General features: G+C 35.8%; 2 long non-coding RNA genes and 1 pseudogene across 4 annotated transcripts; 1 reads left to right on the top strand and 2 right to left on the bottom strand.

The window, feature by feature from the left end:
* The first annotated feature begins 37,680 nt into the window (after positions 1–37,680).
* LOC145106249 (uncharacterized) lies at positions 37,681–39,919 on the top strand. Of its 2 annotated transcripts, none has more exons than XR_013707526.1 (2): positions 37,681–39,745; positions 39,860–39,919. It is a non-coding gene; the product is annotated as an uncharacterized LOC145106249 (long non-coding RNA). The 2 variants fall into 2 exon arrangements; XR_013707525.1 differs by having other exon boundaries at positions 39,853–39,919.
* Positions 39,920–58,633: 18,714 nt separating this feature from the next.
* Positions 58,634–64,513, bottom strand: LOC145104760 (DExH-box ATP-dependent RNA helicase DExH5, mitochondrial-like; annotated as a pseudogene). Its single transcript, XR_013707165.1, has 9 exons — positions 64,316–64,513; positions 64,093–64,200; positions 61,190–61,635; positions 60,919–61,113; positions 60,288–60,837; positions 59,950–60,228; positions 59,760–59,870; positions 59,067–59,138; positions 58,634–58,983 (listed from the first exon to the last, which is right to left on the bottom strand). The product of XR_013707165.1 is annotated as a DExH-box ATP-dependent RNA helicase DExH5, mitochondrial-like (transcript).
* A 2,052-nt stretch (positions 64,514–66,565) lies between these two features.
* Positions 66,566–68,033, bottom strand: LOC145106248 (uncharacterized). Its single transcript, XR_013707524.1, has 3 exons — positions 67,772–68,033; positions 67,055–67,269; positions 66,566–66,974 (listed from the first exon to the last, which is right to left on the bottom strand). It is a non-coding gene; the product is annotated as an uncharacterized LOC145106248 (long non-coding RNA).
* Between the last annotated feature and the right edge of the window lie 4,056 nt (positions 68,034–72,089).

The raw sequence follows: 72,089 nt of genomic DNA, 5'->3' as shown, positions 1-72,089 counted from the left end.
CCAGGGATTTCCCAATTCTGTTTCTACCCGTTTCATAAATGAAATCAAATTTAGGGTTTGTGTTTTTTTTTCTAGGTTTGAGCATCAATTTGTTTTGTTTTGTTTTTGTTTTTGTTTTTTGTTTTTTTGTTTTTTGTTTTTGTTTTTTTGTAGCTTTGAATATCCAGGGATTTTCCCCTATTCTATTTCTACTCTCCTTCTCACTTGTTATAGTTGGTCTTTGAGGTTTTTTTTGGGTTTTTGGTGATGATGAATTCGAAATATGTTATGTATCATGTTAAAAAAAACAATTAGAGCAACATATTTGTGATTCTTTTGATTTCACCAATTTTATGATTTTTTTTTGTTTGGCTTTGATTTTGATTTTAGAATTGAATTTGTTTTTGGTTTCGTTTGATTTGTTTTTTGGTGGCGTTCCCAGAGGTGACTGTCACCTCTGGTGTTCACTTAAGTTTTGGTGTTCACAGGAGTTAAAGGCGACACTGGTCGATGATGGCTAGTGGTAGTTGGAGGTCACCGGTGGTAGTTTCCGGCGGCTGATAGGTTTTCTATGTTGGTAGGTAATGGTGGGCATTGATAGATGGTGGTGATGGTGGGAGCAGTGTATATTAATATTTTTTATTAATAAATAACATAAGAATAATATTAAAAAAAATTAAAAAGAAAATATAAAAGGCAATATAGTCTTTTTATATCTAAGAGGGATCAAATACGCAACAAAAACAAACATTAAGGATGGTCTGAGTGCAAAACAAACGTTAAGGACCAAACACTTAATTTTGTTAAACCACAAGGACGATTTTTGTAATTTGTTCTAAATTTTTGTCTGCTTTATTTTTCTTTGCATCTTTTAATTTTGCGATTGTCAGTCTACTATCATAACTATGAATGAATGCAAAAAAGTTAATATGGACAAGTTTGATAGCCGTAATTATTACTTTTTGGAAGATGTTGAATTGAATCTCTATAAAAAAAAGCTTCACGATACATTAACGTTGTATGAACAAAAAACTTGAATCAATGAAACAAAAGGATAAGTTGTTGTTGGATCACTGGAATGATCATATTGTCATTAGAGAAGAATATCATATACTATCATCCATGAGAAGACAACGTTTAGACCAACCAAGGCGTAGTCCAATACATACGAAAAACCCTCGATAGAAAATAAGGTTTTAACAATACAAAAATGAAGATAGGCATGTTATTTGCTTAACGTATTAATTTATATCATTGTAATTATTTAAAACATCGAATATTGTTTTTTGTTTTTAAAGATAAAAATATAATCATTTATATAGAATTATTTTTAACTATTGTTATTGTAAGTTATTTTAAGCTATTTATTTGAAAACTTATAATGATTATAAAAATATCTTTAGGAAATATTTTAGTTAAATTGAGATTACAATTTAGTTTTTGCATTTAGCACTACAATTTATCACTTTTAACTATTCACAAATATTCTTTTGTTTTTTAAGTGTAATTGAAATTTATATTTAAGTTGACCGTGTACTGTTATATTTTAATTAACAATTTAATTATTTATCCAAACTGTTTAAATGTTGTAGCTTTAAATTGAAAATAGTTTATACACAAAAACATATTAAATCTAATAAATTAAGTATAATATGTTAAAAGTTAAAGACATAACCTTATATGAAGAATTAATATATTATTTTAATATTGAAATTTAGTTTATATATGATTACATTTAGGTTTGGTAATTATTTAACCTTATTAACCAACTTATAATCATTATTAGAAAGACACTACAATTTATTACTTTTAACTATTTACAAAATATTATTTGCGTTGTTTAAGTTGAACTAAAATTTATATTTAAGATAACCCTGTAATATTATATTTTATTTACCAATTTAATTATTTTATCCAAACTATTCAAAATTTGCAGCTTTAAAATGATAATTGTCACACCCCCAAACCGGAACGACGGAAACGTTCGGGGGCGGAAGACGTCATGTACAGTATCACAACAATTGCATAATAGTAATCAAAGCAAACACAACCCTTACATTGATAAAATATAGTATTTACATCTATATAATACATAGTTTGTATGACATCAAAAGTGTATAACAAAATGTATAAAAGACGCGACTCTAAAAGCTCCGTCTTCTCAAAAGTCGTGGGTGTACCTGTCTACCGGTTCCCTAAGAATACAAGTGGTTTTGAAAGTGTATCAACATTTAAGTTGGTGAGTTCATAAGTATGTTTTTGAAATTGAAAGCTTGTCTTTGTTCATTGAAAATGTGATAGTATATTTCCAGAAAATCCAATATTTTCTTTAGTAGTGAAAAGTAGTCTTAGGCCTTAAGACTAAAATTGTAACATACAAGTTAATAACTTTGTTCGATTATCGTGTTTTGTAAAGCTTATTAGCTTAAAATGAATAATATTATATGTTTTTGAGCATTGAGTTCTAACAAGATAGTTTTTGCGAGATTTGAAGTAAAACTATGTTTAGAATCACTCGAAATGTATTGGAAGTCTTATGAGATTCCAATCAAAAGTCAAATATTGAAATTTAACAAAAATATAAAAATTGAAATAAGTAAAATTTTATTATTGAAAGTTGTAGATAATTTCGTTAGAAACATTTAGGCGAAAACCTCATCGAAATCCGAGTTATAACGAAGAAGTTATGACCAATCGAAAATCCGCGACAAAACCGGCAAACACTATTTAGCATAAAAAGTGAGTTTTCGATAAACTACTTTTTAGCCTTAGTGATCTAAATGAAAGTCGTAGTACTCGTTAAAACGAGAATTTTCATAAAAAGAATGTCCAAATCTGACTTCGTATGAAAAAGTTATGATTTTTCTAAGTTTCGGTATAACACTAGTCAGCTAAAATCTCGAAATAAAGATCGAGCGAGTTTTATCCGACACAACCTAAACGAGAATCGAAGGTCTCGTCAATAGTAGTACAACGGTAAAAAGACAGACTAAAACGGACGTCGGATGAAGAAGTTATGAATTTTTAACGGACTTTTCTTGTCCCGGCCTGTTAAAAATATAATAATAAAAATAATTCAAATTTAGCCGACGGAGTCTAAACGAAAGTTGTAGAGCATAATTTCATCTACGCATGCATATAAATAACGTCGAAAACGGAGCTCGTATGCGAAAGTTATGGATTTTTGAAGTTCGGGACACAAAATTCGAGAAATCACGAGAACCGAGAAATTTCGCATGGCCAGGGTTCGGCCACGTCGCCTCGCATGCGAGCCTGCCCCGTGTCCGATACCGGTGCGTCATCCGACGCGCGTCACACCCTCCTCGCATCCGAAGCGGAGGTCCAATCGCGAAGCGCCGCGTCTCGTACCAGTGTCTCAGTCTCGGACTCGCCACCTACCCCCCCTCGCATCCGACGCCTAGACCTCGCATCCGCTGCCGCATGTCTTCTTCTTGTCCGTAGATCCGAACCTTCGCACCCTATATAAAGGGGGATGCGAACCCTCCCAACTAATGTTAGAATTTTGCACATTTTTCACCCCTAAACCCTATTTTAAGCCATTTTTAATTCTCCGAAGCCCCGGGATCATTCCCAACACCCGAAATACGTTTCGAAGTGCCCGAAGATCCCGAGAAATTTATCTTTTCGGTTTGAAGCTCAACCCTCGCAAGACCCGATTTTCAATAAAGCTCCCGGTTTTCATCGAAGAAAGTTATTTATAGGAACGAAGTGTTGCCCAAATTACTGTTTTAACCTCCGGTTATTTCACGGTGAGTTCAAATTATAGGAACAATTGTATGTTATGTGTTATATGTTCAATATGCTTTCCCGTATTTTTATGAAAATGTGCTATACCTTTGACTTGAAGTGAATGACTAAGCATCACTTGGGTACTGGTATGTAGCCTTTGACCATGAAGTGTATGAGTAAGCATCACTTTGGCACTGGCAGAATGCTGGATAGGGCTGAAAGCCTGTAAATTCTAGCAAAATGTTTATTCAGAAATAGTTTATTTTCTGTGTCACTTGGGCTAAAGTCTTATTGATGTATATCAAGTTGAAATTGTTGTATCTCATTGATTGTAAATCTTTGAATCAGATTATTTGTTGATATGGAAAGCATGACATATGATACTCATCTGCCTTTGTTGTTCTTTGTTCCTCTTTGCTTCTGTCATATTGGTATATATATATGGCATAACGTTATATTGTATCTATTTTTGAACTCACTAAGCGTCACAACTTACCCCTCTCAGTGTTTAACAATTGCAGGAAATAAGCAACCAGTATAGTCATATACTGTTGGAAGATTTAGAATGGTTTATACTATTACTTTTGTATTTGAGTTTAAGTATGTATAAAATTATAATATCCTGGGTAGTTTTGTAATATATTAAAACTTAGTCGGTTTGTATCCAGTCTTTTGTAACCAAATTATGAATGTAAAATATTGTTTTATGAATATGCATGTAACATGTTTTGAAGTAACAATATCGAGTGTGTGAAAGGGGTTCTTTCAAAAATGTACGTTTGATATTGTATTCTGTAATAGTGTATGTAGTCTTATTAAAGAATAAATCCATATCATGTATGTTTTCCGTAAACTGTATGTAGTACTAAAGTACTTTGTACTAGGAAAGTAGTGTATAGTAGTAGTGTTTGTTATGAAATCTTTGTATGAAAATTTGGATACCACCAGTAGAAATGTATAGTAGTATACTGTTTCAAAACCTTTGTATGAATGCCTGGATACCACCAGTTGTATGTATAGTAGTGTACTGTATGAAAACCTTTGTATGAATGCCTGGATACCACCAGCTATATGTATAGTAATGTATTGTAGTTTTATTAATTAAAATAAAACCATTGAAGTAGTGTTAATCCCGTAAACAAATGTTTTAGTTATATTGTTGTGAGTTTCATATAACCATACTTGATATGACCTAGTGACCTCTACGACGTTCTTCAGGCGTCAGAATGTTATGACGTTTGTCACCCCAGGCCTGCCGGCCTAACTGTAGCTAACAGTTCAGGTGCGGGGTTGTTAATCCCGTATAGATCTATACACAAAGTCACGCGCTCCCTCCAGGAGACTCTGGTTATACTGTAAAGGATTTAGAACCGGTACCCTGATGGGTATCCCAAAGTAGTGCCTCACAACCCTGTATTAACTAGTTTTCGTGTAGTGTTGTAGTGTTCTTTAGTACTTGAAAACTGTATGTACCACCTCGTAGTAGTGTACTTTGTAATGTAAATAATTATACTTAAATAATTATTTAGTAGTGTATCATTGAATCGATGTAATAGAGTAGTGTTCTTGAACTTGTAAAATAGTGTAGTGTCTTCCAAACTATACCTATTATAGTTTAAATGTATGTTCTTGTTCGGTGTATTGTGCTTAGCAAAATAGTGTAGTAGTTCACAAACTATACCAATTATAGTTTAAATGTAATGTTCTGTAATGTACTGAAAACCTTTGCAATTTAACTGTATGTAAATAGTAGTAGTCCGAAACTTGTGATAAACACCCTTTTTGCTCGACATGTTACAAAAGGGTTAAAAATATATATAAACATATATTTTTTTTATAAAATGTAGTGATAAATCGGTTTGAATCAATTGCAAATGGTTTTGAAATCGTTTGAATATAACACAAGAGTCCTTGTGTTTTACTTGTATCCCCCCTAAAAACATTGAAAAGATTGAAAATATAGGGGTATGAACTCACCTCTAGTGCGTGTTTGAATCGGGATAGTGGGACTGTAGAGATGATCCTCGGGCTAGCGTACATGGAATTAACGATATCCTAATAATATTTAAACACGTAATCGTATTTAAATTAGTGAAACAAGTTAATTAAAGTGTTAGAGAACACTTGATTTATGTAAGGGATAATTACCGAAAGTTATTTGGAGTAGTGATAGGGGTTTTCGGTATAGGCTTCACGAAATTCCTTGACCGAAAACGATTTTCGGTCTTGGAGTGTTTTCGGCCGAAAACGGGTTCTCAGTCTAGAGTTTAATTTCGGCCACTTGAAGATTTGAAGGCTGTTCTTGGTGTTCTTGGTGAAAAATATGAAGATTTGAAGGTTTTCTCTTGAAGTTATGAATGTTCTTGGATGATTCTTGGGAGCAAAATGGGAGTGTTTTCGAGTGAAAAAGTAAAGAAATGACTTATTTTTCAAGGAAACATACTTATACCGGTTGGGTTTTCGGCCGGAAAGGGGTTCTCGGCCGAAAACGGTTTGCTGTCCGAGAGTTCTCGACCGAAAAATGAGTTTTATATCCGAGGGTTCTTGGTTCAAAATGGAAAAATATTAAGTTTTAAGAGTATTTTATTCCAGACACTTATATAAAACATCATTTATATAATTTAAACCATGTTTTACCCTTAAGATTATAAAAAAATCAACAAATTTTGAATTATATTTAGAGGGTTTGACTCGAAGAATAACGGGTTGTTACAATAATGATTTACATACAACAACTTATTAAAACTAATAAATTAAGTATAATACGTTAAAAGTTAAAGATATAACTTTATACGTAGAAGTAATATATTGTTTTCATATTGAAATTTAGTTTATATATTATTACACTTTAAGATTGATATTTATTTAACCTTATTAACAAACGTATAATCATTATTAGAAATAAATTGAAAAGTCATGAGAGTTTCAAATGAATTCCTTTATAACTATGACTAGACGAATTCTTGTGCGTTGCTCGACGCAGGTTAAAAATATATTATTAGAACATTGAAAAAAAATATGTTTATAATGGTTATGTTTGACATAATATTTTTACACTAATATATATATATATATATATATATATATATATATATATATATATATATATATATATATATATATATATATATATATATATATATATATATATATAATCTCAACTATTTTGAACAATAATATTCATTGACATCAACTCACCTTCACCACTAACATAATTAAATATAATTATCTATTTAGTATTATTTTTAACAATTGTTATGATTGATTAATTTAATTTTTTTACTTATGTGATTATTTTCTAATTTCAATAATGATGTTCATTTAAAATACAATTTATTTTTAGCTAACGTTATGTAATTTATAATTTGATGTTATTATCATTTAAACTTATTGTTCATTAATTTTAAACCACTTAGTATTATTAATAAGTTAAAGAATACTTTTAAAAAACACTTAATATTATTATTCAAATGTGAAACATATACTAAATTATAAAGTGATACGATTGACAATTTGCATTTCAAAAGAGACTTGCATGGATAATATGACATATCCATTATTTTTGTAATTTGATTTTATTATATATAAGTATTGTTCATTAATTTTAAAACCCCTTATTATTATTAATAAGTGAAAGAAAACTTTTAAAAGCACTTATTATTGTAATTAAAATGTTAAATATATATTAAAATAAAAAGTGATAAGATAGACAATTTGCATTTTAAAAGAGTCTTACATGTATAATATGGATAATATGACATATCCGTGATTTTTAATTAATTATTGCTTTGAAGCAACACAAACATACAAACATATATATAATATTTAATTAAATATTATCTATATCACATTCCATAACATATGATCGATAACATGAATCTAATCTAATTTACATTAAAATTTCAACTACGACATACAATGATTGTCTTAAAAGAAGACTTAAACCAAGAAAAAAAAAATAGTATATAACAAACTTACAAATTAAAAACTTTAACATAATAACATGACTCGAAAAATAGTCCAAAGCCCTCAAACCAACACAAAAACCTTTAAACTTGTTTTTTTTTTTTGTGAATTTTATATGTGATTGGTATTTGTATGTCTATTCAAAGAGATTGACCTTTTATAGTAGACTATCCATTAGTTGCTTATTAAACATATTATATAAGTTATAAAACCTTTGAATGATTAATCATTATTAAGAGATTTTTGAGTGATATTCATTCAAATAGGAGGTTTCAGATGAAGATGGTTTGAATAAAAAGAAACATATACTAATAATAAAGTGATAAGATTGACAATTTGCATTTCAAAAGAGACTTGCATGGATAACACGACATGCCCATGATTTTTATAATTTGATTTTATTATTTATAATTATTGTTCATTAATTTTAAAGCCATTTATTATTCTTAATAAGTGAAAGAAAACTTTTCAAAAACATTTATTATTATAATTAAAATGTTAAACATATACTAAATATAAAGTGATAAGATAGATAATTTTCATTTTAAAAGAGACTTACATGGATAATATGGATAATATGACATATCAATGATTTTTAATTAATTATTGCTTTGAAGTAACACAAACATACAAACATATATATATATATATATATATATATATATATATATATATATATATATATATAATATTTAATTAAATATTATCTATATCACCTTCCATAACATACAATCAATAACATGAATATAATCTAATTTACATTAAAATTTCAACCATGACATACAATGATTGTCTTAAAAGAATACTTCAACCAAGAAAAAAAAAAGAATTAGTATATAACAAACTTACAACTTAAAAACCTTAACATAATAACATGACTCGAAAAATGGTCCAAAGCCCTGAAACCAACACAAAACCTTTAAACTTGTTTTCTTTGTGACCTTTGTATGTGATTGGTATTTGTGTGTCTACTCAAAGAGGTCAACCTTTTATAGTAGACTATCCATTAGTTCCTTATTAAGCATATTATATAAGTTATAAAACCTTTGAGTGATTAATCATTATTAAGAGAGTTTTGAGTGATATTCATTCAAATAGGAAGTTTCAAATGAATATGATTTGACTAAAAATGCCTCTATTATAAGATATGAAAAGTTTTGGAGGTTTCAAATGCATATGGTGCAAGAAAAAAATGTGTCATTTATAAGTATATATAGATCTTACTTAATATAATCCTTATAATTATCTTATAGAATAATCTATTAATTATCTCTAAATAATTATAATATAACTAATTAATACCACTAATTAATTTTTAATTATTTGTTAACTCTTTAATAAATAACAAATTAATTATTATTTTTTTATTATTTATTGAAACTTCAATAAATAATAAATTAATTCATATGGGGAAAGAGACTTCGTAAGCAATCTAGTTATTGTTACACATACTTGAAAGGAAATTCTAAGTTTGCATTGTGTTTCAGAGAAAAAGGGTTATCTTGGAGGTTTCATAGATGCAAACTTAGATGGATGCTCAAATTTGAAGAAGATTATTATTGTAACTTCCTGATTTTCAGAATAAAAATTTCATTTTAATTATAGAATAAACACCCATTCATAAAATTTTGCATTTGCGACGCAGCTTGTTGTCCGTTTGCCATCTCACTCGTTGTACGATGATAATTAAATTAATGAAAAAAAATCAATTTCATTAAAAAAAATTATAGAATAAACACCCATTTTCATAAATATATGTTCAAGACAAAATCATGTATTCTTAAAACATAACCCTAAATCAGAGTTATAAAGAAATGCAACACGAAATCTTGAATCATAAATCTGCTATTGTGTGTGTATAATCCCTCCTTCACCTTCCTAAGAGCTGATAAGTACCTACTAAGCATTTAATCCATAACTGTAAGCACAAAACTTAGTGAGTTCCCCAACATACCACATAGAACACAACACAACTAAACATATATAACAACAACGGGTTATCAGCAACCCCGAGTCATCTACGACTCAGATACAACATATTTGGGTTCTCAGGTACCATGAGTCATCAACGACTCCTAATATTATGGTTATGAGTAACCCCAAGTCATCAGCGACTCAAATACGACATGTGAACATACAACAATAGTGAAGTTTCTACCAGCACAAATAGATACAAAATCCAACCACAACAACTATGCCATATGTAATACAGTGAGAAAATTCACCTTACAATAGCTCAGTAAAACTCAACAACTCACAGAAACGTAAGGGCTATCCTCATAAACCGCTAGACATAATATAAAAGGTCAAACCTCAGTCTAGGATGGTCTGAATACTCTCCAAATGGAACCACTAAATTGCACACTTGACTTTTTTACAAATCAGCGCTATCCCACCGCTCCCACGAGCGTAATAACGACCGTTCCAAAATACAGCATGGCATCGAAACTTTCATATCAACTCAGGTGCACAACCAATTGATAAACCACCCAAAAGATCTACAACGAACTTCCTGATCTGAAGTTCATGAACAAATTCCCAACACTGGTAACCAAACTCTTAGTAAACAGACCACAAAACCAAACATGGATCCATGAATGCAAACACTCAGCTAGCGACTTCCGATGTACTACTAATACTTCCAACAAAACATCATTCCACTAAATGCATGAGCAAAAACCAACTGGCCACTAAGCCTTCAGTCGTCCATTAATGCTCTAACACCCAACCATGCCATAACAGACTACGAACCGAGACTTAAGAGTCTCAAACGCATAACTATCAGGTCCAAAGCACATTATCCATAACATACTGGTTCACGATATGTTGTCATACCATCTAACCATTGAGATGAGAAGCTCATGGTTCCATACCATTCTTGCCATCATCCCTCTACGAGCTTGAAGACTCACAACTAGTACCTCAATGGGCATATAGGCACTCAACTACCATCCCACCGACCTGCAGGAACCCAGTAAACATCCTTAATACCCATGCCAATTGGCCGAACACATCCTGCCAATGATCCAAATACATTATGCCAACAAGTCAGTTAGTCCGACTACATCCTTACTCATGTATTTCATCACTTCCCACGTCTCCTCAAGGTATCTCATAAAGAGGACACACTAGTCTCAATGACTCTCAACATTCTTTGCCTTTCCACTATAATCGAAGAGTGAACTACATTGAAAACCGATACCTTAGTACGTCTAATACGTCTCAATTCTTCTCACAACATCCAGCTAAAGTCTAATATGACACAACCATCATATCCAATTAACTGAAGATATGTCAATTCACTAATGCCAACACTAAACTTCGCAACATCCAGCTTAAGTGCATACTCCCCTAGGAGTCCGGATAACATAACTAACCCAAATGGAAAGAATCTGACACCTTACCTAAACCTTCATTAGTTATCACTACATATTCCCAAACATCCTCAAATGACGAAGAACATTACAACAATCGATTAATACCGAGCCAACTATTAAAAGTCCATAATCTAAGAAGCTGATGAGATCTAAAATCTTGAAAGGTGTTACTCCCACCTTTAACAACCATAAACTACCTCGATGGTTTCCTTCCCAACAACCTTTTTTATACTTTCACAATGACGATAACCTAAACGAACCCAAATGAAGACAACACCCATACCACATTTATAACTACTTAATCAATGTTATTCCTTGATAACTGATAACCGATCTCCTTTATGAGCTAACCATGCCCTTGAAACCTGATACTCTACCCGAGTGATCCAATTGTTTTCTCATGAACATTTCTGATGTTTCCAAACGAACTACACTCCACTGTAAATTTCCTGTCCAATAACTCTTTGCTGCGAGGACAACTCATGTTTTCCTGAAGATATCAACCTGATAGTTACCTATGTCGCACCCGTGACCTGATCAATCTTGAATTCTTCCGGTTATCCGAAGGGAAAATTGACCAATACCGATAAAACCTCATCACAAAAACTTTGTAACCTCAGACACTTTGGCGATAGTCTGCTACCCTTTTCCTCATGCAACAAAAGACCAAACCAATAACTCTACATACTCGAACTATAGATTCCTTCTAACTTGCAACGCATAAACCCATATTCTCTCCATTTATAGTCTTGACTAAAATGACTCTCTTTATCACACATGGAACACTTGTTGCAACCAAACAAAAAGAACACTCTTGTGCTTCCCATGCTTATCGCGTCCACCGTAACTACCTGGGTCATACAAATAGATATCCAAAGATTTAAATCTCTCACTTCCAGTGATTCTTGAACCTACACCTTCTCTCTCGTCCCCTGTCGGGTTTCCAACCCGGATCCAAAATAACATACCCGATCTATCTCTTCCCCCCTCAATCATGGGAGGCCGAAACATAATCTTGACGTTGCAAATGAAAACTCCAGTCATCAGCTGACTAGCACTGACAAGGATGCAACCCTCATGTGGATTGTCACCATCACTTTTTTCTTGAGTCCTACGACTCCTATTGAAAACACCTTGAAATAAACTATCAAGACTTCAGAATCAACCATCTTATGCAAGTTTGCTGTCCTTAAACACAAAGCATCGTGAGCACCAGGGTTGAACATGACCCATCGGTCTGTTATGATAATCGAAGTAAAGAACTTCTCTTAAGATTAGTCTGTTTAAAAAGAAGAAGGAGTCTCCAATAAGGATCAATTTTGTAACTCGAAGGTTACGATTGAAAGTCCAATATAGGATAAAGAGCGGGTGCAAGATTGAGCATCGCATGCAGTCAAGAAGTCCAAGAGTTAGAAACTCATTTAAAGGAACATAGAAGTTACGGTTATTACCTAAGATGAAGAGACAACGCATGGAGTCATTATACAAGCCCTGTTTGGTTGATGATTCCGGGACGTAATCATTCTAAGGGGGAGATAATTGTAGCGCCCGCAGATTCGGGCTAATCAATTTAGAGACGATAAGCGTCAAGAATGACTTTTTGATAGAGGATTATTTAGAATAAATAATCTCAACTACGTTGTAGTATATGTCACAAGGTTTCCGTACATATAAAGAACGCTGAAATCCGAGTTATAACGAAGAAGTTATGACCTATCGAAGTTTCGCGACAAAACCGGCACGACACCGGGAATCATAAAAAGTGAGTTTATGATAAAATACTTTTTAGCCTTTGTGACCTAAAATAAAGTTGTAGAGTACGTCTCCACCTACGCGTGGATATAAAGAACGTTGAAAACGGAGCTCATATGCAAAAGTTATGATCTTCCGAAGATGTAGCTGTCTGAGGGCATGACACGTGGCAGAAACCCTAGCCGCCTTAAGTCACGACGTGAACATGAAGTTCACGACATGAAACGTGTCAGGGACACTAATCGGGGCTAGAAAACACATGTTAAAGCTACAGGGTGACTCATGGAAGTTCACGACGTGAACCTATCATGTTCACGACGTGAATGGCCCCAGAACACCCTATAAATAGCAAGTTCGACCCTTTCATTCCTTACACCATTTCTTTTCTCTCTCTCTCTCTCGTTTGCTGAAGGCGTTTCGCATCCCGAGCCCGACGATCACGAACCGCTGACCGTTTTTAGTTAGATTCTATCGACTCACGCTATTAAGGTGAGTGCATAGTTACTTTCATCTTACACATAGATATGAAGTATTTTATATATATTACGTGCTATATGTGCATATTATCTGTTTACCTGATATTATGTTGGATGAACGTTTTATACATGTTTTAGATGATTTAAACTGTATACATATTTTATATCTACAAATATGTTGGGGTAAAACATGGGTAGATGAAATAGTTGGTGTGTGATGAAATAATGTGATGAGAGATAGGTGATGATAGAAAGGTGATGATAATTAGGTAAAGAGAGATAGGTGATGATTGAATGGTGATGATAATTAGGTGATGAGAGATAAGTGATAATAGTAATGTGATGATAATTAGGTGATGATAGATAGGTGATGATAAATAGGTGATGTAAGATGAGAGGAGATATCATAACCTTGACCGGCGATGTGGCGATGTAGTCATCTACCAGAGTATAGATGGCGACCACAGACTATTCTAGACAGTCATGTGGAAACACCAGCAGGCTCATAACCTGTAGGTGATGAATTACGAGTTCGGGCGATTTTGTAACTACGTATTCATGTGATGATACTCTAACCCCTATTATGAATTACGAGTTCAGGCGATGTTGTAACTACGTATTCATGCGATGATACCCTAACCCTTACTAGACACATATTGAGGGAGTAATCCCCGAATTAGTACTGTCTATGCGATGTAGGCGATGATCCTTAGGAAAAGTCCTTAGGAACAAACATATAAGAAAATGAGATGTAAGGAGATGAGAGGTAAATATGATATAGGAGATGAACCTTAGGATAAAATCTTTAGGGAAGATTAAATGAAGATAATGGGGATGGGTAATTGGGTTAATTGTTTGATGATTAAACATAATAATTATATTATTGTGGGTTGAAAACGCTATGTACGCACCAGGTTTCCAAACCTGACCCACTTAATATATTTGTATCACAGGTTTCGGTACGAAGCTATATTACGTTGAGAGATTAAAGGAGATTTAAATCATTAGTGTAAATGAATGTAAGGTCTGTTTATGCTTATGTTTCTATATTGACGATGACATCCCAAAGTTTTAATATAAACAAAATACATTTCTTCGGAAATACTTTGATAATATACTTATCATGTTTTCTGGGAACAAATTCCGCATTATATTTCTTTAAAAATATACTCTGATTTTCAAATAAAGCATAAACAAATCGGTCATTTCTGGCCGTGAAATTGGGGATGTCACAATATACACGACCATCACTAACTGGTCTAATTGCATATATTCATGATCGAGCGAGTACACACCACTAACCTTCCTAGATATTCTTTCTTGGATTCCTCTTATGCAAGTGCCCACACTAGCACGTTCTAACACTTTTCCTAGGTCACTAGGAATCTTTTCCTACCCTTCCATCAGCCGCAGAAGAAACTTCTACCAATATCAACTAACTGTTTTATGAATACAATTGCATGCAAAGAAACCAAAATTAAACAGAATTTTGACAGGAATATCTTGCGTTACACTGGTTGGACTCAAACAAGAGTTGCACAATAGGGCAGATCCTTATGCTAACTTCTAGCATGCAATTCCAACAATTCAGATATCAGCATATATAGAAAGTATGGATATTTGGGGAAATTACTTTCCTATTCGAGCTCCAGCTGACTGTACACATCACATCTTCTTTTCTCATATTAAATTCTTTCCTTCAAAACATATTTCTAAAAATCCTCGGATCCTTAGTTTGAGTTTAGATTTGCATGAGTGCTCCTCCAAATCCCTTAAACCAGGGCTCTGATTCCAACTTGTAACGTCCCAACATTCAGAATAAAATTTTCATTTTCAATATAGAATAAACACCCATTTTCATAAAGATATGTTCAAGGCAAAACCATTTATTCCTAAACCATAATTCAAAATCAGAGTTATAAAGAAAAAAATGTGGAATCTTGATTCATAAATATGATGTTGTATGTGTACAGTCACGCCTTTGCCTTCCCACGGGCCCATAAGTACCTGGAAAATATTTAATCCACAACTGTAAGAATAAAACTTAGTGAATTCTCCAACATATCACATACAACACAATACAGCTAAAAAGATATAACAATAACGAGTTATCAGCAATCCCAATCATTAGTGACTCAAATACAGCATATTCGGGTTATCAGCTACCCTGATTCGTCAGCGACTCCTATACTATATATTCGGGTTATTAGTAACCCTGGGTCATGCGACACAAATATAGCTTGTGAACATACAACAATAGTCAAGCTTCTACAAGCATAACTAGATACACGATCCAACCACAAAAACTATGATATAAGTAATACATTGAGAAAACTCATCTCACAATAACTCAGCAAAACCCTACAACTCATAAAAAATGTAAGGTCTATCCTCACAAACCCCTAGACATAATATAAAAGGTCAAACCTCAGTCTAAAACTCCAAACTATTGAGTTTGATCCGATATCAAACTTGAGTAAAAAAGTCAAAAGTTAACATTTGGTTAAACAATCGCCTTAAACTTCATAAGGGATCTACATGCCCACTAAAGGACAAAACAATCGAGCCGCTTAAGATAAAACAGACCCGAACCACTAAACCCTTAAAAGTGTGTCGCGCATGAAAGGAAAGTGTCGTGCTTATACTCATTTCAGAAGGTAAAATGAGTTAATCCATTAAGTCAATCCTCGAAACTTCCATCTTTGTTCCTTTACCATGTATTAATGGATAATGTTTCCAAATTTATCCATTAATACACTCAACAAGATCTAAAATTTAAACATCTAAATGACCTAAAATGCCAGCACGATATGCATGGAAAAGAGATCAAGAACAAGGTACCAACTTTCCAAGTCCAAATGGTCCAAAGAACAACCCTAAGTGCTTAGAAGGTGTTGGAGTCATCTCAACTCTAAGCTCACCACCAAAATAGGGCCAAAAGAGCATAAAATGGACAATAAGAAAGATCTAACAAGCTAGAAGAAAAGGTAGCTTTTTACTCATAACGGTCCAGAAATAAAGTATCTTTGTTAGATCTACACTTCAAAACACCATCCATGCAACCAAAGAAAGCTTTGTGATTTTCAAGCTTCACTAAAATACCCAAATAAGCACCAAAATGGTTCAAGGAGAGAAGATAAGCTCATAACACTTAAAGGAGGCTAGGATTTCACTCAACGAATAATCTAAGGGTGTTGGAAGCTGAGAGTGATCAAACCCTAAGGGTTAATGACCCTTAAATACCCCCAAAACCCTAAAAAAATGGACAACCCATTGGGCCAGAAGTGCTCTGCACTTTTGCGGATAAATCCAGATTTTCAGTTTTCAGCTTCGAACAATCATAACTTCTTCGTTCTAAATTCGTTTTTAGTGATATTTATACATACACGAATGACAATCCCAGTAATTCTATATGATTACTTTTGACTTAATACATACATAACTTAATTCATTAATTTATGAAAAAAGTCAAAAAATATAACTTTCTCCCATTTTACCCCTTTTTTGCTCCAATACACAATTTAGGGCTTAAATCACTTAACCAACATTATCAACATCTAATAAGTTCCAAACTTTATCCTTTGAATCCCGAGACATGCTCTTGACTAAATTATGGTATGTCATTCTGAAAGAAACTTCTTGAAACCAGATGTTACAATTACAAGTCGTATGCTCGGTATTGGGAGTACAACAGTTAGTTAGATGTTCAGACTTCAAACGAGTGTTTACCATTCCATAAAAGAAGCAAAATAAATGGACATTACAGAACTTGGAAAGGAGATTATATTGTTGAAAAAACTTCTTATTAGTGGTGGAAATGAAATTTACAGACTGCATTCTCTATTGTGATAGTTAGAATGAAGTTTATATTGCACATAATATAGTTTTTCATGGTAGGACCAAACACATCCAGATGATATACCATTTATTTGGAGAGTTTATTAGTGATAGTACATAATTCATAAAGGAAGTTTTTGGTATGGAAAATCTATCACATATGTTTACCAGGGCGGTGACGAGAAAGAAATTGAAGTTACACTCAATTTCAGATGGCCTTTTAGATGACTAATGAGAAGGTGACATAGTAGAGAGAAAATTTTACATATTTTCGAGTTTATGAGATCATATCTTGGGAGGTAGTTGGTTTTATGACCATCCTCAAAGTGGGAGATTGTTGAGTTTTGGAGATTGAATCGGTTGGTGGGGGTCAATGATGTCCCAAATCGAAAATGGTATTAGTGAATAATATAATTGTCAAACTCAGGGTGATGTTATGTTAGTGACCCATATTGCATAATTTTATTTTTCTATACGTAGCTCTATACATAGAACATTAATCATTTCAATAGCTATAATAAATCTCTTTAGTTCAACCATGGATATAGCATGATAGAACAATATTTCTTTTTGTTAATTGTACATTTGTCTTTGAAATAGATAACATAATATTGTAACATGTGGCATCCAGGAATGAAAAGCAACATCTATATACCTACGAATGAAAATCACAATATTTGAGGGGACAATATTCCTTGGTTAATAAGTTATTTCATTCCAAAATATAAGTAAACATGATTTTATCCATTCCTTGATAATGATTCATTATAGATTCAATAATTTACCTTTTTTAGTACCTAAACCCATTTACTGTAAACTTGTTCATTATATGGATCCATAATAGGTGCATTGACACCAGGTTGGTTAAATCCCTAATTAAGTAATGATAAATTAAAAAAAATAACCAACGCATATGTACCCCACTTGAAAAATACCCATATGCAACAAGTCATTCAGGAAGGGGCTACACCACAAGGGTGAGATTTAGGCAAACTCTATTATTCACTCAAGTTTTCATTTTCCTCAAGCCTAGTTGACATTCAAGTTTAGTCTCTAGTGGTTTTAGGAACTATTTGAATTTTTTGATATTTATAAAGGTTTGAAGTTTCTCTGTTGATGATGTAATTGCTTGAAGGTGGAGCTTCTTGCATGGTGTGCAAAGTTTCTATGCATGGGGATTCGGTTACCTGGTTTCCAAGTTTGCTAGGTTTTATGAATGTTTCCTTTTACAGTTTTACTTAGGTGATTAGAAGTTGTCACAACTAGCAAATTTGGCTAGGAAATTCTATCCTTATGTAAGCATTATCAATAATTGTAACTATGACTTGAAAACATGATGTTTATTCAATAACAACAAAATTCCATCAAACACTCTATACAACACTTCAAATAGTCAACAAAAGATTGGAAACCCTAAAAATCCCGGTTTAAGTCCAATAAGGACTAGGATTTTCTTATTGGGCCTAATGGACCAATAAGTCTCCAATTTGACTAGTTTGAGCCTAGAACTCGTAATTGGGCTCTAATTCAACCCACTTTCATGAAACTTAACTTTTTGGGCCATAATGGGCCTAAAATGGATTAGTTTACCTTAATGGGCCTTGTTGGGCCATAACAAATCCAATAAGCCCTAGTGGGCCATAAAACTCATTCTTTTATGCAATTTGGGCCGTAAACTAACCTAAGGGTCCAATGGGCCGAAAACCCTCAAAATGGGCTTTCATATTAATAGACTCAAGCACTAAAGGCCCAAAATCCTTTCTCTTCCTTTCTCCCTCTCGACCCAACTACATATAAAAAAAAGAAATAGGAAGAGTTGACTTTTAAGATTGCCACCTCCTTATTACCCTTCATATTTCCATGCATAATCCAACATATATCCATAATGGTCATTTCACTCATTTCTCTCTTCCCTCTCTCCTTATCTACGACCGAGAGCACAATACACCACCACCATTTTCATTTTTGATCAAACTCCTACAAGAAAACTCTCAAGAACTCTTCCCTTTTCTCCAAATTTTCGAACATTGGTGTGTGTCTTCAAGGAGTTTTTCAAGTAATATCATCATTCTTGGTAAGTCTTCACTTGAATCCATGGCTTAACTTCTATACTTCATCAAAAATCTCATCTTAACTCATGCAAATTCATGATCATGCTTCTTAGAACCCATCTAAGCCCAAAGACCTCTCAAGAAGCTTGCTAGGGCCGAGAATCACCTCAACCTCTTCTAATTATTCTTCAAACCGAGAACAACTAAGCAAGGTGAGTTCATACCCCCTTGTTTTTGGTTTTTACATGATTTATGGGGGAGAATACAAGTAAAATGTGTAGATCCATGTGTTTTTGTATGATATGTGTGATTTCTTGAATTTATTTGATGAATATGTGTTAGAAACTTGATCTATTCGAGATTCTTAACCTTGTTAAGGAGATATGTGACCTAAGATATCTTATACATATTATTATCAAGGCAAAAGTATTATACAAGTCCAAACTAAGTAAAACAAAACACAAATTCTATTTATTAACCATTTTTGACAAATAAGCAAAAGATGGAGGAAATGATGTCATTTACGCTTTTTATAAGGATCAAAAGGGTCAAATCACTTAAAATATGAGTTATTATGAAAATCACGGTTTTAAAGGACTAAAAGTGTAAATTTTAGCCTAATGGGCTAAAGTTTGGGCTTTTCGGCTTTTAGGCCCAATTTGTGAAAAATATGAAACTTAAGGGACTGAATTTGCAAGTTTATCAAAATATGAGTTAAAAACACAAATAAACAGATTTCAGGGGCTGAAAATGTCTTTCTTACCAAATAGGACTAAAAATGCAAAGTTTTTGGATTTTGGGCTAAAATTGTAAAAATTGTGAAAATTTTGACTACAAGTGTAAATCTTTTTAATTAAAGGGCTGAAACTGTCCAAAACTTTGTTTTGGGCTGAAATCATGATTTAAATGAGCTTTTGGGCCGAAAATGTCAAGAAACATAATCTAAGGACCTAAAATGTCATTTTTCATAAAAGGGGTAAAAATTTGTCATTTTTACTAGAAAAGGGGCTGAATTGGTCAAACAATTATTTCTGGGTCAATTATGTCAATATTAAAATAATTGGGTTAAAAGTACATAATTTTAATAACTTATGGATTTAAACAGAAAAATATATATTTTTTTATATAAATCTAAATATCATTATAAAACAATTTGGCGAACGTGGTGACTTTTCGATTAAACAATTTCTGTGAAACAAACCTTACGACATTAATACTATACAAAACAAGTAAACATTATATCGGTCGGGCTTTAATATTTTTAATCATGCTTATTGGGCCTTCGTGACTCATTAACATGACTATTGGGCCCAACATAAATAATACATGTTTATTGGGCTTCCGGTGGCCCAATTACATGCCTAATGGACCCTCAATGGCTTTAGATGGTATTGGGCCTTAGTGGCCCATTGGCATTGCTAGTATGGTCCAAATCAATTATATGCTTAACGGGCTAACGTGTCCGTCACATACTTGACAGTCTGTAATAACATACATGAGTAGTGGGCCATAATTGTCCTCATTCACGTTTGTTAGGTTTTATTCATATCCATGTAAACATCAAACGAGTTGTAATCAATGTTATTCAAATTCATGGGGTAATAATAGGGATTTAGTGAGAACTATCGGTTGGCACCAATAAGTGTCGGCCGTAGCCTGTAGTTATAACCAGAGTCTCCTGGAGGGAGGGCGAGAGTTTATGTATAGATCTATACGGGGGTGACTCCCCCACACGTGAGCTGTTCGCTACAGTTAGACTCGGCCAGTCTAGGGTGACAAAATCTTAATTCAATACCAGTATTCGCAAGAATGCCAAGGCAGACGAAATAGTCATAATTATGCATGGTTATAATGACTCACATAGAGATCCATTACCATATCATCATTCATGGGAAATCATATTCATACACGGTGACGATGCAAAGTGGTTTATACAATAATACAAAACTGCCATACTATTTAAATTGGAAAACATCGGGTTTTCCGGGGAACGACATTATTCACTTCTACATACAACAACTACAATAAAATGAACAATTACGAAAGCCATTCACTCTTACATGTTTTGAAATCACATACATATATACTTATGGGATCATCACATCTTTTTCGTAAACAACTTTTGTTACAGAAAATATCGGATTTTCTGGGTTTTACAAACAATACAAACCATTTTATGTCAAACATGCTTATGAACTCACCAACATTATATATGTTGACCGTTTTCAAAATAACTTGTATTCTCAGGTAACAGATAAGCTGAAGAAAATTGCCAAGTGTGTTAGGATGTTATGTCTTGTGACTCTCAAACAATTTATGCTATGGATTATGTAATGTAAACAATGTACTGGATGTGAAAAATGATGGTTGTAATGTATTAATGCATGGGGATGTTTATGTTATGTTTCATGTATATTCATTGTGATGATATTTCAATGTAAGTCACACGAGCCCTCGGACGTTTCCGCCGTCTGGTTCGGGGGTGTGACAGGTTGGTATCAGAGCTCTGTTTATAGTGAACTGGCATATCTAACCACACATTGATATGCAACTATAAACCCAAAGAGGGACTAAATAACTCTGAACAAAACAAATAAAATATACTAATAAACACTCTTACTTGTGCGACTTAGAAAAATGAACATAATAACAAATCAAAGAAGATGATTGGGAGAACCTGACGTCTCGATTAAGTCAGGACTGTTTACAGTTGTATTAGGGATAAATGTAGCCTGATCAACTACATTTCTTCAGAATACAACTATCACATGCCCTGGGGCGATCGCGATGGTCAGTAAACCTAAGGCATACCCTCTTGTTAAACAAGAGGAGAACATCAATCCAATTTTATAACAACTAAAAATATCTTAGGAATAATGATAGTTTCTTTATATACCCTCCTTACGTGTTCCTCATCACAGTCACCATGGAAGAGGAGCATCAAGGCATTCAGTTTCACCAGGTCTTGGTGGACCACAGAATGATTAAAGACTTCCCCGAGGAAGGACGAGGGGCAGCACACGACGTAGGACCCGAAGTGGAACAGGAAGAATATGTGGGAACTGAAGGAAATGCTAATGGCTGAATACTGCCCGCGTGGCGAAGTTCAGAAAATAGAGTAAGAGTTATGGGACCTCTCAGTTCGAAACTCCGACATCGATGCCTACATATCGAGGTTTAGCGAACTGTCTATGCTGTGCCCTGGCATGATTTCCTCAGAAGGAAAGAAGATCGAACGATTTATCTGGGGATTAAACCCCCCCGATTCAAGGAAACGTGATATCCGCAAACCCTGAAACCTTCGACAGTGCCAAGAGGTTGGCCAAGAAGCTGTACGACCACAACAACAAGAAGGGTGAGAAAGCAGGGGAAACTGAAAGCAAGAAGGAGAATGATAACAAGAAAGGAAAGAATAACAAGAGGAAGGGACGACAAGGCTCAGAGTCGTCAAAGAAACAACAAACAGTGACAGTTCATGTTGCAACCACCCAAGTTCCCTCCACACCACATGCTCCAGCCTTATCCACCCCAAGTGCTCCTAAGCAGTATTCTGGGAATCTCCCAAAGTGCAACAAGTGCAATCTCCATCATAATGGTGAATGCAGGGAGATGCATTGTACTAGTTGCAACCGAAGGAGTCACACGGAAAAATACTGTAGGACATATCCTTCCCAGAACCAGCAACAAGGATACAACAACAACCGCAACAACAACAACAACACCAACAACAACAACGACAACAACGCTGAGGCTAGCCACACCTGTTATGGATGTGGAAGGACTGGGCATTTCCATCGAAACTGCCCCAATATCAACAACCAAGGGAATGGAGGAGCAGGGAGATTGTTGACCATGGGTCAAGGAGAAGCGGTTCAGGATCCCGCTGTTGTCACTGGTACGTTTCTCCTTAACCACACATATGCATGCATTCTGTTTGATACCGGGGCAGAGCGAAGTTTTGTGAGTAATAAATTCAAACATTTGCTAAAACAACAACCCCAGAAGCTTAATGAAACCTTTACGGTGGAAATGGCTAATGGGAAAACAGAATCAACCGGGGAAATCTACATAGGATGTACCCTAACCTTAAATCACCACGCCTTTCAAATAAACTTGATGCCTGTAACTATTAGGAGTTTTGATGTGATTATTGGCATGGATTGGTTGAGCCCCCATCATGCCGAAATTATGTGTCGCGAGAAGGCCGTTCGCCTTCATCTCCCTAACCACGAAACCCTAATTATATACGGAGACAAACCCAGTACGAACCTTCATCTTATCTCGTGCATTAAGGCACAAAAGTGTCTACAAAAGAAGGACTTGGCGTTTCTGGCTCACATAGTGGATAATTCCAAGGAAGAGGTCAATATTCGAGACATCCCAGTGGCTTGCGATTTCCCGGATGTCTTTCCTGAAGATCTTCCGGGGATACCCCCAGAAAGTCAAGTCGAGTTCCGAATTGACCTTGTGCCAGGAGCTACACCCATTGCCAAATCACCCTATAGGTTGGCTCCTGCGGAGATGCAAGAACTGTCAAGCCAACTCAACGAGCTCTTGAGCAAAGGATTCATCCGGCCTAGCTTCTCACCCTGGAGAGCTCCGGTCCTTTTTGTTAAGAAGAAGGACGGATCCTTTAGGATGTGTATCGATTATAGAGAACTGAATAAGCTCACTATAAAAAATCGCTACCCACTTCCACGAATCGACGATCTATTCGACCAGCTCCAAGGAGCAAATTACTTCTCTAAGATAGATCTGCGATCCGGCTACCACCAACTCAAGGTTCGGGAAGAGGATATCCCCAAGACCGCTTTCCGAACTTGCTACGGACATTATGAATTCGTTGTAATTCCCTTCGGTCTAACGAATGCCCCTGCCGCATTCATGGACCTGATGAATCGAGTCTGCCGACCATTCCTCGACAACTTTGTCATCGTTTTCATCGACGATATCCTGGTCTATTCTCGAAGCGAAGAGGAGCATAGTCGACGTCTCCGGCAAATCTTGGAAACCCTACGAACCGAAAAGTTATACGCAAAACTCTCTAAGTGTGAGTTATGGCTCTGTAGCGTAAACTTTTTGGGTCATGTTGTCAGTCAAGAAGGGATGCATGTGAAGCCTTCTAAGATCAAAGCCATTGAAGGATGGGCAGTCCCAACGACACCCACAGAAATTCGTCAATTTCTGGGTCTCGCAGGCTATTATAGAAGATTCATTCAGAACTTCTCCAGAACAGCCAAGCTACTTACCATGCTTACACAGAAGGGCGTACCATTTGAATGGACGGAAAAGCAGGAGGTTTCCTTCCGAACTCTGAAACGGGCTCTCTGTAGTGCACCAGTACTATCCTTACCAGAGGGAACTGAGGACTTCGTAGTTTACTGCGATGCTTCGAATCAGGGTTTAGGCTGTGTACTCATACAGCGTGGGAAGGTGATAGCTTATGCATCCCGACAACTAAAGACACATGAGGTGAATTATACCACCCATGATCTCGAATTGGGAGCCGTGGTCTTTGCTTTGAAGATTTGGAGGCACTACCTTTATGGTACGAAGTGCACTATTTTCACTGACCACAAGAGTCTCCAACACATTTTAAATCAAAAGGAGTTAAACATGAGGCAGCAAAGATTGGTTGAGCTGCTAAACGATTATGAGTGCAAAATCAAGTACCACCCAGGCAAGGCTAACGTGGTAGCTGATGCCTTGAGTCGGAAAGAATACTCAAATCGTCGTGTGAAAACTCTTTCAATAACCATTCAATCACATTTGTCCTCGCAAATTAAAGCAGCCCAGTTCGATGCCATGAAGACCGAAAACAGAACAAGCGAGGCGTTACGTGGAATGGAAAAGAACTTCAAAGTTAAAGAGGACGGAACATATTATTTCATGAACCGAATTTGGGTCCCTAAACTTGGGGGATTCAGAGAGGTAGTCATGAATGAGGCTCATAAGACACGATACTCCATCCATCCGGGATCAGATAAGATGTACCTGGATATTAAACAATGTTATTGGTGGCCTAACATGAAGGCAGAGATTGCCACTTACGTTAGCAAGTGCCTCACTTGTGCTAAAGTGAAGGTAGAGTATTACCATGGACTTTGTGACCAAATTACCCAAGACAACGGATGAAATGGATACCATATGGGTAATAGTTGATAGGTTGACAAAATCCGCCCATTTCCTGCCAATAAAGGAGACATACAAGATGGAGCGACTGACAAGAATCTACATCAACGGAATTGTGATACTCCATAGAGTGCCAAAATCTATCATCTCATATCGGGATAGTAGGTTCACTTCACACTTTTGGCAATCACTTCAAAAGGCTATGGGAACACAACTCGACATGAGCACTGCTTACCACCCACAGACGGATGGTCAAAGTGAGCGAACCATTCAAACGCTTGAGGATATGCTTCGAGCATGTGTGATAGACTTTGGAAGGTCGTGGGATACCCACTTACCTTTAATTGAGTTTTCGTACAACAGCAGTTATCACACAAGCATCAAAGTTGCTCCTTTGGAGGCATTATATGGTCGTAAATGTAGATCACCGTTGTGTTGGACTAAGGTAGGCGACACTCAGCTAGCAAGAGGACAGACACCAAACAATGCATTAACAGGACCAGAAATCATACGCGAAACAACAGAGAAGATAGTTCAAATCAGAGCTCGACTTCAAGCATCACGAGACCGACAGAAGAGCTACGCTGATAAACGACGAAAGCCATTGGAGTTTCAAGTTGGGGATTGGGTGTTGCTAAAGGTCTCTCCCTGGAAAGGGGTGATTCGTTTCGGGAAACGGGGAAAACTAAACTCACGGTACATTGGACCATTCGAGATTCTTGCCCGAATTGGTCCATTGGCTTATAGACTGCAGCTACCTACCGAGCTCAGCAGTGTACACCCAGTGTTCCATGTTTCCAATTTGAAGAAGTGCTTATCCGACGAAACTCTCATCATCCCATTGGAGGAAATCGAAATCAACGATAATCTCCTGTTCATCGAGGAACCAGTTGAAATCATGGACAGGGAAGTGAAGCGTACTAAGCAAAGTCGCATTCCGATTGTGAAGGTTCGGTGGAACGCCAAATGTGGACCGGAATTCACATGGGAACGCGAAGACCAATGAAGCAAAAGTACCCTCACCTATTCTCGCATTCTCAAATCTAGCTCCAAAAAGAATTTCAGGACGAAATTCCCTCTAACGGGGGGATGATGTCACAATTAGCAAATTTCGCTAGGAAATTCTATCCTTATGTAAGCATTATCAATAATTGTAACCATGACTTGAAAACATGATGTTTATTCAATAACAACAAAATTCCACCAAACACTCTATACAACACTTCAAATAGTCAACAAAAGATTGGAAACCCTAAAAATCCCGGTTTAAGTCCAATAAGGACTAGGATTTTCCTATTGGGCCTAATGGACCAATAAGTCTCCAATTTGACTAGTTTGGGCCTAGAACTCGTAATTGGGCTCTAATTCAACCCACTTTCATGAAACTTAACTTTTTAGGCCATAATGGGCCTAAAATGGATTAGTTTACCTTAATGGGCCTTGTTGGGCCATAACAAATCCAATAAGCCCTAGTGGGCCATAAAACTCATTCTTTTATGCAATTTGGGCCGTAAACTAACCTAAGGGTCCAATGGGCCGAAAACCCTCAAAATGGGCTTTCATATTTTTGGACTCAAGCACTAAAGGCCCAAAATCCTTTCTCTTCCTTTCTCCCTCTCGACCCAACTACATATAAAAAAAAAGAAATAGGAAGAGTTGACTTTTAAGATTGCCACCTCCTTATTACCCTTCATATTTCCATGCATAATCCAACATATATCCATAATGGTCATTTCACTCATTTCTCTCTTCCCTCTCTCCTTATCTACGACCGAGAGCACAATACACCACCACCATTTTCATTTTTGATCAAACTCCTACAAGAAAACTCTCAAGAACTCTTCCCTTTTCTCCAAATTTTCGAACATTGGTGTGTGTCTTCAAGGAGTTTTTCAAGTAATATCATCATTCTTGGTAAGTCTTCACTTGAATCCATGGCTTAACTTCTATACTTCATCAAAAATCTCATCTTAACTCATGCAAATTCATGATCATGCTTCTTAGAACCCATCTAAGCCCAAAGACCTCTCAAGAAGCTTGCTAGGGCCGAGAATCACCTCAACCTCTTCTAATTATTCTTCAAACCGAGAACAACTAAGCAAGGTGAGTTCATACCCCCTTGTTTTTGGTTTTTACATGATTTATGGGGGAGAATACAAGTAAAATGTGTAGATCCATGTGTTTTTGTATGATATGTGTGATTTCTTGAATTTATTTGATGAATATGTGTTAGAAACTTGATCTATTCGAGATTCTTAACCTTGTTAAGGAGATATGTGACCTAAGATATCTTATACATATTATTATCAAGGCAAAAGTATTATACAAGTCCAAACTAAGTAAAACAAAACACAAATTCTATTTATTAACCATTTTTGACAAATAAGCAAAAGATGGAGGAAATGATGTCATTTACGCTTTTTATAAGGATCAAAAGGGTCAAATCACTTAAAATATGAGTTATTATGAAAATCACGGTTTTAAAGGACTAAAAGTGTAAATTTTAGCCTAATGGGCTAAAGTTTGGGCTTTTCGGCTTTTAGGCCCAATTTGCGAAAAATATGAAACTTAAGGGACTGAATTTGCAAGTTTATCAAAATATGAGTTAAAAACACAAATAAACAGATTTTAGGGGCTGAAAATGTCTTTCTTACCAAATAGGACTAAAAATGCAAAGTTTTTGGATTTTGGGCTAAAATTGTAAAAATTGTGAAAATTTGGACTACAAGTGTAAATCTTTTTAATTAAAGGGCTGAAACTGTCCAAAACTTTGTTTTGGGCTGAAATCATGATTTAAATGAACTTTTGGGCCGAAAATGTCAAGAAACATAATCTAAGGACCTAAAATGTCATTTTTCATAAAGGGGTAAAAATTTGTCATTTTTACTAGAAAAGGGGCTGAATTGGTCAAACAATTATTTCTGGGTCAATTATGTCAATATTAAAATAATTGGGTCAAAAATACATAATTTTAATAACTTATGGATTTAAATAGAAAAATATATATTTTTTTATATAAATCTAAATATTATTATAAAACAATTTGGCGAACGTGGTGACTTTTCGATTAAACAATTCGTGTGAAACAAACCTTACAACATTAATACTATACAAAACAAGTAAACATTATATCGGTCGGGTTTTAATATTTTTAATCATGCTTATTGGGCCTTCGTGACTCATTAACATGACTATTGGGCCCAACATAAATAATACATGTTTATTGGGCTTCCGGTGGCCCAATTACATGCCTAATGGACCCTCAATGGCTTTAGATGGTATTGGGCCTTAGTGGCCCATTGGCATTGCTAGTATGGTCCAAATCAATTATATGCTTAACGGGCTAACGTGTCCGTCGCATACTTGACTGTCTGTAATAACATACATGAGTAGTGGGCCATAATTGTCCTCATTCATGTTTGTTAGGTTTTATTCATATCCATGTAAACATCAAACGGGTTGTAATCAATGTTATTCTAATTCATGGGGTAATAATAGGGATTTAGTGAGAATTAGCGGTTGGCACCAATAAGTGTCGGCCGTAGTCTGTAGTTATAACCAGAGTCTCCTGGAGGGAGGGCGAGAGTTTATGTATAGATCTATACGGGGGTGACTCCCCCACACCTGAGCTGTTCGCTACAGTTAGACTCGGCCAGTCTAGGGTGACAAAATCTTAATTCAATACCAGTATTCGCAAGAATGCCAAGGCAGGCGAAATAGTCATAATTATGCATGGTTATAACGACTCACATAGAGATCCATTACCATATCATCATTCATGGGAAATCATATTCATACACGGTGACGATGCAAAGTGGTTTATACAATAATACAAAACTACCATACTATTTAAATTGAAAAATATCGGGTTTTCCGTGGAACGACATTATTTACTTCTACATACAACAACTACAATAAAATGAACAATTACGAAAGCCATTCACTCTTACATGTTTTGAAATCACATACATATATACTTATGGGATCATCACATCTTTTTCGTAAACAGCTTTTGTTACAGAAAATATCGGATTTTCTGGGTTTTACAAACAATACAAACCATTTTATGTCAAACATGCTTATGAACTCACCAACATTATATATGTTGACCGTTTTCAAAATAACTTGTATTCTCAGGTAACAGATAAGCTGAAGAAAATTGTCAAGTGTGTTAGGATGTTATGTTTTGTGACTCTCAAACAATTTATGCTATGGATTATGTAATGTAAACAATGTACTGGATGTGAACAATGACGGTTGTAATGTATTAACGCATGGGGATGTTTATGTTATGTTTCATGTATATTCATTATGATGATATTTCAATTTAAGTCACACAAGCCCTCGGACGTTTCCGCCGTCTGATTCGGGGGTGTGACAGAAGTTGCTAGAGTCCTTTTACTAATCTATTTAGAAGGCTTATAAATATAGCCTTTATATATGGTTTTTCTAATTATTCTAAACTCTCTCATCACTGTCAAAAAATTTACAACCCTATAATCCTTTTTTCCTTCATTGATTTTCCTAATACAAGTTATTGCTTTTGTTTTTTCCCAAAAGTTTCCACCCAATTAACTATTATTGATCGTTTTGTTACTTTTTGTTTCAACCAGTCTCTAACAAGTGGTATGAAATCCATCTTTCTAGAACTTATAAATCCTAAGGTTGCGTTTAGTTACGAAAAAACAATTTTCATTTTCTGTTTTTCGTTTTCCCTTTTCAGTTTTCGTTTTCCGTTTTCGGTTTTCATTGGAAAATTTAGAAAACGCGTTTAGTTAAAACTTATTCATTTTCATTTTCAGCTTTAGAAAATTAGAAAACGTGTTTAGATGTATATTTTTTTATCGGTTTTTATTTTAAGAAAACGGTAGCGGTGGTAGGGAGGATGTGGGGACGGTGGCGGTGGTGGGGGCAGCGGCGGGGGGCAGTGGTGGCAGTGGGGTGGCGGCGACGGTGTTGGGGTGGCGGTGGCAACGGGGTGGCGGCGGCAATTGTGGCAGTGGTGGTGATGGCGACAGTGGTGGTGCTGGAGATGGGGTAGTGGTGGTGGTGATGCTGATGGTAGGTCGGTGATTGTGGTAGTGGTGTTGGGTCTGTGTGTGTGTGTGTGGGTGTGGGTGGGGTGGGGGTGAGTTTGTGGGGGTTGGTGTGTGTCTGTATGTTTGTGGGTGTGTGTGTTTGTGGGGGAGTGGGTGGGGGTGGGTTTGTGTTTGTGGGGGTGGGTGTGTGTGTGTGTTTGTGGGGGTTGGTGTGTGTCTGTGTGTTTTATAGGCGTATGTGTTTGTGGGGGTGTGGGTGGGTGTGTGTGTGTTTGTGGGGGTTGGTGTGTGTCTGTGTGTGTTTGTGGGTGTGTGTGTGTTTGTGGGGGTGTGGGTGGGTGTGTGTTTGTAGGGGTGGGGTGGGCTTGGGAGTGAGTGTAGGTAGGTAGGGGTGTGGTGGGTTGGGGGTGTTAAGGTGAGGGTAGGTAGAGGTGGATGGGGTGGGAGTGGGTATTTATATTTTAGAAAAATTTTGGAATTAGAAAAATGTGGAAAACAATGATTATCAGTTTTCCAAAAATTTTCAACTTCTTTGTAATTTTAGAAAACGGAAAATTTTCATTTTCCGTGAAAAATTTAGAAAAATAGACGAACTAAACGCGTTTTCCAAATTTTCATTTTTTTTGGAAATTTTTTTCCGGAAAACGGCCCATTTTTCCGCAACTAAACGCACCCTAATCGGCTTATATAAAAATCTTCCTAACCCTCCCTCCTTGATAGAATTTTCCTTGACCTCTTAAGGTTCCAAGTCTATCTAAGAGCATCTATAATGCATAATTCAATGGGAGAATTGAGTAAACTTAATCATTGTGAGATGTTATGTTGGCGTTAAACGAATTTGGAGTTCAATTACAAAAAATGAAACCTTTTAATTATTAAATATGTCATAAATTAGATTTTAGAATAGATGTTATGTGGCAATCATTAACCTTTAATGAATTCATTGCATTGTTGATGCCCTAAGAGTATTAATAATGGAGAGTTCAATCGTAGAGTTGAATGAAATGTCAAATCTAGTTGTCATTCAATGGGTGTGTAATATGCCACATTTGACATGAATTTGGAGTTTAAAAAAATCTAATTCTTAAATTATATTTAAATATATTTTATTCAACTTTATAACTTTATAGAGTTTGTAGGAAAAAAAATTGACAAAATTATATGTAATATAGAATGATAATATGACAATCTCTTTAACTCTAAAGTTCAATGCATTGTGGATTGAATATGTTTTAATGATTAAGATATTTCAATATTACTACCTATATATTAACATTAACCCTTGAAACATCGTATGATAACCTTAAACCTTGTATTACAATCAAAATTTAGAAAAAAAACCAAGGTATTTTGTAAGTCAATTCATAACCAGATATGAACACTCATAGCTATTAACTTATAAATATTATGATTATAGAATCTTATTATGCTCGTTTTTGTGTTTTTTCATTAAACTTGAGAGTTAGACTCTCCACAAAAGCATCTTATGGGAAGGGTTGACAATCTCACATTCATAGATTGACCAGGTCTGTAACCATTTCGATTCCCCAATCCTTTTTTATTGCCATTCGGAAAGAGGTGACTTTGACTTTTTATTAGTCCACTAAACCCACTACGGTTACCTTGTTCATTAATGCATTAAACTATTGATGAAGCTTTTCAACTTTGCACACATAGTCTTATTCACATCCATTTTATCCCATTGCACACAAACACCCACACAGAAAAGAAAGAGATGGATACTGCATACAAGCATTTCAGCCATGCACACAACCTCGTCATCCACCAAGCACATGAAGCTGAGAAGATGTCATGCTCCGGCTGCAATTCTCTGGTCATGGGGACTATATACGTTTGTTGGCAGTGCAAATTTGTGTTACACGAGCAATGCTTTCGTGCAACCCGATCACTAAAACATCCATCACACCCTTCTCATCCTCTTACTTTAGTTCCTTATCCAACTTATCCCTCTAATTCCTTTTACTGCAATTCCTGTAAACACACTGGAAATGGATTATCCTATTCATGTTCTGATTGTGAATTTGACCTTCATATCCATTGTGCTCAATCTGTTTCCTATGTTTATGCTCCTAATAGTGTTCCTAACCCAATTACTAATATCCAATATTCTTCGTTGGCTTCTAATATGCCAGAGGGAATACTATCTGCTTCTGATATTGAACATATCAAAAGAAACCAGGAGAGGCTCGAGATTGCAACGGAGGAGTATAGAATAGCTGCTCTTAGACGTAAATATATTTTAGACAGCATATAGTACTTCTTGCCGAGGGTTACTGAATTCTGATTTCCAGAGGAGACTGGTTGTGCTATATATCTCAATTGTTACCATATATCTCATAATGAGAGTAATTTTCTTTAAGATCATTCTGAGTGATATTGTCGGCTAATTGTGGCGTTGCTTATTTATCCATTTCATGGTTTTTTCTTCCGTTTCCATTTGTGAGTCTAAGTTTGGGGTTTCCCTAGTTGGGTTACATTTCTATGGATGTTATTTATTCGTAGTTACCGTTATTTACAGTTATATTATTTTTGATCGATCTCTTCGTAAAATGACATATTTAATAACTTTCTCAAATACTACATATCTACAATAAATAAAACGCTTTAGGTACAAGAGCATTAAACCAGCATATATTATACCGCTCCATGAAAAATTGAAAATTATAAAGGTCTATAGACCCAAGAACCATTCCATATATATTTTTTTTTTACCGTAAAGTAGAAAATAGGTTTTTACCATTTTGGCATTGACCGCTTCGTCTACGGTTTGTTGAAATGAAAAGACTCATTATTAACAAGTAACCAAAGAACCAATTGTGAGCGCTGAAAAGCATAATGATCAACGACAAAATGAATGGATATACATTTGTACATTGGACACACATATACCATAAAACTCGTCTTTTTTTTTCGTTTAATTTTTTTTAAGCCACGTTTTTTATTGAAAAAAAACTGAATGTACCGTTGTTCACGATTTTTTGTCATCTTTCCATAGACATCCATATTGATAAATAAATAAATAAACATTTTTTTTTCGAAAAAACCCACTTTGTTTTTTTGTTTTTTTAATATTTAAGTCTATTTGTATCCAAAAAAATTAATTATACCAGAAATGTCCATTTTTTTGTCATCTATTAACAATGTTTTAAAACCGGTTTTTTAGTTGAACTGGTATGGTGACCGGTTCCTGGTTTAACCGATTCGACCGCCGGGTGAACCGGTTTCTATATTTTTCATAATTTTAACTTTTTTTTTTCTATTTTCCTACACATACATACATATATAAATCATTAATTTAGTGTTTACAAGTTCAAATATTAAAAATACACATAAAAATAAATTGTAGATGAATCCAAATACACTAAAATAACACATAATCATAAGTTTTAGTGTTTTATATTAATCTATATACGTTAAAAAGAAAAATAAAGTATAATACCGAAACAAAATATAGTTTTAGATCAATATAAACAAATAAAAAAACTTTATAACATGTGTCATATGTTTTTATTTAGAGAAAACTAAATAGATTTGAAAAAAATCACCAAAATTTATTATGTAAATGATTCTTTTTCATTGTTTTGATTCGGTTTAACCGGTTCAACCGGTTTATTTTGACCGGTTCAACCGGGTTTTTCTAAAAACCGGCCGGTTCAATCCGGTTCAGAAATCAATGTAAAACCGGTGATAGTTGAACCGCTCCCTCCTCCGATTCCCGCTCCAACCGGTTTTTAAAACACTGTCTATTAATAAACATCATCACCGAATAAAAAAAAAAAAAAAAAAAAAAACTCGATCTGTTCAGATTCACACTGTAAATCTCAACTATAAATATTTCAATTTTAACATTCACGGTGTGAATTTTACTTACTATTTCAACTCTTTCATCATTCACAAATTAAATGAAATTTACATATAAATCGAAATATATTTCCATATAGTTTTATAATATTTTAACATTTTGATTACTTGCAAATTAGTTTTGTAAAATCAACAAATAGATTTATTCAATTGTGAATCTGGACTGTATATAACTTAGTTTTCAAAATTCATAATGTGAATTTGACTTACTATTATTCACATTGTAAAGCTGAGCAGATTCACAATGTGAATCTGAAATCTGAACTGAAATTTCAATTTTTTTTTAAACATCAATGTAAATATATGTTTAAAGAGTACCAACAAATATGAATTTTGATATATTTATTAACTTTTTTCGATAAAAAATAGACCTTAACTTTTCAAAAAACAAAGAAAATGAAGAGAGTTGTTTTGAACAAAAAAGTTCATTTTTTATATATCAATATGGATCTCTATGGAAAGATAAGGAAAAATCATGAACAATTATATTCAGATTTTTTCGATAAAAAACATGGCTTAAAAAAATTAAACTAAAAAAAAATGATGTGAGTTTTGTTATAATCCAGTGCATGTGTGTCCATTGTAATAGTCTACGACCATTCATTTTGTCGTTGATCGCTTTAGTAAAAATCATATGTATATTAAATGATATCCATACTTATAATTTCTTTTTATGGAAACTAATTAAATTCGTCATTAATGTCAACAATAATATTCTTTCAGAATGAAATTGCATCTAGAAGAATGATAGTGTATTCTAACAGAATGAGAGCATGCATATTCTACTTGAATACACTATCGTTTTTCATATTTAATGCAACTTTATTGTATTTTAAGTGAGTGAGTCTTGAAACAATAAACGAACTCATACATAAAAACCTAGATGCTAATTTATTCTGAAAGATTGTTATTGTTGACATTAATGACGAATTTAATTAGTTTCCATAAAAAAAGAATAATAATTATAGATATCATTTAATATACATACAATTATGGAAATCATTTAATATCTATATTTAATTAATTAATTAATTATTTAATTTTACTAAATTCCTATTGGTGCATTGTAGAACACAATAAATATAAGAAACACATTAACCTAGCCCTATATATATATATATATATATATATATATATATATATATATATATATATATATATATATATATATATATATATATATATATATATATAGGGAAAAGGAAATATACATTACAGCCCCACCTAAGCTTAGGTACTAAACCTTTTGAAAATACATTGTTTTACTATATAAAGATTACGGTTAATGGATTCATGATTAATAATTCAAGATGTAAATTCAAGATCGACACAATAGGGTTTAGGGTTTAGGGTTTAGGTTTAGGGTTTAGGGTTTAGATTTAGGGTTTAGGATTTAGGGTTTAGGTTTAGGGTTTAGTAATGTTCACTTGGGTGAAGTAATAAACCATAATTGAGGAAAGAAAACAGAGTTGGTAAAACGATAATGAAAGAAAGAAATGTTATGGAGGATGATATATTTACCAAGTGAAACCAAACCGGGTATATTTAGCATGTTAAAACGACATATTTTAGAGGTTTAGTACCTAAGGTTAGGTGAGGCTGTAATGTATATTCCCTATCCTCATATATATATATATATATATATATATATATATATATATATATATACATATATATATATATACATATATATATATATACATATATATATATATATATATATATATATATATATATATATATATATATATATATATATATATATATATATATATATATATATATATATATATATATAGAGAGAGAGAGAGAGAGAGAGAGAGAGAGAGGAGGGTTCAATTGAGAAAAAAAAAGGTTGAGAATGGGGGAATCATTCTCAGCCACTCATTTATTTTTGCCGCAAAAGCCTTCGTCGTACCAGCGGAAATGGGAAAGGAATAGACATGTGTTTTCCAACAAAACATGTTTCCTTAAACTATGCTAAGCATTACCTTAATATATACAAAAACATAGTTTTTTCGTTTTTTTTTAATTTTTAAGAAGCTATTTTTATCGAAAAATGATTTTAAATATACTAAAATTCATGATTTTTTATTCTCTACAAATAGACATCCATATTGATATAGTTTTAAGATAAAATAAAAAATTTATTTTTTTTATATTTTCAGTTATCGTTATTCATAAGTGAATAAAAATGAATCAGATTTTTACTACAATACATTCGTTATTCACTTATGAATAAAAACTATGATTAATTTTTTTTACAATTTAAGTATCATTCATATATGAATATAGCATATAATAAACATAGTATATTCATATTTAAATATTAGACGATGCATTCACTTGTGAATATTACGTAGTTTATTCACTTGTGAATATTAGATGATATATTCACTTATGAATATTAGATAATATTTTCATATCTGAATATTACGTAGTATTACATGGTATATCACATGTGAATATTACATAGTATATTCACTTGTGAATATTAGATGATATATTCACTTATGAATATTAGATGATATATTCACTTATGAATATTACACAGTATATTCACATATGAATATTACAAGGTATTTTCACAAATATATATAATTTTTATATATTATTCACATATGAATAACATACAGACTTGCATATTTGTTTTTTTGTTTTAATAATCATATACTGATTCAGGTGAGAAAACATATTCATATATGAATATAACGTGGTAATTTAGTTTATGCATTTCATCAAACAGTTGAAGTGCATACAATTTAACTTTTTTAAAAATGTTAAAAACATGATACTTTGACTATTTAAATCTTACAAAATAGTAGATTGATAGAGAATTATATGAAATTTTTCAAAAAAAAAAAAACGATTTGATCTTTTTCGAACCTCGATTTTGAAGTTTTATTTGATAATCGATGTTGAATGAATGATATGAAGTGAATTTTTTGTTGATTATCGATGATGTTGATCTAATGACGTTGAGAGTATAATTAATCGTAGATGTTGAAGATCTGATCGTATTCATGTAGAAGTGAAGGTTGGATTAAAAGAACCAAAAATGAATTTTTGTTGTTAACTGTTGAAGCGTGTTGATAAACATGTTATTGACGAAGATCGATGATTGATTAGCACTGGATGATGTTGATGATGATTTAATTGAAGAAATCTGGATGATTGTTGAAGGTTGAAGAAGAAATTTGGATGATGAACGATGAATGGGTTTGAACTGTAATCTAATTCTCTACAGATACGTATTTGAGATTGAAAGTTGTTATCATATTTACAAGTTTGCCACCGTGTCTTTTTATGCTTAGATTAAATGAGTGGCTGAGAATGATTCTCTCATTCTCAACATTTTTTATTTTCTCAATTGAACCACCTCTATAAACATACATACAAGTTACATTATTAGAAAGAGAATTGATTTTGATAGCAATGACCTGACCTAGCCGTTGGCTCGTGATGACCGAGTGGGATCCCAAACCATTCGGTTTTCATTATTTTATTTATGTTTTTATCTTTTTTATTTATCTTTTATGTTGTTTTGAAAAGATTAGATTTATCCTTTTGTTAGTTTGTTTCCTAGTTTTTTAGGTTTTAGCCTTTTTTGTTTGGGACGTATTGAGGGAAGCTTTAGACTTTGATTGATTAATAAAATGTGTGTTTGTGGAAATCCTATGTTGTTTTCTGTTCCAGCTTTCGGGTGACATAGAATCGGCATTATCAGAGCTCAGATGACGATGGCTCACAATGGATGAGGAAATCGACAATGATGTAGAGACGCCGACAGAGGCAACGATGAGTATGTACGGGATCCCCATGACGTTGCAACGATCACTAGGTTACAACAACGAGTTCGAGATTTGGAATTGCAACATGAAGAACATGGGGAGGAAATGAAGACAGCCACCAGAATCTGGGATGACGGTGCCGGTTTTGGCAACCCCTTCGGCAATAGACGTCCATGACGTGAGACACAGGCAGCAGACCCAATTCGTAATCTTGGAGTCAAGATCGAAATCCCTGGTTTCGATGGGAAGGCTCAAGTTGATGAATTTATCGATTGGCTTAGAACGGTTGAATGTGTTTTTCAATTAAGAGTTATTCCAACAATTTAAAGGTAAAACTCGTTGCCCTTAAACTTCGAAAATATGCTTCATTATGGTGGGATCATGTCAAGAAAAAAAGGGTTCAAGAAGAGAAATCGAAAGTTGAGACCTGGTTGAAAATGAGGAAACTGTTATGTGAAAAGTTTTTCCCATAAATCATCGACAAGACTTTATCAATGAGATTGACAAGTTACGAATGCTGTGTGGAGCCGAAGAACCAGAAGAACAAGTTATAGCCCGTTTTCTAGAATTACAACCATATTGGACTTTTATAGATGTGTGTGGACTTGCCTTGAAGGTCGAGAAGCAAAACAAAATCAGAAGCAGGGGAACTCCCTCCAAATTCAGCAGCACCACCAAGACCGAAACCTTTTGATCCCCTACCAACTTTTCAACAGGAACCGGAAGTAAAATTGGCCCAATCAAAGCCAAGACTTCTCGGGGAAATACACCAGCCACCACGACAACTCGGTTGAACCGATGTTTTAAATGCCACGGAATATGACATTTTACAAGAGATTGTCTAAATCAACAGCTTGTCACCCTTACTGATGACATACCTGTCGAGGAAACTCATCCTATATATGATACCAATGATGATGCTGAAATTGAAGACAGTGAAGTTATTTACCCGGATAAAGGTAAGGCCTTAATAACTCAAAGAGTCTTAAGCACTTCATCAACACCATCTGTTGACAACACCTTGTGGCTCCGTAACAACATGAAACATGGTGGCTACAAGCATGGTTGAGAAGTTGGCATTAAAAATGGAACCTCATCCCGAACCATACCAGTTAACTTGGCTTAAAAAGGGGAACGTTGTTAAAGTTAACCATTGATGCCTTGTATAGTTCTCTGTCGGCAACAAATACTCAGATGAAGTATGGTGTGAAGTGATTCCCATTGATGCATGTCATGTGTTGTTGGGATGACCTTGGCAATACGACCGACAAACGAAGCATGATGGGTTTAAAAACACCTATTCTTTTCACAATGATGGTGTTAATATCACCTCAGCACCTCTCGAACACGTGAAACGGGAACCGAGGCACTAGTTCTTAGAAAATTAGCATTTATGGACTTTAATCGACACTTCACTCCACTATTGATGTATGCTCTTGTCGTGACTGAAAAGAACAAGAAACATGTCACGACACCAAGTCTGGTCAAACCGTTACTCAAGGAATTCAAAGATGTCTTCCCGGACTAAATACCCGTGGAGCTACCACTGATGCAAGATGTCCAACATTGCATTGATTTCCTACCAGGCTCGGTGATCCCAAACAAACCCGCGTACCGGATGAATCCTAAGGAATTTGAAGAGCTCCACAGACAAGTAACCAAGCTGTTAAACAAATGCCTCATCAGGTCTGTTAAACAAATCGACGGTATTTTGTAAGTCAATTCATAACCAGATATGAACACTCATACTTATTAACTTTAAATATTATGATTAAAGAATCTTATTATGCTCATTTTTATGTTTGTTCATTAAACTTGAGAGTTAAGACTCTCCACAAAAGCATCTTATGGGAAGGGTTGACAATCTCGCGTTCATAGATTGACCAGGTCTGTAACCATTTCGATTCCCCAATCCTTTTAGTATTGCCATTCGGAAAGAGGTGACTTTGACGACTTTTTATTAGTCCACTCAACCCACTACGGTTACCTTATTCATTAATGCATTAAACTATTGATGAAGCTTTTCAACTTTGCACACATAGTCTTATTCACATCCATTTTATCCCATTGCACACAAACACCCACACAGAAAAGAAAGAGATGGATACTGGATACAAGCATTTCAGCCATGCACACAACCTCGTCATCCACCAAGCACATGAAGCTGAGAAGATGTCATGCTCCGGCTGCAACTCTCTGGTCATGGGGACTATATACATTTGTTGGCAGTGCAAATTTGTGTTACACGAGCAATGCTTTCGGGCAACCCGGTCACTAAAACACCCATCACACCCTTCTCATCCTCTTACTTTAGTTCCTTATCCAACTTATCCCTCCAATTCCTTTTACTGCAATTCCTGTAAACACACTGGAAATGGATTATCCTATTCATGTTCTGATTGCGAGTTTGACCTTCATGTGCATTGTGCTCAATCTAATTCCCATACTCCCATGATGATTCTCCTAAATCAAACTCATGGTCAAGGAGTAGTTCCACATCATGGCCACAATTCTTACGTACCACAAAATGTTTATGCTCCTACTAGTGTACTTCATAATCCAATTACTAATATCCAATATTCTTCAGTTGCCTCTAATATGCCAGAGGGAGTACTATCTGCTTCTGATCTTGAACATATCAAAAGAAACCAGCAAAGGCTCGAGATTGCAAGGGAGGAGTCTAGAATAGCTGCTCTTGGACGTAAATATATCTTAGACAGCATATAGAACTTCTTGCCGAGTGTTACTAAATTATAATTTCCAGAGGAGACTGGTTGTACTATATATCTCAATTGTTACCATATATCTCATAATTTGAGAGTAATTCTCTTTAAGGTCATTCTGAGTGATGTTGTCAGCTAATTGTGTCTGTTGCTTATTTATCCATTTCATGGCTTTTTCATCCGTTTCCGTTTGTGAGTTTGGGGTTTCCCTAATTGGTTACATTTCTATGGATGTTATTTATTCGTTGTTATCGTTATTTACAGTTATATTCTTTTTGATCGATCTCTTTGTAAAATGAAATATTTCATAACTTTCTCAAATACTCTATTACACATCTACAATAAATAAAACTCTTTAGGTACAAAAGCATTAAACCAGCATCCATTATAGGGCTCCATGAAAATTGTAAAGGTCTATAGCGGAGCCTGACCTTAAGGTTTATGGGTCCATTTTATTAATTAATATAAAAAAATTGAAAAAATAATACTAACTAACCCTTTAAACTAACCCATTAAACTGTTGCTGTTTATGGCAAAGAAAGTAGGGTGAATTTGGATAGAAAGCTTGAGTAGTGGGTGCCAAATGAAGAACTCTCTAATTAAAAAAAATAACTTATGTATATGTGTTATGTGTATATTTCAATTTTCAAGTACCCCTCTACCATTGTCCCAAGTAGACCTGGCAATCCGTGTCTGCGTGTCGTGTATTCGTGTCGGACACGAATTTACACGACACAAATTTGCTAAACACGAACACGACACGAATTATAAAACGTGTTTGGGGTATCAAACACGAACACGACACGTAAAAAATTGTGTGACACGTGACATGACACGAATAGACACGTTTTTTAGCCGTGTTACACGAAAAAACACGAATAGACACGTTTTTAATGGCTTTTTTTAAGCTATGACTATAAACTAGTTATTGAATTTTACAAATTTGGTCCATAATATATTATAAATACAAAATTTAACCCTAAAGTATATATGTGTTTATACGTGTCACGTGTCAACACGAATTTGTATCGTGTCTTATACGTGTCTAAACATGTAAATTCGTGTTTGACACGTGTAAGACACGAAACACGAATTTAAAATACGTGTCAGACACGATAAACACGAAACACGAATTTATAAAACACATACACGGAAAACTCGTATCGTGTTCGTGTCGTGTTAATCGTGTCGTGTATGAAATTGCCAGGTCTTGTCCCAAGACCCGCTCCATATATTTTTTACCGTAAAGTAGAAAATAGGTTTTTACCATTTTGGTCGAGGTTTGTTGAAATGAAGAGACCCAACTATATAATCTAATTTTTCATTTTACTTCCCTCCTATTATACAATACTTTCACATTATATTCTTTATTATAATTCTTTAAAAACACAAAACAAAAATTGATATATATATATATATATATATATATATATATATATATAGGTTCAGGTATTATAACTAATTATTGTGTGGTTGTATGCATAATTGTGGGGCAATCATTTCAAAAACCTAGATAGGGGTAAAATTGTAATCTTACCTATTAAATAATTTTGGTAATTCAATAATTAAATTATTATTTCCTTTAATTTTAGGAAAATTAATTTAAAACCCTACCGTAGACGTCGACCTTTAAACTGCAACCGGTTTTGGTGGGTGCGGCTTCAATAGAGAACAACGAGGAGGAAGGGACGAAAGGTGAAGCTGTGATCGAGGAACTTTACTAATCTAGAGAAGGAGAGGTCAATCTAGAGGTGTTTGGCTTGTAGTTGCGGTTCCAAGGTAATGGTTCTCCTCATTCATTCTCCTCTTTTTTTTTTGGTCCTCGTCTTCAAATCACCATCACCGCCGGCTGCCATGGCCGCCGGCCATTGCTGCCATCGTCGACTACCTGCCACCTTGCTGTGGTGGCAGTGGGTGTGTCTCGGAGGCATAGTCGTCGACTCTCACGGCCGATTGTTCTGGATTGAATCACGACATTCTGAATCAGGGTAAGATGCTTAAGCATCTATGTCAAACCCTAAAATCATCACCCAGAAATATGTCTGTCTTAACTTTGCCCGTGATCGGCCCGATCTCATGAGGTATATAACATTGTTCTTCATTGGGTTTCTAATTTACGATGCTTCTGAGCTGACCACCTGTTTGACAATAATCCTCTGTGAAACTTCTCCACCTCTTAAATGATAATATCGTTTTCAAATTTCTCCATTACTTATCAGGAGACAATCAGGATCAGGTTGAGTTAAAAAGGGGAGATTGGTTATGTAAAAGGTATACTAAATGTTGTAATATGTTTCAGCGTTACTATTTATATTCAGAGGTATATCTTGATTTATAATTTTCCTGCCAAACAAAACTTTGATCAATTGCAGATGGACCTCTAGTGAGCTATGCAGATGGAGTTTATGATACATGACTTAATCGATACATCACTGTTAGATGATGGTGAGGGATGAGGCGTAGATATACTGTTAGGTCGATCATTTAACCCTAGGATTATTGCTTGAAATTGTCATGGAAAGAAGAAGATTAAGCAATAAAAATGAGTGGTTGTATTTCTCATTTGCAGGTACACATGAAATCAAGAACAAGAATGTTCTTGTTTTCTTGGCCGGGAACGAAACGAGAGATATCAAAGCAAAACAGGGTACAAATGAAACTTACAACATTCTACTGGAATGGAATCTTGAATTCCGATTCTGTCAGAATAGAATCTTGAAGATGAACATTGTATGGGATGAAGATGAACAATGACCATCAATCTTCCAAAAAGAATGGATTATTCCAACAGAATAATATACAATATAATGAAAAAAATATATGTAATAGTATATTCTGGTAGAATAATTTATATATTGTATTTCTTTGTTATTAATAAGTGTAACATTATCATAGAATAGTATATAAATTTTTTTCTTTTCTAAGAATGTAATGAAATTTTTTTTAACTTGTATCCAAAATTTTGTTATTCTTCAAGAAGTTCATTAAATCAAAATATATATTATGTCAGGATGTGTATTCTTGTATGGTTCAATATATTGATAAACATATTCCGTCAGAATGTTACGAATTAGGAGAATTATCATCCATACAATCAGATTTTTAAAATTAATAGAATCTATTTTCCCTTAAAATATGCAATTTTCCTTAAAATATGCAAATTTCCTTTATTAAATCTATATTAATTGACTAAAATACCCTTCTAGTTAGAATAGATGGTATTTTTGAATTATCTTTAATTCAATAATATGTAATAATCACTTACTTAAAATAAGTAAAATTGATTGGCCCACATTTATGCATACAATAACACAATAATTACTTTGAATATAATAACCTAAACCTATATATATATATATATATATATATATATATATATATATATATATATATATATATATTAAGGTTCAAATGAGAACAATTATTAAATCGAGAACACGAGAACAAATCTAGGCCACATATTTTTTTTGCCGCAAAACTCTTCCACGTATCGACGCGATAAAGGAATGTAAATATATTTATATATGAATAATCACTTGATAATAGACACATATTTAATCATATATGAATATACTTATTTATGTATAAACTAGGTGTGAGACCCGTGTACTACATGAGTTTATCAAAAATAAAAATTTAATATCAATAATTAAACATTAAATATTTTATAAAATAATATTTTTACATAACATAATGTAATCTTTTGGAACATTTATAAAATAAATCAAATATTCTTTAGAACATTTATGAGACTTTATTATCAAATTAATAGAATGATTCTCTTTCCTTATAAAACATTGTGGAATTTTATTTTTAAAAAAATGGAAATTCCCAAAAAATGATAAGTGGAAAATAATACTTCTAAAACTCCCATAAAATTACATGTGACAAAACTCTTGAGAATTTGACAAGTGGCAAAAAAAACCTTCATTTATTAAAGAGGATATATGTCATCGTCACCGACACCTCTATCGGTACACTCGGGGGTTTTGCAGCACAAATAAATATATGGCCCAGATTTGTTCTCGCGTTCTCATTTATATAATTGTCCTCTCTCTCTCTCTCTCTATATATATATATATATATATATATATATATATATATATACACCTTTATTAAATATATTTTGACAAACACTTTTTTAACATAAGTTTTATTTTTTTAGTTTTATAGAAGTGAAAATCATATATATCATTACATATTTTTAGTTGATAATTTGTTTTTTTTATTGTTTAATGATTAACATCAATCATTAAAAAAATTAGGGAATGAAGATTACGGTGGTTTGGTCAGGTATACAGGAGACAACCGATTGCTACTATTAGGAGTAGTATATGGTACAAGGAGGAAATGTCGACAGAAAAGTAAATGGGAAGATATTGTTAGGTTAGACTTGAAAAAGTTAGCATTTACCGAGGACATGACTTCAAAGAGTTAGCACTTACCAATGACATGTCTTTAGATAGGCGAGTAAAGAGGCTTGAATTAGGGTAACATAGTAGTATTGACTTAGTCTAGGGTCTAGATACATCCTCTTTGTTTGTGATTGTCTTGCAGTTCCTTCATATTTACTCTTTCTTACTATCTACTATTTGTTTACTTAGGGTATTTGTTTCAACTATTGTATTTTCGTTAGGTATGACTACAAAACTTTATTATCTTTATATTCTTATTTGTATATGTACTTGATAAATTTTATTTTGTTGGAGGTCCTTACGGAAGCAATTTTCCAACCTTACGGTTGGGTCTGTTGACCATCCTACTTCCCCCTTACCTCATTTGTATAGGACTCGGGTATGTATGTATGTATGTACGTACGTACGTACGTATGTATGTATGTATGTATGTATGTATGTATGTATGTATGTATATAAAATTAATGAATAAAATGATAGGACCTATTAATAAACATTTAAAAAGTTTATGAATAATGAAGATATATTTCTAAAGTGTAAGGGTTTATATTTTTATAGTGTATAACATCATTTATTAAAATAGACCGAGGAGGGGCGCTTAGAGCAACTCAATGCAAGGTTCATGAAAAATATGAATTGTTGCACATATATATGAATATAGTTAGAGAAAGGTTTATCCACATTAGCATACAAAAGGTATGTGGTTATGAATTGCTTCATAACTTTAAATAGGGCTCATAACACATATACATCATTCAAAATTATATGACTATGTGTTATACATGCCCTACAATTAGCAGTGCTGATATGGCTCTTCGACCTCGACAGGAACATCACGTCACTTGGGGCGGCCCTAGAAATTCAAGACCCCGACAAGGTGATGAGCAAACTGGTATCATATAAAGAGTAGTTACTTTGATCCCACATTAACTGGGAAGCGGAACTTAGCACTCCTTATAATGGGTGTAGAGATCTTCCTACCAGGACGCGTTTTATTGTCGCACGGGCAACAGATCCCATAAGAAATTTGTAGAATAAGTGACCCTAGGAAGTCTTTATGTCGGGTGGCCCAAAGCAGATAATATATTGGCATGTGTTGCTAAGGATGTAACAAATAGTATCAAATCCAGGACACGGGGGTGTTCGACTTTCGACATGGATATCGACCCCTTATACGGGGGATAGAGTAGTGCCTCTGATCTCATATCGACTATAAAGGAGAACTAAGTACTTGTTATATAGGATGTGGAGACCTTCCTTATCAGTGTAACATCCGAAAATTCAAGGCCAAAAATTTCATTTTTAAATCATAACTAAACCATAGTATTAAATCATTTCAAACATACTAAAAGAGTTATATAACAAATCAGAGTATCTTTTCAAAACACTTGTTCATTTCATCAGAGTAAAACATCCCAGGCTGACTAACTATGGTGTGTGCCATGCGATCATCCCGAGCTCTTCCCTCCGCTACCGGAAGTATCTGAAACCAAAACTGAAAACTATAAGCACGAAGCTTAGTGAGTTCCCCAACCTACCACATACCATCCACATAATCGCATACTGCAACTACTGGGCCTCGCCCACTACCTCGGTCCCCGCCCGCTACAACAGGCCCCGCCTGGCTTCGAGCCCCGCTCGATGTACATATCTGTTTCTCTTAGGCCCCGCCTGTCTCTGGGCCCCGCCCGCTAACATATGCTAACATACAATCATATAATAACACACAAATTGAACGTATACTACTGAATTCTTGTTCTAAGGCCTCGCCTATCTTGGACCCCGCCCCTGCCCTGCTACTGATGAGACATGGAGCCCCGTCCACACTCCCACTGATAGTGAGATACGGGCCCAGCCCACACTCACTCCCTTCCTACCTTAGGCCTCGCCCCTGCTCTGCTGCTAATGAGATATGGAACACCGTCCACACTCTTCTATTGGTGAGATACGGGACCTCGCCCACACTCACCTCCCTACCAGGCATATACAAGTATCACACAGACAACAAGTATACTCTATCATGCAAACCATTCCTTGGGCACCAGCCCGATATTGGACCTTGGTCCTGAATATCATACTAGCATACAGTGCCTAGGGCTAACCCCCGGGTCTTCCTACTCATAACTACATGGGCCGGCATTGTGGCCGTAGACCCATTCACACAAAGGGAAACTCACCTCAAACTGCTGAAGCTGTTGATAACCCTCTGGCTGCTGTCTGACAACTCTCTGAACCGCTGCTCCTCTAGCTCCCCGAGCTACCAATACCAACAATAACAATTAGCCTAACTGTCCTCCAGAAGTCAACTAGGTTAACTCTGGTCAAGGTCCTTCTCAAGGTCAAAGTCAACGGTCAGAGTCAACTTCCAGTTGACTCGACTCGCCGAGTTGTTCTACCAACTCGTCGAGTCCATGCTCCTCAAATCCCAAACAACCCCGACTCCGCTCGTCGAGTCTAGCGAGAACCCGACGAGTTCTCCTTCATCTAACACTTCGGGACTATCCTCAACCGACTCGCCGAGTTCATCCTTGAACTCGTCGAGTTCATCATCATCGTATGAATGTCTAGACCATGACTCGCCGAGTTGTATGAACAACTCGTCGAGTTCATCTTCATAACTAAGAAGATTGTCTTGGACTCGTCGAGTTCCTCTTCGAACTCGTCGAGTACCATGATCTTCATGTCCATTACAGACCCAGTCTGGCTGAAACCTCTACTAACTCCACTCACTGATCCGAATCGTAAACAGAAGGGTTTGGGTTTGCGACCCGACTCGCCGAGTCCATGAACTGACTCGCCGAGTCCATCTTGTGGCATCTCTATTTTGTCGATTACAGACCATTCCAACACCTCCAACTCATAGATCTGGACTCCTTATGCTAGCATTGCACGTAAAGTTGCTAACTTTACGTGCATGCAAAGTGTTATGGGGCTAAAACACTTAATCCAAGCTTCAAAGAAGACCTAGGTCATGAAATGGGACCTTAGCTAAATAAAGCCACTACTTTGAGCTTCTAAAGCTCAGGAGTGTCCAGATCTGTTGTCCAAACCATCCTTAAGGGTTTAATACTCGGTTTAACCTTGGAAATGATCCAAATGTGACCAAAAGCAAGCTAGAAAGGGGATTTATCAATTGAAAGCTCAAGGTCCAGACTTTTTACCTTCTAACAGTTGCCAACTCGATGTGAAGGCTGGATCTACACTTCCTTCCTTGCTCCTTCTCCCAAGCCTTCGAAATTCACTCCAATGGACCTTAATCTTCACCAAAAGCTCCAAAAATGAAGTTGGGTGGCTAGGGTTTTGGGGTTCTGGACGAGAGAGGCTGTAATGAACCCTAGGGAAGAGAATAAGATGCTTAAATAGAGCACCAAGTCCCGGAATTAGGGCTTCCAAACCCAGACCTGACTCGCCGAGTCCACTCTTCCGACTCGTCGAGTCGGTCATTTAATCTTACACCCGGATCCCGCTCCGACTCGCCGAGTTCTTCCTTGGACTCGACGAGTTGACCCCCCTTTGACTTAGGGTTTTCCTTTCCTTTCTTGGCTTTTCTGATACCGGGTGTTACAACTCTCCCCCACTTAAACTAGACTTCGTCCTCGAAGTCCGCTACGGCCAACTGTCCTGTAATCCGCTTTCAACCTTTCTGCCTGAGGAATCTAACTCCTGCTGACCATTTCCATTGACCTTCCGCCCGGTCACTCAGACTAACACTAGTCCTTGCAAATCACAATCCTCAAGTGCACTCTGATCCCGATAATCCTAAGAACACAACCTACTCAACTGACAATCCTTCCGGTACTCCTCGAGTACTTATGCTGGACATCCTAGGGGTTCACCCCATTTTCCTTGTGCGTTCACTAGCCTTCCCAAGGCAACGTTCCATAATTAACCACCTCCTCTATCACTGTGAAGGACATACCCTTCACGGTATCCATTACTCCAGCCACTCCCAGTGTTGTTCACTGCTGCCGGTACACACTGAATACTTCTTACTACTATAACTTAGTGCTGAGCACGCATCCCAGCGAATGGATTAGATAATCCTTCGAGTAAAAGATTCATCCCTGCAACGCTTAGACTCATACGAGAGCTGCGCAACAGGATCAAACCCTTCCCTCTAAGATTATTCAACCCTGCTGTGAGTGGCGTAGCACCTCTCGGTCAACTAGCTGCTCCATCAGGAATTCTCCTATCGCTATCCCCGACCGAAAATCCTGCTATTCCCTGTCCACTTTCCGGATAAAACGAGACCACCCTGGTCCCAACTAATCTGCCATTAACTGGTTTACCGGACTCCCACCGGTTACTAAACTCAAGATCAACCGCTCAGTCGCTCTCAGCGATTTCCGAAGAAACTTCGACTATCTAAGTTGCTCTATCTATTCTGCCACTTTGGCGCTACAAGTCTTGGGATCCTCGATCCCCTATCTTGACCCTAAGGTCCTTACCAGGTCCTACCTGCGCTGCTATAATCTCACGGGCCTCGCCCACGGATCTCACCCAAACCATATCTTAGAGTGGTCTCTCTCTTTAGTCTCACCTGCCTAGCTACTATCACACGGGCCTCGCCCACGGGTCTCACCCGAACCATACTACCTAGCAATCCTGCTCCTAGGTCTCACCTATACCGTTACTAACATACGGACCTCGCCCACGGGTCTCACCCAACTGTTTCCTGGAGCGGCCTCTCCCAAGGTCTCACCTCTCTAGGGCTACGCAGGCCAACTCCATACTAATCACACCGAACTACCCTTTCCTGATCCCTACCTTGCTAACTAGGAGATACGGGCCCCCGCCCACACTCCGCTAACTAAACTGCTAATGAATGCTACGGCTTACCCGCAGTCTTACATCCTAACTAAAATCACGTCTTTGCGAGAAAATCTTCAACCTGGTTTCCCAAACCAATCATATACTGATCGCTATTACACGTACTCAACACTGGGGAGTTTCCCAACTCCCAACTCACGCGTTTCTCAATCCGATCAGCCACTCGGACTACTATCCTGCTCAACAAAGTTGCGAACTCATCCCAGCTTCGCACTTTCTTCCGTTCCTGACTATACGAGGGTTCCTCCCCCACTTCGATTCAACTAGCTCCTTACAGTTCACTGTCTGGAAAGGATTCCCAATCCTTCTTACCACCCCATGGTCGATCTACTAAAAACTTATGCTTACCACTACTGGTGCTCCAAAACTAACCAATACCACGTCGCCACCGTCCTTGAAAGCTGGTGAATTACTTCTAGAATCCCAATCTCACGCTTGCTACAACGACCGCATCCTGAGTGACCTGCTCTTAAAGGGATACAACTACGGACTACTACTCTAAACCCATGGTATGCAGATGGCATATAACTCAATCATAAGCAGGAGACAAAATCCAAAGTACAATCAATAATATCGATGCAGTACCATAGCAATTATATCACAGATAAAACTGTCAAACCGATAAAGGATACACACCTGGCACATTTGGGGCTGCTCGCATGTCATCTGAAACCAACTGGTACGCCCTGCTCCGTGTCGTAGGCGCCTCTGCCCGGCCCTGTCGACTGTCGGTGATCCTCAAAGTCGCGGGAGCAGGTGCTATCACCTGTCCTGCTGAAAGCAAACTCGGACACTGGGCCTTCTTGTGGCCCTTCTGACTGCAATGAAAACATATCAGGTCTGATCCCTGAGTGGTGGCAGCAGTACAATCTCTGCTAAAATGACCAGTCTGGCCGCACTTGAAGCAGCCTGAATCCCCACTACTGCCACTCCTGCACACACCCTCGTGTGTCCTGCCACACTTCCCGCATCGGCTGCGGCTCTGGAAATCCCTCGATCTCGAGTCTGACCCCTTGGGTCTCTTGCCTGAACATGTGGCTACCTGAATCTCATCTGGTTTCCTCTTCCTTTCTAACTCCAAATCAATCTCTCTCTCTCTCTCTCTCTCTGGCACGAGCAATCATGTCCTCCAGTGTCTTGCAGCTGGACCTGCTCACAAACTGCCTGATGTCACATCTTAGCATCTCGTGATATCGAGCCTTCTTCATCTCCTCGTCCGCCACATACTGCGGAACGAGAAGGGCTCTCTCTCTGAACTTGGCAGTGATCTCCGCCACAGTCTCAGTCGTCTGCTTCAAATCTTGAAACTCTCGTGCTAGCTGCTGCACCTCGATCACCGGTGCAAACTCGGCCCTGAACCTAGCCGAGAAATCAGTCCATGTCATCGCGTCCAACACGACATCATCTCCAATGGCATGTCCAACCTCCTCCCACCAATCCCGTGCTCTGTCCTTCAGAAGACAGGAGGCAAGTCGGACCTTGTCCCCCTCGGGACATCGGCTCGTACGAAAGGCGTTGGCAACATCGGCCAACCACCTGCTGCTAGCAATGGGGTCCCTAGCCCCATGGTAATCTAGTGCGCCACAAGCTCTAAACTCTCGGAATGTCAAAGTACGCGCTCCTATCATAGCCACCATCTCTGCACGGAAGGCTCCCAGCCTCTCATCTAATATCTCCAGTATGCCCTCCTTGACCGTGCCAAAGATCACAAGAGTCTGATCTAGAATACTGCGCGTAACCTCGGCTGATACAAACTCCCTCATCCGCTCCTCGAGCTGCTCGGTCCCTGAACTCGAGCCTGATCCCTCTCCGGCGCCTGATCCGCCAACTGGTCTACCCCGTAGTGTCACCATTCTGCAACATATCATAACTGTCATTAACATGCACATCTCTACTTAGGGATCACACTCACAATACAAGTTTCCCGGTCTCATCTCGGCCTTTCCCGAATCGAGTACGGATCCTCTGCTTTCAGTAGTACGGGCCCATACTACCTTCCATATCTATCCGTACTTTCCTCAAGAACCGCTTCGACTCCACCAGGTCACTTCTACTACTACTGATCTCTGCTACTCTCATCCTAGGCTTTCCCTAGGGAAATCTCTGACTCCACCCAATCCAGTCCTCAGCTGCTGAAGGCCTCCTTGTAATGCCAATTAGCCATCACCTGAATACCATCACATGTGACGAGGCTCAGATAATCCTTCGAGTAAAAGACTCGTCCCTACAACGGTTAGACTCAGACGAGAGCTGCGCAATAGGGCCAAATCCAGCATTCTGAGATTATTCAACCCTGATCACATGTGACGTGACGTATGCACCTGATGGCTAACTCCCATCACTCAGAGTCCTACAAAGCACAAAGCAAGCAACATTCGCACACAGGAAACTACTCAAGCAAATCTATTCTCATAACGAGAAACTGTACTAGCATGCAACATAATATCATATACTCAGGCATAACCTAAACAGGCTATCTTACTACTGTCTAACCAGTACTATCATGCAACTCAAAAGCACATATAACAGGCACATAAGGCATCCTTCCTAGATCCTTAGCCCTAATCTAGCATGCTGTTCTACTAACTGAAACTGATAATCATAACATAAACTTGTATGGGTATTTTGGGGTACTTACTTGAGCTCGGCTGATTGCATGCACCACACCCTTTTCTCTTTTCAAAGTTCTTTTCTTTCTAAAATTTCTTTTCGCTTTTTCTAAAACTCTTTTCTTTTTAAGTTTCTTTTTGCTTTTCTAAAACTCTTTTCTTTTCAAAACTTTATACCACTTCCTTAGTTTGAGTTCAGACACACTCGAGAGTGCGCCCGAATCCCTCAAACCAAGGCTCTGATACCAACTTGTAACATCCCAAAATTCAAGGCCAAAAATTTCATTTTTAAATCATAACTAAACCATAGTATTAAATCATTTCAAACATACTAAAAGAGTTATATAACAAATCAGAGTATCTTTTCAAAACACTTGTTCATTTCATCAGAGTAAAACATCCCAGGCTGACTAACTATGGTGTGTGCCATGCGATCATCCCGAGCTCTTCCCTCCGCTACCGGAAGTACCTGAAACCAAAACTGAAAACTGTAAGCACGAAGCTTAGTGAGTTCCCCAACCTACCACATACCATCCACATAATCGCATACTGCAACTACTGGGCCTCGACCACTACCTCGGTCCCCACCCGCTACAACAGGCCCCGCCTGCTCCAGGCCCTGCCTGGCTTCGAGCCCCGCTCGGTGTACATATCTGTTTCTCTTAGGCCCTGCCTGTCTCTGGGCCCCGCCCGCTAACATATGCTAACATACAATCATATAATAACACACAAATTGAACGTATACTACTGAATTCTTGTTCTAAGGCCTCGCCTATCTTGGTCCCCGCCCTTGCCCTGCTACTGATGAGACATGGAGCCCCGTCCACACTCCTACTGATAGTGAGATACGGGCCCAGCCCACACTCACTCCCTTCCTACCTTAGGCCTCGCCCCTGCTCTGCTGCTAATGAGATATGGAACACCGTCCACACTTTGCTATTGGTGAGATACGGGACCTCGCCCACACTCACCTCCCTACCAGGCATATACAAGTATCATACAGACAACAAGTATACTCTATCATGCAAACCATTCCTTGAGCACCCGCCCGATATTGGACCTTGGTCCTGAATATCATACTAGCATACAGTGCCTAGGGCTAACCCTCGGGTCTTCCTACTCATAACTACATGGGCCGGCATTGTGGCCGTAGACCCATTCACACAAAGGGAAACTCACCTCAAACTGCTGAAGCTGCTGATAACCCTCTGGCTGCTGTCTGACAACTCTCTGAACCGCTGCTCCTCTAGCTCCCCGAGCTACCAATACCAATAATAACAATTAGCCTAACTGTCCTCCAGAAGTCAACTAGGTCAACTCTGGTCAAGGTCCTTCTCAAGGTCAAAGTCAACGGTCAGAGTCAACTTCCAGTTGACTCGACTCGCCGAGTTGTTCTACCAACTCGTCGAGTCCATGCTCCTCAAATCCCAAACAACCCCGACTCCGCTCGTCGAGTCTAGCGAGAACCCGACGAGTTCTCCTTCATCTAACACTTCGGGACTATCCTCAACCGACTCGCCGAGTTCATCCTTGAACTCGTTGAGTTCATCATCATCGTATGAATGTCTAGACCATGACTCGCCGAGTTGTATGAACAACTCGTCGAGTTCATCTTCATAACTAAGAAGATTGTCTTGGACTCGCCGAGTTCCTCTTCGAACTCGTCGAGTACCATGATCTTCATGTCCATTACGGACCCAGTCTGGCTGAAACCTCTACTAACTCCACTCACTGATCCGAATCGTAAACAGAAGGGTTTGGGTTTGCGACCCGACTCGCCGAGTCCATCTTGTGGCATCTCTATTTTGTCGATTACAGACCATCCAAACACCTCCAACTCATAGATCTGGACTCCTTATGCTAGCATTGCACGTAAAGTTGCTAACTTTACGTGCATGCAAGGTGTTATGGGGCTAAAACACTTAATCCAAGCTTCAAATAAGACCTAGGTCATGAAATGGGACCTTAGCTGAATAAAGCCAACTACTTTGAGCTTCTAAAGCTCAGGAGTGTCCAGATCTGTTGTCCAAACCATCCTTAAGGGTTTAATACTCGGTTTAACCTTGGAAATGATCCAAATGTGACCAAAAGCAAGCTAGAAAGGGGATTTATCAATTAAAAGCTCAAGGTCCAAACTTTTTACCTTCTAACAGTTGCCAACTCGATGTGAAGGCTGGATCTACACTTCCTTCCTTGCTCCTTTCTCCCAAGCCTTCAAAATTCACTCCAATGGACCTTAATCTTCACCAAAAGCTCCAAAAATGAAGTTGGGTGGCTAGGGTTTTGGGGTTCTAGACGAGAGAGGCTGTAATGAACCCTAGGGAAGAGAATAAGATGCTTAAATAGGGCACCAAGTCCCGGAATTAGGGCTTCCTAACCCAGACCTGACTCGCCGAGTCCACTCTTCCGATTCGTCGAGTCGGTCATTTAATCTTACACCCGGATCCCGCTCCGACTCGCCGAGTTCTTCCTTGGACTCGACAAGTTGACCCCCCTTTGACTTAGGGTTTTCCTTTCCTTTCTTGGCTTTTCGGATACCGGGTGTTACAATCAGGAAGCGTTTTAAAGTCTTGAGGGCGTCAAATCCCATAAGAACTATACACTTAAGCGTTCTCGGACTAGGATAGTACTAGGATAGGTGACCCTTATGAAGTCATCGTATCGAGTGTCCCGAAAAGGACAATATCTTGGTACGGTGGTTTGGAATGTAACAAAAATAAATAACGATAACAATGACAATGATAATGATAATAATAAGAAAAGTTTCTAGTGATTTGTTTTGTAGATATTGTAAGTTTATTGTATCGTTAATGGATGCATGTTATAAAGTATGTTTATTATATATTATGAGTTCTTATAGTATTTGGTTAAAGTGTGTTTATTATATATTCTGATTTCTTATAATATTTGGTAAACAAAATGGAAACACATGTAGCTCGAGAACGTGGAGCAGGTACGGGGACAAACCTCCTTGCTAGGGTCCACATAGGACCTTTTGACATGCGAATTTTGTAAGTTACTTGAATCTTTTTATTATTTAATATATTTTTAATTTGTTAAATTTTTAATTCCATGTGTCAATGTAGCGAAATCGAAGAATACGAGTAACACAGGAAGAAATCTAAATTTATATGATGAGTTTAAAAAAAAGCCTTTAACCCTAGAATTCAATGACACATGGAATACGTTATGGGTTGTGGAATCGCGTTCCTGATGAATATAAAGACCCTATATATATATATCCTATTTCAATGGTACTATTTCATTATCCATGTTGGAATCGTGTTACGTTATGGGTTGTGGAATCGCGTTCCTGATGAATATAAAGACCCTATATATATATATCCTATTTCAATGGTACTATTTCATTATCCATGTTGGAATCGTGTTCCTGATCAATATAAAGACCCTATATATCCTACTCGTGAATAAAGTATACAATAGTTTTTATATGTATATAATTTAACATTTTTTAATTATTTCTTATACTAATCAAATTTGTTTTTACATAATTAGTTTGATCTTGATAGTTTTCAAGGCAAAAATCTATGGAAAAGTGTTAGGGATAGAATTGAAGTCGGATGTAGTAGAGCCTACAAGGAACAAAAACATGACATGAAAGAACATTTCGATAATATTGGAGGATATAGGAGGCGGTCGTAAATAACTCATCTTATTTACGACCGCCTCCTATATATGCCACTCTAATTCAAATAAAAATATAAAGAAAAACATCAACATACAATTTATCATGGAAGTTCATCTTATACATAGAAACGCCACAAAGAAATAATAAAGTTTGTTTGTATTATATAGGAATTTAATAATACTTATGATTAGGGGTGGCAACTCTCGATCCAACCCGTAACCCGACACTGACCCAACCCGAAAATAGACGGGTTGGGGTTGAGATTTTTGACCCGCCAACCCGTCAACCCACCAGCCCGTTTATTTCATGGGTTGGGTTGGGTTGGGTTATCTGTTTGGGTTCGCGGGTCAACCCGCCAACCCGTATATATATATATATATATATATATATATATATATATATATATATATATATATATATATATATTACATTTAAAAAAATGATATATTTAATTATTAATGAAATTTGATTTCCATCCGTATTCGTAATATTCTGTATTATTGTATTCATTCCGTATTCGTATATGACTAATTTGCATTTGCGGTTCGTTAATCAAAAAAGAAAAAATACATGTCGTTATTTTCACGAGTCATGAAGTAAGAACACATCCACTTTCTATGAATGTTTTCATTTTTCATTTTTATTTGGATGTTATTGACTTCATGAATATATGTTCAAAACCTTTTTTTTATGTTAATTACTTTAATCATTTTATGAATTTATGTTGAAAAAACCTCATTTTCTAAAATGTGTTGCTTATTTATTAAACGGGTTATATGGGTTGGGTTTAACCCATTAACTTGTGAACCCGCGGACCCATATACTTAAACGGGTTATATGGGTTGGGTTGGGTTGAGGTTTCCAACTCACCCACCCGTGACCCGCCAACCCATATATTATATGGGTTGAGTTGAGTTTATGTTTTCCGACCCGCCAACCCGCCAACCCGAACCCAACCCAATTGCCAGGCCTACTTATGATGAAATCCAAAAAATATTCATTCCTAACTCTTTAATCTTAATAGGCAAAATAGTGACAAGAGTAAAGATATATCAAGATGGTGTAACCTCATAGCTCAACGTGATTGGGTGGGTACATAATAATGGACATTGCCCTTTAGGGGCTTGTTATAGTTGTAAATGTTTTATATAGTGACAAGAGTAAAGATATATCAAGATGGTGTAACCTCATAGCTCAACGTGATTGGGTGGGTACATAATAATGGACATTGCCCTTTAGGGGCTTGTTATAGTTGTAAATGTTTTATATTATAGTTTTTAACTTAGTTTTCTTGATATTGTTTTTTAAAAAAAAAGTATGTTGCTTTAATGTATTTAAAAAATATGTTTTTTAATGTATGTTATTATTATTATAGTTTCATCTTAAGTTAAGTTGTGGGATTATTATAGTTTTACTTGTTCTGAATAACCCAAATGAGTATCTGCAAGCATTATATAGAACATGTCAAGACACTTGTTCAAGTCTGATGTAAACCCGAACCATATCTAGAAACCCGTACCATTCTAGGAATTTGCTTTCTTTAACTATTAGTTAAACGAGTCGTGGTCCCTAACTTTGATTAAGTACACACAACCCCTTCAAACAATTAATCAAACCAAACATGAACTTCAACATTGTTTACACAATATATCCAACTCATATAATGTCTTGCAGAGGCTTCCTTATTTCAATTCCCCAATGCACTTAGAAGGCTATTTGTTACGATATTGATTTTTTGTGAACTGGGCGATGTTTGTAAGTTATGGTGTGACCATTATGATTCTTTTTCTGAAGATTATAAGAAACAATATGTGTGTTCTGAATGAGTCCAGAATATGGTCCTTGTCAACATCAGAGTCTTTCTACAATCTTTAGGAAAGAAACTTAGTGAATACGATCTTCCAGATGTGAATAAAGCACTACTAGAAAAATACCCTTTAATGGCACGCATTGCGTGTCATAAAATGGTACAGATGACACGCAAATGCGTGTCAAGGAAGGTCATGTCATAAAGGAAGACGACACGCTTTTGCGTATCGTAAACTTATGATGCGCATTTACGACACGCATTGCATGTCAAGGAAGTAACTGTCATAAAGGACGACGACACGCATTTGCGTGTCTTAACCTTAGGGTGTGCGTTTAGGACACGCATTGTGTATCATTAAAGCCCATGTCATAAAGAAAGACGACATACATTTTTGCGTGTCATAATTTTAAATGTTTTAAAAAAATAGCCTTTTTATATAGATTTACTAATTTTCAAATTAAATGACAAGTAATTTCTCATAATATGAAATAGCATATCATACAAAAAAAAAAGACAATCCATTTCAAAATATATAGTATGTCAAATAATAATAATCATTCCAATGCTTAAATAAATGTAATACATTAACTATTTCATCATATCTTATCAATTCCCCTAAGAATATACTATCTCTAATTGAGACATGTATTCAGACCCATTTACCTAACACAAATGCAACAGTTGAAACAAGAGACCCAACCAACCCTACATATAGTCCCTTTGGTCCTTGATCTTTCCAATTCAATGACCTACATGTTTAATTGTAGTTTCTCTCCAACTCTCCAAGTTTAGAAGATATGTCCGCCTCTAGTTCGTTATGTGTCTTTCAGATCTCTAAGAGATTGTTGACTTTTGATTTACGGTGTTGTAGTTTTTGCCTGTTGCTACCGTCTCTTCATATGAGAAGTCAGATTCCTGCATTTCTTTTTAATAAATAGAATTTAAGGATTGAAATCATACAAGAAGGATAGCTAGGTAATTTTAACCTGAAACTTTACCATGAAAAAATGACGAAATTTGCCTTTGGCACCCATGCGAGCGATTCTTCCAGTCCTATGAAGGTAGTCGATCTAAAATGAAAATAAAAATGAGATTGTTATTCACAAAATTTTAGAAAAGATTATAAGTAAAACAACATTGCAAGGCTTAGTATTTCATGAACTCCAACCTTATTTGTCGACATTTACCACTTTATGAGCAATTTTAGTGATTAAAAAACCCAAACACTAAATGATAGCTGATAATTCTTGATGACTAAAGGGCGTCTGAGTTCAACTCATCTCAATATTAGGATTAGGAACAATACATAGCAAACCGAATAAAACCAACAACACAGAGTCACAGATCATGAAGAAATACCATAAAACCGAATAACACGAATATTGTTGGTTTGCCATCTTACCTAAAATTAGCAAAACTCAAGGAGGAACTTGATTCAAAGATAATATGTGAAAACCAAAGGAAGTTACAATCAGCAAAGTTAAGATGATATCAGTTGCATAACTCTTGACAATATATTATGTTAAGCACACAATTAATATCAATATCCAGAACACGCAGGAATCAAACACCCTGGTGGGTGTGTAAATCCATTTGGGATTCAATAGCTGACATGCAATTTTTTTGAAAAAAGTCAATTATTGGAGGACTAAAAGTAAAAAATAATGAGTAAGAGAGGATACATTACTTACTTTATACTTGAATAACTCATCGAGATCTTTTCTTAAGTTGAGATACATTTCAGCTAATGAAGGTTCCATGAAGAACTCCAAGTATCCTCCCAACATTTTCAAGTGCCCATCCTGTTTCATATCATGGAATGGAATCATAAAGGAATAGAGTAAGAAAAGGTAATGGAATGAGGAAAGGTAATAGACTCACTATATCGCCTTTTGAGATGCTTCCACCAGACAGTAGCAGAACGGAATCGGAAACAACATTCGTATCCCGGAGAAAAACAGAGTTCACTTTGATCTTCTCATTAAAGACCAACCACCGGAATGGAATTCTCAAATCCCGGGAATTAACCGAGTTCAATAGCATTAAAAAAACAAATTCAGATTAAAGAAAAACTATTAGAATTTAGACAAACGAACTTACCGAGTGTAAAAGCACCTGACCATCCTCCACGGTTTTCAGTGAGAATGACTTTTCATTATGCTGATGTCAGCAAAAGCGAGTTATTATTTATAAAGAACTTATTTAAAAACAAAACTTACGACGATGGAGGAAATTCCGGGATACAAGCCGTAGCAGATAACTACACGAATGAGATTTTCGTCATAATTCCAAGCATTGAAAATGACCATATTGCTCTTGACAACACTAGTATCTTTAAGCAAAGATAAAAACTCTCTTCTCAATGAATCAATAGATTTCATGGACTGAGCAGACAGAAAATTCTTCCAACAGTATTCATATCTACTAAGTGCTTGTTCAGCCACTTTCCAACCCTCATACGCCCTCACAAGGGCAAAATAGTCACTATGATCTCGTGAAAATTGCGCTTTCGCCGCCTCTGCCAGCTGTACAAAAAGACCCATTGAAAAATGAGGTAGCGAATTACTGCTAATAACTCTGGTGATGGAAGAGCTTTAGATAAGAATTCAGAAAAACTTCCAAGTTTTAAAGTTTTTATTTGAAGACAAAGTGACTAAAGAGGTGTTCTCAGTATTTCTGGCAACTGATATTCTGGAAAGCATTGAAGACACATCAAGGGTATAAATGGTAACATTCTCCTGGCTGAACACGCCCTGCTCGACCTCGCCTCTGTTAATCATATCAAAAACAATATAATCGAATGATATAGAAAATATAAAATTACCAAAATACCCTACCCAAGAAACTCACTTGTTTAGCAGAAACTTTTGATATCCAAGTAGGAAGGAGACAATGGGTATTATTCAAAGCATCATATGATGTTTCTTTGGCTTTTCCATAATTAATAACAAAAACAACATCGTCTATTGTGATACTTGTTTTAGCCATATTTGTAGCAAAAACCATCTTTCTCACCCCATTTTCTGTGTTTTCAAATATTTGTCTCTACATGAAGAAGATAAAATAAATAAAGATTAAAAAAGTTTAGTTTTTTTTTTCAAATAATGATATTAGTCTCTACCTGTTCTAAGCTGGCCATAGATCCATGACATAAAAGCGATAAAACTAGATTTGAATCCCTCAAAAGATGATTTGCTTGTAAATTTTCCTTCAAAGAACTTATGTCATCCCACCCAATCATAAATACCAAAACTACCCCTTGCTTTTCACTCCCACATATACTCAATAGTAGAAACTCAATGAGATTGAATCCGATGCATTCATGCAATCAGGATTCCAACATGACATAGAATCCCGTGTCTATGGACTATAGCCTCTAAAGTCAGTATACCCCAGTGCCTCCTCAACAGCTGAGGCAATTTGGCTTTTCCTTTTTCTTATAAATTTTTTATTTGATTTCCTTGTTCTTTCTTGACCATAATCATCGATTTGATTTTTTGCTGTCAATATGTATCCGGTTGTTTCCACATCTTCAAGAAAATAAGAGTGCACAGGGTGCGTAAAACCCTACAAGATTTCAAAAAAAATTATATCCGCACTATAATCTCATATTATATCATCAGTAAGCAATTTCAACATGTCCAGAAGCATATAGACATGAGCCTACTATGAGGCTCTTGCACTATCAAAACAAACAATTTAATATTTAGTAGCCCAATTCGAAATTTAAAAATTCAAATTAGCACATGAACATCTATTCTCTTCTCCAAATGTTAGAAAGATGAAATTTTCAAGAATATCATACCACCCATTTTACTCCAAGCAAGTGACCGGATTGCACACCAATGAGATTATATTCAAGAAAAAAGAGAGATCATATAGATATAGAATAATTTTATCCATCATTAGCAATATTAACCCCATAAAAGCTAAGGATTATATCATACATATTAAAAATATTAAACTCTAGGGCTATAGGTTCAGTTGTTTTGATTCACACACATTTTTTCTAATTACCTGCTCCCATTGACATCCTTAGAACCGGATTCTCCATATTTTTCCACTCAACTCCTATATCTCAATTTTTGTATCAACATCCCAATAGTTTTGCTATGAATGCTCTCAGGGGAATTTAATCAAACACTTGGTGGCAGAAAAAGAGAACCCCCAACCCAACAGACATCTCTCTCAGAACAAATGCTCAATTACCTGTAAGTCCACCAATAAATTATCAAACTTCAAACAAAAAAGAAGAAAGCTAAACAAAATACCCTAGAAACTCTTCATGAAACTTTCATGGTACAACCAAATCAAAGTAGCTAAACTTTCTTACATCATTCATCCACCAATTGCAACGACAAATCACAATCCCACAGATGAGTCAATAAATTAAATGAGCAGGTAAAACCCTAAAGTGCTATAAACATCAATCCAATAAAACCAAACCTTCTAGGGTTTCAGGAGAAGAAAAATCAATAGAAATGGTTCATTACTCGATAAGAATTCAGAAAAACTAAACAAGAAGGTGAATTTATGAAAAATTGGTTCCATTCATGGTAGAAACAACACAAACATCAATCAAGAACAGGAAAAAATCATTAAAACTACAGAGGGTCGGGGAAATAACTCAACGTATAGATCTTCGGAGAAATACAACGACCGAAGAACGCTATGCACTAGGAAATCAATATTCCTTGCTTGAGGTGTAGAATCGGAGGAAGATTCCAAGTTCCATGCGATGATTGTTAAAGGAAATAAGTTTATAAGAAAACGGAGAGTCGCTTCCTTTTTTTGCACTGAATTGTGGTAGGGCAATCTGATGAGAAGCAACTGTTTGAGAGGGAGCGAGGCCTGAATCGTTTCACCACCGGTCGATCACCACCAAAAACCCTTGCATGTACTGGGTTGAGAGAAAACAAGAGAAGCGGAAGCTTAGAAGAAAATAAAACCCTAGAATATGCATAAAGAAGGGAGGTGGCGATGGCTTAGGGTTTGCAGAGAGAAGGGAGGGAGAGAATGAAGGGAGCTCTAGAAGAGAGAGTGCATAAGCGGGTACCTCAAAATTTTAGAATTTCAAAGGATTTCATTTCCCCCCTTTAAAAACGTGCGTTTACCTAAAAAATTATAAAACAACATTTGTAGAGGACACACATTTAACATAAGCACCCTCCATTTTTTTTGGACATTAATTTTAGGGCACGCATAAATGCGTGTCCTCTATCCTTCAAATTTTGGAAAGCTGACAATATTTTTAGGACACACAAAAAATGTGTATCGTAAATCAGTGCGTGTCATTGTTCGCGTGTCATTAAAGGGCTGTTTTCTTGTAGTGAAGACATTAATTTACAAGCAAGAGGTTGTCATGAGGTGTAAGAATAGTACTCGATACTTGTGTAAAACAAAGACTTACGTGCAAAAGAATCTCTCAATCCTAACCGGAAATTTGAATATGATAAAATAATGAGGCACATGGATGAAAACATTCTGAGTGTGTTCTTCATTGATGGTCCTGGTGGAACTTGAAATACGTTTCTGTGCAGAGCTTTATTAGTCAAAAGCTACGTCGGGTGATGCGGCTAATAACATGTCAGGAGGGAGAAAGCACACTCACGGTTTAAGATTCCCTTCAATCTTCAAAATAGCTCGATGTTCAAAAAAAAAAAAGCGGGTATACCACTAGTGTGTGTGTGTGTGTGTGTGTGTATATATATATATATATATATATATATATATATATATATATATATATATATATATATATAGAGAGAGAGAGAGAGAGAGAAAGAGAGAGAGAGAGAGAGAGAGAGAGAGAGCTAGGTTCAGGTATTTAAAATAATTATTGTATTATTGTATGCTTAAATGTGGACCAATCAAAATTAAATAAAAAATTAAATAATTAAATAAATAAATAAGGGTAATTTAGTAATTTGCTTAGTAACTTCCAAAAATAATCTCTATAATCATGGTATTGACTTTTAACCTAATTTCTGCAGGTTTATAAAACCTAGAAGTCACTCCATCGACCAACGCCCACAGAAGATCGCCACCACCATCGTTTGCTGTTGCCGCCGATCTCCAGCCGCCATTCGCTGTTATGGCCGCCGGTAAAACATCTCCACCCTCAATCGGCGTCTAATTCACCGAATTCGTCCCAACCACCGATGAAGGTGAGTCTTCCAACCACCGTTTTTTGCAATCAGTACTAGCACTCCACAGGTATGCCAATTTCCTTCTACCCTAATTTCACTATCACAGTTTTTTGCAGTCCATTGTTAGTACTATACTCGGTGGGATCGTTAAAATTATTGTAAAACGACGAAGCAGAAGAACCACCACCGTTTACCACAGCAGCGTAAGAAGCCGGACGAGGACTACCACGGTGATGATGATGATTGGGGAATGACCCAGATAAAGACCAAGGCGAACTCGACGAAGATGGGTTCATGTGATGAAACCCATTGTTGGGAATGATGATTTGAGGGGAATTTCAGTGTATAAACAGCGAAGGAGTCGAAGGTGCAGAAGAAGCATTCAACGAAATGTCTAAGAAATTTCCCCCTTTTTCTCTTTCTCGATTTCTTGTTGACGTGCACAATATCCACCATCATGACCAGATTGTATTCCTACTCTTCTTTTTTGTTTCCTGTTAGATAAACTATATATATATATATATATATATATATATATATATATATATATATATATATATATAACATATAAATTGACTTTCTTGATTCTCTTTTGATTTTAGGAATGATATGGATAAAACCATCATGACCAGCTTCAAATGTGGTTCTTTTAGTTTCTGGGTTTGCTGAATCTATTCTCCATGCTAATGATGTTGAAACAGGGAAAGAATAGATGGTTTGGGTTTCAAACTTTGTTGTCAATTCTTACTGATTGAATATGGTATTGACTTTAATATGGTATTGACTTTAAACTGGAAGAGCATTTATAAATGTAGTTATGAAACTATGAATTTTATGAATATTGTGTTGGAAAAATATTTGGGTTTCAAAACAATGGCTATGTTACAGGCTTAGAACAATGGCTATGTTTCAAAACAATGGCGAATTCTATGAATTTTATGAATATTGTGTTGTAGGGATATTTTCGTCATTAGTATAAAAAACAAACATCACCTTAAATTGGGATTTTACTTCTACAGATGGTTGAGAGCCGAAATCAACTAATTTCTGAACTTGGAGAGTTAGATGTTGCTGATGAAAATGAACGAGTTTCTATCTTGGAATGTCTAACAGTATCATTCTCATTAAATTGTTTTTTACTTTGGATAGTTTTCCAACAGAATGCATACCGTAACTGAATCTTGAATTCCAATTCTATCATAATGGAATCACGAATTCCAATTCTGTTGGAATGAAATATGGATATTTTCTCACTGATTTGTGCATTGGATTTGTTTCCACAGAAGCAGCTATGCTTGAAGAATGGACCATGAAATTGAAAGTGATTCTTATCAACATTATTCTTTTAGAATGTATTAGTGTCTAGGTTAGATTTTGATTTTTTTTTCCTGATTTGAAAGTTTTTTTAGTTTTATTCTTTAATAATAAATGTAATTCTTAGCAATTGTTACCCGTATTCTATAAGAATTAATGTAATGTTTGTTTTTATTCTTCAATTGATGGTTCAAGAATTTATTATTCTTCAAGAAGTTTTTAACGTTATGATCAAGAAATAGGTTCAAAAATATATTTATTATTTATGGTTCAAGAATATTTTTATTTTTGATAAATATATTCTCGCAGAATATCCGAGAATCATCATCACTACAATCAGATTTTTAAAATTAATAGAATCTATTATCCCTTAAAATATGCAATTTTCCTTTTTTAAATTTATATTAATTGACTAAAATATCCTTAAAATGAAATTAGATGGTATTTTCTAATTATCTTTAATTTAATAATATGTATTATTCACTTTCTTAAAATAAGTAAAATTGATTGGCCCACATTTATGAATACAATAACACAATAATTACTTTGAATAGAATAACCTAAGCTTATATATATATATATATATATATATATATATATATATATATATATATATATATATATATATATATATATAGGCCTAGGTTATTGTGCTCTAACTATTTATTGTGTAAATGTAGGATTAATTGTAAACCAATCATTTTAGTTATTTTAATAAAGTGATTAATAAATATTATTGAATTAAAGATGATTGAAAAATACCATCTAAATTTAATGTAAGGGTATTTTAGTCAATTAACATAAATTTAAAAACGGAAAATTATGGATTTTATGGAATAATTAATTCTCTTAAATTTAAAAATCTGATTTTTTTATTATTTCGGACAATCTAACAGAATGTGTTTATGGTTATCTTGAAAAAACCATTTTATTCTTATCTTATAAAGATTACTAGAATCAGTAATTACATATATTCTGAAAGAATACAACTATAGACATAAATTATATCTATTCTAAAAGAATACGACTAATAATGATTAACAATTACATTTTTTCTTAAAGAATAAAATTGAGAATCGTTAAAAAAACATTGAAATCTAAGTAAAACAGTAATACAATCTGATAGAATATTATTGTTAATCTATTCTGACAGAATATCTTGATAACAGAATATTGTTGCTACTTATCATATGTTGGCACTATGTATTCCCCATCCGATGTGAATGATAGAATTGGTTTTCAACATTTCGTTGACCTAGTTTGGTTTCCAATATTTCATTAACCTAGTTTCTTTTCCAACATCAATGGTAACCTTTTCAAAGCCAAAACCATAAAGAAAACATAATCAACTTTATGATAGAATGGTTTTAGTATCAAAAAAACCTTCCAGCAAGGGTTGCACGATGCATTTCAGTTTACTAAGTTAATTGGCGATAAACCTTCCTGTATCATAAAAAGTCATATGATGTGAAACAAATTATAGAAATCTTAGGAAAAAATAGACTTATTTGTAAACAACATACCTTGAAATAATTACCAACAAAAGAACCATAGATCAGAAAAATATACTTTAGATCTGATGCAATCAATCTTTGTTTCTTTCCAGTTGAACAACTGTTTAACTGTGGATTCGAGGGTTTCCTGTAGGCTGAGCATTTCGTTGAGCACTTGGTCTACATGATCAAAGAGATCCATTACATATAATCCTTCATAAATGTCTTTGATGCTATAGAATTTCCTGCATCATCATGTTTCTCTATGAACAATTTAGCATTTCTTGATTGTTTTTATAACAAAGCTAATTGCTCTTTAACATTATTGGATAAAGTACTCAATTTGTGCAAAGGGATAACATCTAAAAGCATTGAGAATTCTTGACTGAGATCATGAAAATGGCCAGAAACCGAAATATTCTAAAACAACAGCCATAATTTACTAGATTGAGCACAATAGTCAATTAGAATTTTCGACCTGTTAACAGATGTTAACAGAAGGTAGAGCTCCTTAAAGCACAAAATCACCATTGAAGGCAAATCGGAGGTTAAATCTCGAACATAATCCAACAAAACAACGAACAATTATATCTTCTGCACCAAAAATTTAGAATTCATTTTCTAAAACGGTGGGTGTTTACCGGAGAATAAAGAGATGAGGTCCGATTAGATGGCGGCTATGTGATTCAATCAGACAACAAAAAAATTAAATAAACTGATCGCAAACATTACGACGAAGAAAGAGACCTGGTGTTGGCATCTGTAAACGGCGGTGGAAGTTCGAATTCGTTGCCAGAATCCATTGGCTCAAATTCAGAGATTGGACCAGCTAATTTAGGAGAAGGGATTTGAAGCAATTCACTCTCTAGGATTTTCGAAGTACGAGAACGAACACCGAGCATATTGGGGTTCGAAACAACAACTGATTTGCTTCCCGTCGATTTGGGTTTTAGTATTTCTGCGTATGTTTGTGGTAACAAGAGATCTATGAGTTTTTAGGTTCTGAAACTAATTCCCCCAATTTAAACAGGTATTAAATTATTAAATGTTATAAATATTTACCATAATTAAGTGTAGCAAGATTACTATTATACCCCTAATCTGATTTTTGAAATGATTGACCCACAATTATTCCTACGTCCACATAATAATAATTAGTTAGAATATTTGAACATATATATATATATATATATATATATATATATATATATATATATATATATATATTCTGGACTTCCTTCCAAGTGATGAAGTAAAATGCATTGCATTCAGATTTTACGAAACAGCCCCTTCATGTATATAGAAGTGCCAAACAGCCCTTTTTCATGTTTTATGTGCTAAATTAGTCTCGATTTTTGGGTTTTTCGGTTATTTCCAGTTCTAAACTGGTTCCAAATCAAGAATTTAACAAATTTTGGTACTCACTGGTTCCAAACCTAATTTACCCGGTCGCATACCCGAAATCGGTTCCTTTATACCGGTTTGTTTTCGGTTCCAATAATACCTCATTTCTGGTTTTCGGATCTTCTAGTTCTGGTCTGGTCTTGTTCCATAACCTAACACACCCTCACTTTAAAAATATCTTACGAAACTTTGGATCCTTTTTTTTGTATTAGACATATATGGCTTTGTATAAACTTTCATTTATGGTTTTCGGTTCTTCATTGTTTTCTAAGGCTTATGGGTACGGGCAACAGGGGCTTGCATTATTGTGACATGGCATTGAAAAAACGTTGGCATAATGTCAGAACACCGCCCCCTTGGGCATTTTTAGCCGTTGTGGCATGAGGCGTTTTCGTGGCAACGGAAGGCAAGGGGGTTTATTTGGCTTGCAAATTTTCAAACGGTCGAAAATGAGACCGTTCATCAACGGTCAAAATGTAATATAATATATATATATATATATATATATATATATATATATATATATATATATATATATTCAATTTTAGTTAAATACACATATTCACTTTATTTTTTACCTACACAATACCTTTATTTCTTTCATCTTATTCATTTCATTTTTCACACACAACTCAACCAAATTCACATTCAACCAACAATGGATCAAAACCCGAACACTCCTACTCCAAACACAAACACATATGCTCCATTCGATTTTGCGCAATATGAGGGCTACGTGAACCTATTCAACTCGCAAAGCTCACCATAATTACCATTTTCCGGCAACTTTTTCAATCCCGCCTCACCCCCACTTCCCTACATCTCCTTATATGCAACAAAATACAAACCTTCCACAAAACATTTTCAACACCTTTGCTTCCATGCTACAAACAACCACACAACCACCACCCACGCAAGGAATGGTTGTCGAGACGCAAGCGGGGGGTAGTCGGAAACCAACGAGCAAAAAAGTAACGTAAAAAAGAAAGGGAAAGAGTTCGCGATCGAGGTGGAGAAAATGGAAGAACCTCCAACATGGTGGACACCGGAGGAAGAGAATGCATTGGTGGTATCGTGGTGCGAGACATCAAAAAACCCAATTTTGGGAAATGATATGAGGAGAGTTGCTTTTTGGGAAGTTGTGATCGACAAATTTCGCATCATTTTGAAGAAGGACGACACAGACCGCAATCACTATATGCTTAGTAGCAAGTTGACTCAAATAAGTCGCAAGTGCACCAAGTTCAATTCCATTTACAAAAAACTTTTTTCGCACAAGCAAAGTGGTGTCAATGGTTTCGATGTTTTTTAGAGTCGTGAGGGGGGAATATCATGTGCAAATGGGTCACGTTTTCGAGCACGAAAAAATTTGGGAGATTGTGAGGCAGGACCCAAAATGGATTTAAACGCCAACATCATCAGAACAACAATCAAAGAGGTCTTGTAGTTCGGGTTCGGTTGACATTTCCGACGCACGCACGAACATCGACCTCAACGCCGACACCGATGAGCTCTCGGACGAGCTCAACGACATCGAAGAAATCTCCTTGCCACGATGACCGATAGGGCGTAACAAAGCAAAGCGCGTTCAACGACATGCAGATGAAAGTGAAAGTAGGCTTCGAGAGCACGCGGAAATGAAAGTGAAATTTGATGCCAGCACCGCAATCACAAATAAAAGATATGAATTGCTACGTGAGCATTTGGAGTTCCTTCGTCAGGAAGCCGAGCAAGATCGAATGACGAAGGATTAGGCAATTCTTGGCACTAGCGAGTAAAATATGGAACTGAGACAAGCACAACTGCTCTGAAAGATGGAGCAGATCAAGAAGAAATGGTTGTGCTAATATTTTTATGTTTTTTTAATTTAGGACTATCGTATTTTTTTTGTTCAATGTTTTTTTTGTAATATCATTTTTAATTTTTAAATGTTATTTTTAATTTAGATTTAATTAAATTACATATGTTATTAATTTAAATGTTTTTTTATAAATATTGTGACATAAATAAAAAAAATTGGAAAAATAGAAATTAAAAAAAAATCAAAAAAATAAATAAATAAGAAAAAGAAAATAAGGGATGTTATAACATGTTATTTGGTGTTACCTATTTTCATACTTAGTGTTATAACACCATATATGACTAGGATGGTGAGTTAACAACTTTTGGGGGTAATAACATGTTGCCCACACCCACCAGCCTTAGAATAAGGTTGTGGTGAGTGGTCACCACCAACCCACCGAAAAAATGGTGTCACATATGCGCCACGTCAGCTTCACCACCAACCCACTAGACATAGGAAATGGTCACCACTAACAACATTCCTTTTTTTATTTTTTTTTATTTTTTGTAACATTATATTAAATAAAAAACATAATTTATAACATAAATCGATTTTTTATATTTTTTTTGTAACATTATATTAAATAAAAAACATAATTTATAACATAAATAATTTTTTTTTGAAAAAAAAAAACCACATTTCATTAATTAAAAACATAAAAATTTAAAACCTAAATTACTAAAATAAACATAAAACATAGCAAATAAAACATTACACTACTTAATTAAAAAACATAAAAACTTAAAACATAAAAACCATAGACAAATACTACTCGTCGTCGTCACCGTCCTCATCGCCCTCATCCGCCTCGTCGTCACTGTATGCATTCGCCTCGTCGTCATCGCCCTCATCCTCTTCGTCTTCATTGTCATTTCCCCCTTGGAGTTGTCTTTCCCCATATGTGCTCGGTCAAATCGTGACATAGATTGTGATGTGTTTCACGATTTTGTTTTTCCAAAACCGTAGAGAAGTATGTCGGGCTGTCAACTTGTATTACTATAGGTGGATTAAGTATATCGTTCTCGGTATATGAACAAATAGCTCTGCCCTCTTCTTCTATTATCATGTTATGTAAAATAACACAAGCAGTCAACACCGTCGTTAGTTTTGCCCTATCCCATGTTCGTGCTGGATGTTTGATTATGTGTCACTTTTGTTTTAGGACTCCAAACGCTCGTTCCACATCCTTCCGTGCAGATTCTAGTGTTATCTTGAACAATTTTCGTTTTTCATCGGCTGGAAATGAATATGACTTGACAAATGTAGCATACTCTGGATTATCTCATTAGCTAGGTAATACCCATACTTATATTCATTTCCATTCACAACGTATGACATGTCTGGTGCTTTACCCTGCAAAATATTGTTAAATAACGGAGACACTTGAAGCACATTCAGGTCATTGTTGGACCCCACCATACCAAAGAATGCATGTTAAAACCATAGGTCTTGTGAAACAACCGCCTCTAATATAACAGTCGGGACCCCATGATCACCTCGCGTGAATTGACCGCGCCACGCATTGGGACAATTTGTCTACTCCCAATGTGTACAATCAATACTACCAAGCATCCCTGGAAAACCATGTTTAGCTTGATGCACGACATACAACTGTTCGACATCACTTTTAGTCGGATGTTGCAAGTATATGTCACGGTAAAGCTCTATAACATACTCACAGAAAAGATATGTACATTCTCGACCCGTCCTCTCAGACATTTTCAAATACTCATTTAATGCGTATGCGGTTATGCCATATGCCAATTGTCTAAGAGCGGCCGTACATTTTTGTATTGTAGTAAAACCACGTTTACCTCT

Source organism: Lactuca virosa, chromosome 4 (genome assembly GCF_052849685.1).
Source record: "Lactuca virosa cultivar CGN04683 chromosome 4, Lactuca_virosa_CGN04683_v6, whole genome shotgun sequence".
NCBI classification, from domain to species: Eukaryota; Viridiplantae; Streptophyta; class Magnoliopsida; order Asterales; family Asteraceae; genus Lactuca; species Lactuca virosa.
This window is presented reverse-complemented; position numbering and strand designations above follow the sequence as displayed.